General features: G+C 35.4%; 4 protein-coding genes across 4 annotated transcripts in view; 1 reads left to right on the forward strand and 3 right to left on the reverse strand.

Moving 5' to 3' along the window:
- Window positions 1-7,603: 7,603 nt before the first annotated feature.
- LOC128223482 (calpain-9-like) lies at window positions 7,604-36,468 on the reverse strand. The gene is made up of 20 exons (XM_052932765.1): window positions 35,825-36,468; window positions 32,624-32,693; window positions 30,512-30,616; window positions 27,419-27,572; window positions 26,720-26,897; window positions 25,691-25,777; window positions 22,189-22,274; window positions 21,437-21,514; window positions 21,058-21,151; window positions 20,352-20,439; window positions 19,117-19,268; window positions 17,263-17,480; window positions 16,084-16,111; window positions 15,591-15,708; window positions 14,226-14,287; window positions 13,513-13,581; window positions 12,903-12,981; window positions 12,136-12,252; window positions 11,735-11,802; window positions 7,604-9,129 (listed from the first exon to the last, which is right to left on the reverse strand). The coding sequence occupies exons 1-20, from the start codon at window positions 35,996-35,998 to the stop codon at window positions 9,103-9,105; spliced, it is 2,052 nt and encodes a 683-aa protein (XP_052788725.1). The 5' UTR covers window positions 35,999-36,468; the 3' UTR covers window positions 7,604-9,102.
- Window positions 36,469-38,917: 2,449 nt separating this feature from the next.
- On the reverse strand, window positions 38,918-45,789 carry LOC128219785 (basal body-orientation factor 1-like). The gene is made up of 7 exons (XM_052927804.1): window positions 45,564-45,789; window positions 44,684-44,737; window positions 44,187-44,241; window positions 43,853-43,997; window positions 43,096-43,175; window positions 40,389-40,565; window positions 38,918-39,513 (listed from the first exon to the last, which is right to left on the reverse strand). Exons 1-7 carry the CDS (start codon window positions 45,710-45,712, stop codon window positions 39,229-39,231), a joined length of 945 nt encoding a protein of 314 aa, XP_052783764.1. The 5' UTR covers window positions 45,713-45,789; the 3' UTR covers window positions 38,918-39,228.
- Window positions 45,790-48,234: 2,445 nt separating this feature from the next.
- Window positions 48,235-60,847, forward strand: LOC128220006 (U7 snRNA-associated Sm-like protein LSm11). The gene is made up of 4 exons (XM_052928237.1): window positions 48,235-48,655; window positions 55,071-55,210; window positions 56,708-56,755; window positions 58,081-60,847. Exons 1-4 carry the CDS (start codon window positions 48,277-48,279, stop codon window positions 58,597-58,599), a joined length of 1,086 nt encoding a protein of 361 aa, XP_052784197.1. The 5' UTR covers window positions 48,235-48,276; the 3' UTR covers window positions 58,600-60,847.
- Window positions 60,848-71,498: 10,651 nt separating this feature from the next.
- LOC128214244 (serine protease 33-like) overlaps window positions 71,499-72,089 on the reverse strand; it is a 17,562-nt gene continuing 16,971 nt past the window's right edge. The window contains exons 8-9 of the mRNA XM_052920621.1: window positions 72,047-72,089; window positions 71,499-71,736 (exon numbers count right to left, since the gene is read on the reverse strand). The exon at window positions 72,047-72,089 is cut by the window's right edge and continues 97 nt beyond it. Of these exons, the coding sequence (XP_052776581.1) occupies window positions 71,542-71,736; window positions 72,047-72,089 (238 nt within the window). The 3' untranslated portion in view covers window positions 71,499-71,541. The remainder of the gene's footprint in view (window positions 71,737-72,046) is intronic.

Consider the following 72,089-nt stretch of genomic DNA (forward strand, 5'->3'; position numbering starts at 1 on the left):
TTTTATTTATCAAAACGATTACCATTGTTGAATAAAATATCTTCAGAAGTCGGTATCTGTCCTTTTTTGGACAAAATTTGCATGTCCCATTGACACTATTCGATAAAATAGTTAATTTTTAACTATTCATTGCATGGAACTTTTTAAATACAACATAATTTTATTATTTTATTACATCTGAATATTCTCGGCATTTTTATTATTTTTAAAATATGTGCCCTCACTTTTTCGAATAGTTTGAGGTTTCAAAAATATGTTAACTGCATATCAGTCATATGTGCAAATGGTATAGGTTACTCTGATGTTTTTTGCATATTTTCATGGATTTTTAAATGATTTTTGGTATTAATTGTTTAAATATTATTAATGTTAACTAATAACCATACAGTATGCATTGAACATGGAGCGTACCTGTCGTTATATTTTTGAGGAAAGTAACTTAGGGTACCAGTCTAATGTATTGACCTCATTGACTCTGATCAGAGCGGCTGAATGATTCAGACATGTCAACACTACTTCCGGATGCGGATGATGTGAATTTTATACGTGTTTTATTGAAGTAAATTATAAATACGGCCGCCCATGGAATGATTAGCACCATCATACGGATTTTCATCTTACCGTGGGTAGCATGTATAATTTGACACGTAAAATTACATGCAATACAAGTTCGTTTGATCCCGACTAAATCATGTAATTTAAATTTTGCAAAATGGAGATATTAAAGATAAAGAAATATCAAATATGAGCATAATTATTTATGAAGTTTCTTTCTAAATGAAGCCAAATGAATGAATATGTGCATAGCACCTGGTTTATGAATATGTTGGTTGTTTACTGGTGCATAGAAAAGTCTTCGAAAACATTTTCAGTGTAAGTACATATTTACTTCTTACATTGTATTTGTTCAATGATATTGTGATAAACCATCGCCATTGATAAAACTGTTTTGCCTGCTAGATTTTGATTTTATCTCTTAAAAATTATAAGGTTTTTGTTCTGGCGACTCTGTGGGTCCATATCCCACTTTCCTAGCCAAGAATGAAAATCAATAATCAGAAATGGCGATGCTTTGTTGATAGTCCACATAAACAGCCGCATCAGAGTCTTTGACGATTTTTGATTTGGCGACTCTAGGTGTCCATATCCCATATATTGTGGCTACTTTGTTGATAGATCGATATAAATTTTTGGAATATTTAAGGGAAAGGTATTCGGTAAAATAATTTTCATGTGTAACTTTTGAGTTTTTATTTAACAAAGCAGTGTTGAATATTGTGGAGTTAGAATTGAAGAATATGTTTGACATTTTTATGAATCAGTCGACTTGTGGCGTTTAGAGAACAAAATGAAAATCAATTTTTTCAAAAAAGTTCCCTATCACGCATTGCTGTGGCATAGTAAAGTAATGAAGATTTAAACCTCGCAACAGTCTTTCTAAAATTCCGTCCAGGTTTTTTTTATGATTTTGGATAACTAACCTGGCGATGTCAAACCAGAAATCGTCTTGGCTTGAGATTGGATCATTGGCTTGTGTATTCAGATTCAGGGTTTTGGTGTGCAGTTGACAAATTAACTCCAACGATAGTGAAACCCGTTACTTAATCAGATTATCCCTTAGTAAGGGCAATCCAACAACTGCTTTAAGGCAGAAGTTAGGAATATATAAGTTATACTTGGCAAGCTAAATCAAAGATTTGAAAAAGGTAACCTGTATCAATAAATGCAAGTATACATTAATAGCTATGCAAATCTTAATGTATCATCCAAATATGAATACCTCTCAGGGTGAACGTTATTTGTAAAGATGATACTAAGTGAGCTTTCCAGATTAGCTCTCCAATCGCATGCACTTTTAAAATGCAGTTTGAAAGCTGGATAATTACAACAAATCTTGACCATTACTATGAAAATATTTAATAAGCCACAGACATTATAAAGTTATTCACTAAATAACAAGGGAAGCCAATGCTGGAATTTGAGACAAACAAAAACAGAACAGTACAAAGTTCACAAACTTTGAGCAATGTGAGAATACCTTACATAATTTATAAATTTTCATTGCGATTCAGACAATTTTAACGCTAGAAATCACAAAAATCACTCACTTGAATTATCCCTGTCATAGTTTAAACTCATAATCTAATTTCACTATGCACTGCATAATTTGATTGAAATAATTTTACCCAGATGAAAAAATGTTATTTTTAATAAGCACAATATATCCTTTATGTGACCTTACATTATAATAAATTAGATCATAATTAAATATAAACTGACTTTTCTTGCACTAAAATGTGAACAAGTAAGTATGCTTGGGATTGAACACTAAGGGGTACAAATTTCGAAGTACAAATGAATCGCAAAGTATCATCAAAATTATGCACACAAATGTTCTTAGATAAAAAAGATACTTCCTATTTTAAGACTATTGCACATTTAACATTTACTATATACGGTTACATGAAATGATGAATACATTTGGAGGATAAGATATTCTACTAAAGGTAACTCAGCTTCGCTCATTTGTCTAAACTTTCTCTCAGTGATAAGGAATAAATTTTATTTAATGCAGTTGTTTTCTAAGTTTAAGAAAATAAGTACAAAGGAAACAATGCATTAACTACTGTTGATCAGTGCAGATTGTGGGAGGTCATGGTGATTTTCAATGAACCACTGATAAGCCCTGACAAAGTTGGACACTGATTGGTCAGTCGGGTATCAATCAGCTGGCTTGGCTGGCAGGCCTTGTCTCAATGTCAATTTGCAATGTAGTTATGTTTATGGTAGGCATGATGAGCATGATTCTTCATTTCAACTATCATTTATGAATGTTTACAAAATCATTTAATAATGAAATAAAACAACAAGCGAAGGGTAAGTTTGAACATGAAAGCCATCTTTACTCAGAATATGTGAAGTATTCAAAAAGAGACCATTTTCCGGCTTGTGTAAATAATGAGAATATTGTTAAGATTGCTTATTAAATAGTATAATTCTTTATTGTTTGTCAGGAAAATGTTGAAATCTCATATATAGGCCTATAGTGATCATACTTGATTGCTATGTTATTGCAATATGTTGTATTCATTGCAATATTTATGTAAAACATTATAATGTTGACTAATGTTTGTAGATAAGAACTAATGGTATAGGTAATGTGAGAATGATTTTGTATGTTTTTAAACCCCTTTTGGTATGGCTTTAGGAGTTTTATGCTTCAGTCTTGTTCAGTTTAGCTTTTGAAGATTTTCAAAGTAACTGGAAGACAAGTCCAGCTGTCTAGAAAGACAATATCAATCCTTGAGCAGATCAATTTTCTTGTGTTTCCAAATTATTAACTTGGCAATGGTTTATATCATAACATATTTATGACATTGGATTTAAAGAACATGTTAGTGTTTAGATGTATTGTATGTGGAATCAAATATCATAAGTGAATTCGGGCACTTAATTGAACATAATTTATAGTTCTCATTGATATAACACATAGTCCCAAGTACATGTTGATCTAAGATTTAAGGCTTGGATGGAGTCAGGGCAGGAACATTGCATGTTCATACATTTTACGTTCCAATGCAAGAATTGTTTGTTTTTATTCAAGTAAATGAAGAAATCCCCACTCTCAGGAACTGCAGTATGGCTTATACAGCTCAATTGACATCATGACTTGAGTTCAAATTGCTGCAATTAAAGGCACATGTAGATATCAGAATTATTCAAACACTGTTTTAGCAACCTTATATGAATTACTGTTGCGAAACTAAAGCTGTTTTAAATCTACAAGGACGGGTGAAAAGAATTTGCCAAAAGTACTGCAACACCTGATACATGTTGCCTGGGAATTGAACAAATTCTAGGCACTCCAAATGTTACAGTAATATTTAATTCGGAGTGCTAGAAAAGAAAGCAACTTGATTCTACTTTTAACGTCTTCTTTCTGTATGACACATTGGACCAGGAGAATCATGAACCTACAACCTTTTGCAACTAATGAGGTACGGATCTATCAGGACAGTTACAGAGGACAATAAAAGAATGGCCAAACCTTTGTAATTATTGAGCCATCTGGTGCATACAAATTAAAACGGAGAAAATAATTTTTCATTTTTAAAAACTACTTCCTTAGCATTTTGTATGCAGTCTGACATACATGAAGTTTTTTATTTACAAAGATTGTTCAAAGTATGGCCCTGTGGTTTAAAGATGCTCTGTCCAAGGGGTGACAGGTTTTCTATATAATAGGATTATTAGTACTGCGTTTTGATCCAGGAGGTTGTATTCGACTCGAGTGGATTTTTGCAGATTCGGATTTCACAAGGCGCAAAACGAGTGAAATCAAAATTTGGATATATAATAAAGAATATTATGTTTGGTATTCCATTCTCACTAGCAGTGTCATTTACTTCTGACACCATGTTATGAAATTAGTTGGTCAGTGTATATTAAGACAACTCAATGTGACATACTTTAATAATGATATACATCTCATGCTAGTCAACACAATTTTGATATGTACAAAAGTCTCCAGCAGTAATAAGAATAACAATAGACAGTAGGCGGAGCCTAATATTCATCAGCAGCTCTTAGTTATCATAGTAACATTTTATATGAATGGAATACCAAGCACAAATTAAGAGGGAGAAAATAATTCTTTACTTTTCCAATTAAAACTTCTTCCTCAGCATTGTGTATGCAGTCTGACATACATGTACAATATAGTTGTCTTTTACAAAGATTGTTCAAAGTATGGCCCTGTGCGTTAAAGCTGCCCTGTCCAAGGGATGACAGGTTTTCTATATAGAATATAATTACATCATTGAAAATCATCTTCTCTGAAACTGAAAATAACAGGCCCTTTACCAAGCTTGTTTAAATTATAAAGATTTGGTCTTGTCCTTGCCCAATGCCCAGTTTTCTCTATATAACTAAATACTTAAAGCTTAAAGAAATGTTCTTCTCCCAATTATTTAGTTAAGAAACTTCATTGTTACTGTCAACTTTCGAGGATCTATGTTTCCTTATATGTTTTATTTAACGAACTTGACTGTCAGTTTAATTAAGGCATGGCCGCATTCAACACACTTGAATGAGTGCTTTAATGTATGCATGTGTTTTGAGATAGGTAAAACTAATGCAATAACATAATAAACTGTAATACATAGTGTTTGGAAATAAACCCAGAAATAAAGAATTATTTGTACTTTGGTTATCATACGTCAGCCACGTAAATTAATTGGTATAAGTCTGATTTTATGACATAGAGAAATTTAAAAGAACTAAAACTTTATCTGATTTAACCCTTTATCCCTCCCACTTAACGAGACTTTTCACATTTTCGATGCAGATTGCAAGCAGTTTTAGTCTTAAATTTAAACTAGCCCATTCAACAGTGACCCCTTGTTGTGTGAGCCGATTTTTTTCAATGCTTAGAACATAGTTGTCAACATTCCCCTAAATGAAGCCCTAGTCCATCAGTGCTTTCAGCACTTTGATTCCATAGTTATATTTAGTAGAGGTAAATCCCAGAACGGGGTTGCTACCGAAAGACCTACGGAAAGACCCTTCATTGACGCATAACACCATTTGACCAGGAATCCATAATATGATGGCAGTGGAATTGAAAACATTCGATTTTGTTTGTGCATAATGTTGTTTTCTTTTTGAAAATGGGGAATTTCAGAGTCCTTTGGGGTAATCAGGGTCCGCCGCGCGTACTGGCGAAGACAAAGTATGGTTTAAAAGCCCCCCCCCCCCGGCTATTACTTAAGCGAATAATAATAATAGTTTACAACAACATCTAAAGATGTATTTTGATAGTCGAATATTCGAATATCCGATGAAAGAATTACCGAATATTCGAATATCAATTTTGCCATTCGTTTGCATCCCAATTTTTTTTTAATTACAATCGGTGTAAATGTGTCCTTTGCTTGATCACTTCCCTTTGAGCACATAGTAAGGACCAGTTTGTACTATAGCGTTTGGTTCTGATAATAAAGAAATGTTTACTCTTACCTGTAAGCGATGACTCACTAAAGAAGCTAAGTAACTCCATGAACTCCATTAAATTGTCTTCTAGGGCCTACCGAAAGGGGGCGTCTAGGGGTTGTGAAGCTAGTCGCTCAGGAAGATATTTCTTTTAATAAACTCTTAGTGTCGTATAGGACGCTTTGTTTTCATCCATCGATAAACATATTTCTTATTACCGCTAAACCTAGCCAACGTTATTTTGTTTATACTTATTAATAAATGTTGGAGCAAGTGTGAGGTTATAATATGTATACAAGTAGAGCTAAACAATCATGGATTATGTTCTGTACAGGAGTCTAAGTATTTTTTGCCCAAAGTGACAGGAGTTGGCATTTAAAATATCAATACACTAATCTGACAGAACACTATTGTGGTTCCCTCATCATTTTGAAATTAATCCCGGCTTCGATAAGACTTATAGGATTAAGGTAAAGGTGCCTTCGTCTTTTCCAGATAAATTAACAAAACACTCATCTGACCATCTGAAAATTTATTTGGTTGACAAAGGATATTTATTACTATTTGTATTTAACGATAACGGCATCGTTGTTAGTTTAAACTTATTTATTTTACAACCATTGTGAAACAAGTTATTACAGCATTATATTAATCACTCTTGGTGGCACGATGTTGCACGAGAGTGTGGTCTTGTGTTGTGGGGGAAACCGGAGTACCCGGAGGAAACCCACTTGTCCGGCTTGGTGACCACAAACCAAACTCACATGCGCCCAGGCCGGGAATCGAACCCGGGTCGCCTAGGTGAAAAGCGAGTGCGCTAACCACTGCGCTAACCGGACAACTTAACTGCGCTTACCGGACTACTATCGTTGTTAACTATAAAAGGTGAAATATTCTATGTTGTGATCATATATTTGCATCAAACAAGTACAGCTGAAACAGTTGTCTCATGAAATATTGCGGATCACAAGTGTATCCATTAAAACGGTTTTATAGCTGAAAATAATGACGATGACAACGTTGTTAACTAAAGCAACGTGCTGAACAATCGCCCAAAAAATAACAACCTTCATGTAGTATACATACAACTCATTTCTTGTATTGGCTATTTATCAGGTCACTGGCGGAAATGACTATTTGTATCATAATTAGCATTATAATTGTATGATATAACATTTTTGTTCTGGACTTTTCTGTCCTTCTAATGATTTTAACACAGTTGGAAGCCTTACTAAAACTAAGATGTATTCGTCGTCAGCGCTCTTCAGTCAGATACTTTTGCGATGTCAGAAAGATCAGTGTTTGTTTATTTGAGTTTATCAAGGTCTACCCGCGCCCATTGGTTGCATCGTGACGCCATCACGACTTAAATTGTGTTTAAATGCCATAAGTGACATGAGATAGAAGTGACAGCAATTCGCAGTCAAATCCAGACATTGGAAGACTTGAAGAAACAGAGTGAGATACAAGAGATCCGAGTGCGATACCCTAGCTCTTGGTTCTTTAACGTGCTCGGTGTAAAGCATCGATACACGGGATACAACTCAGTGTATTTCTGCTAAGATTATCGAAGATTATTGAACACAAATAATCAATTAAAATCATAGAAAAATGTAAATAATTATTTAATATCTAGTTCTACAATCCTATGTACATATACGAAACAACAAAACAGATATTTTTAATGAAACAAAACATTGTAATGATTGCATAGTATGTTTCTTGCTCTGTTGCTATGTAATATGTTAAACGCTACAAAAACAATAATGTTACTTCTTCCTCGTCACAAAAAATATAAAATCACAAAGATAGCTATATACTATTTTGTTTCAAAAACAAAACATCGTACTGAAATGTGTTACACCATAAGGTATATAACTATTAAACAGCATATGTGTCGCTAAATCATTACATTCATTTAACTGCCGTTGTGTTTTATTTGCAATATAATGTAAACATTAACATCTAATAATCCACCAGTCAATTGTAACCACGGCCCCCCAAGTCCGGGGGTATACCGGGGATAGCCGGGGAAATGGACAGTGTTTTTACCTTTCAGGTGGCCCCGCAGTGCTGGGTGAATGCGGTGGTTTTGTCTTCGCTTTAAATATAGCGGGGAATGAGCCTTACCTAGGGTCCCTGGGGTGCGGGGGCATTTGGCGGGGATTTTACCATATGTTCGTCCCCGCAGGGCGGGGATTTTAGCCGGGGTTGGCTGGACCGAAAGTCAAAGTCCCTGCTATTCCCCGGACCTGGGGGCCGTGGTTACAATTGACTGGTGCATAATGTCATGATAATACACATTGTAAAACATATCTAAATAAACAGTCACACAATCACATGACGCTTGAACATGTCGTTACAATTTGTTCTTAATATATGTCTATGACCTAATTGTCTTGTAGCCTATTTTATTTTTTGCCTTCCGGTGGTTTATATAGATTCACTTATTAGTGAAATAAAAATGATATTTCACTGTTTCAAACGGTGAAATATTTTGCGATCTTACACTGAAGCAAACAGTTATCCTCTTTATGATTTCATGCAATCCACGTCTAAATGAATAATGACACTACAATCTAACATTTAAACAGTACAACTTTCACAATCAAATTCTAACAAATTACAATTTATGATACATATATGAATGTATATGACCTAACTGTCTTTGTACCAATATATTGTCATACGAATTGCACGCGCTAATGAGACAAAAGCGACTACAGAAGCAGTACGTGGAGTTACAGGAACGTACAAAGACGACTTCAAACTAACCACAGCGGTAACTTACCTTCGCCGCACGGAAATGACTGCCGTCGTGCAAATAATGCGATGAAGATTTCAATGACATGAGATTATTAATCAAGTGAAAAAAAAATATTCATTTGAAAAATTGATTAATTTTTAAACTTTGAAAACAACTTTATTTAATGGAACGTTAACACCATATTGCATGTATACATGTAAGAAACAGTCTTCAAAATACGCCTATATAGCTAAAATCCAACTGTTCTTCGGAAATGGTGACAGCGATCTTCTCTTGTTGTCAAGATCACTGCGTATGAGAGTGGAGCAGTACTTGGATTTACAGTAACGTGTATCCACAAGTCCTTAGCAAAACATGCTGTACTGCAGAAACTGAAATACGAAAACAGATATATTGACTTTATAAGATATATGACACGTTATGTTAAAACAGGGGTTGATAACATCTGGACTCATTTGCGGATCAAAGCTTCAGGCGCAGACATGTGGGATAGATGGACATATTTAATAAAAAGATATTGACTGTTTTCTTTAACGTTTTCATGTAACTATTAACTGTGTGTTATAATGCTAAAACACCGTAGACATGTAAATAATATAATGGGGTTTTGTAAGTTGCAAGTAATAGGTAATGGTATCATTTTATTTTTTATGGCGAAAATAAATGTCAGCATAACATTAGCACGGAAAGTTGGCATAAGCCTTGTTTTGTGAATAAGTTACCCTGCTCTTCCTGTTACAAATTAGTGTTTTTTGTAATTCTGCTGTCTTTTGTCAATCCTCGACTTTGGTCGTGTTTATTTTGAACAAATGGTAACATATGTCATGACAAGTGCAACATGTTGTTTATCTTTCTTTCCCAGGAAATATTCTGTTTGGTTTCGGTGAGTGTTTCTCAGCGGGCATTATTTTTAACTCTCAGCGGGCATTATTTTCAACTCTCAGCGGGCATTATTTTCAACTCTCAGCGGGCATTATTTTCAACTCTCAGCGGGCATTATTTTCAACTCTCAGCGGGCATTATTTTCAACTCTCAGCGGGCATTATTTTCAACTCTCAGCGGGCATTATTTTCAACTCTCAGCGGGCATTATTTTCAACTCTCAGCGGGCATTATTTTCAACTCTCAGCGGGCATTATTTTCAACTCTCAGCGGGCATTATTTTCAACTCTCAGCGGGCATTATTTTCAACTCTCAGCGGGCATTATTTTCAACTCTCAGCGGGCATTATTTTCAACTCTCAGCGGGCATTATTTTCAACTCTCAGCGGGCATTATTTTCAACTCTCAGCGGGCATTATTTTCAACTCTCAGCGGGCATTATTTTCAACTCTCAGCGGGCATTATTTTCAACTCTCAGCGGGCATTATTTTCAACTCTCAGCGGGCATTATTTTCAACTCTCAGCGGGCATTATTTTCAACTCTCAGCGGGCATTATTTTCAACTCTCAGCGGGCATTATTTTCAACTCTCAGCGGGCATTATTTTCAACTCTCAGCGGGCATTATTTTCAACTCTCAGCGGGCATTATTTTCAACTCTCAGCGGGCATTATTTTCAACTCTCAGCGGGCATTATTTTCAACTCTCAGCGGGCATTATTTTCAACTCTCAGCGGGCATTATTTTCAACTCTCAGCGGGCATTATTTTCAACTTGTATTCATCGGCATGTTTTTAAATTGATGAAAAGCGCATTTTTGTCTAGTGAATATATCTCATTTGTCTGTTTGGTGGCTTATTTTCGTGACATCTATGCCTGCATTATTCAATTAGCTTATGCATGAGTATCAAAAAGTGCTTGCCGTTAGCCTAAGTGTATAAAATGACACTTACTGTATCACCATTCTTGGTGCAGTAAGTGTCAACTTGCTTTTCAGAGGTAGATGGGTATTATGCAACAAGGTCTTGCTGCTTTAGATAAAAATAAACTAGATCTTAAGCGGCACCACGTCAATTAGTGAAAAGATTCATTACAAATTGTTCAACAAACAAATATTTCATTGGTTTCTAGAACCTGATATGTTTGATAGATGAATCAGTCATTTGTGTTAAGTTTCAGTTTGATAAAAGATCGTTAAGTGGCTTTTCCTACATTAAAAACCTAACTGATAGCAATCTGGCCCAATTTTCACGAAATACTTAAGTCATATTTCAATCTAAACTCATGTTACCAAAAAGAACAATATAACATAATTAAAAATCACGTTTTATTTTTAGAATTGCATTCTTTCATAGTGTATGTTCACACAAATATTTCGTTAATGCTCTAAAGACAATAAAGATAGTAAAAATGAAGAATAACTCAAACATAATGTGTTCTACTGATTTTTTTATGTTTAATTAACGACATTATTTTAACATCACTCACCAATCGCACAAAGAAAATCCACTTTTAAAAGGATGAATTCATGTAAGATTTTGTATCATGCTATGCTGTTACTCGTTAAAGTGACACTCTTATTCAAAATTAATACATACCCACGTATAATAAACATCAGTTTTGACTGATAAACCTTTAACTACATACTGGAAAATGCATTTATGGAAAATATTAATTACTGATAACAAGATTGTAACCCTGTATTTAATAGCAGAAAGCGCCAACATATTAAATGATTGGTGAATGCTTAAAGATTTACTGTGGTCCACTATAGTCTCATAAGGTAGAAATACCTTGTTTCATGCTTAATATTTTTCAAATTAAACTCGGAATCCTTTATACGTACCATTGTTTTCAACATTTGTTCATCTGTTTTGGTATATTAAAACAATATTGTTATTAATAATCTTTTTTGGGAGTAAGAGTTCATCTTTAAAACGAGTTCAGATTGAAATTGGCCTTAGTATTTTTGTGACATTGATGCCTGGTGTGAATGTCATTTTAAATCTCAAAATTGCGTGGTTTTATTTAGAACGGAACTTGTTCATGTATTGTTAGTTCTTTATTTGTGTTGGCACTTTAATATAATCTGCACTTACCTCGTTTCTGGTAAATTGGGCAACGTCAGTTTGTCCTCCTGTTTTGATCTGTTGTTCTTTGAAAATTCCTGCAAAATACCAGAAACATCACTTAAAAACTGACTGGGTAATTGTACAATACGAATGGCTGAAGGTTTGCCAGCAGACTGAAGTTTTGTTTATTTTTCTGAAAGATCACCAGGGAAGCGACTAGAGAATGACATTATAATTCATAGAGAGGAAATAGTTGCACTTATCTTAGCAGGCAGAGCATTGCTTATGGTTATTGTTGAATTATCTTCCATACGTTCCATCGCAATTACAAAATATAAGCCAGCAATGAAATCACGTTGAAGCGTTTAAACTCTTACGAAGTCAATGAATTGGGAAAGCAGAGCGACTATCTCTAGAGCAATGCTCACCAAACATGACGACCAGCTTGCACATGACAATGATGAAATCCTGCAGGCTGATCCTCCTGTCCCGCCCACCGTAACGTCTCACGATTGACGTCAACACCATCCGGCTCACCGGAAAACCTGGAGATTGAATTTTGTGGATTCCCTTTTCGTTACTTTATCAAAACATGAGTTTAAAAAATGTTATAATTGGACAATTTTAAAATCCTTTGCAAATCTAGTACATCAGACAAATGATGTCATGCATTGCTTTAGCATTGTTCAATTCTGGCCCCAATTTCTCGGAACGTCTTAAGTTTAAGAGGCTTAAGTAGCTTATTTCAATTAGCCAAAATACATACTTAAATTGGATGTTGATACATGAAAAATGGTTAATTGTGATTATCATAAAATTAATTCCTTTCTAAAGAATAAAAAAACTCAAATAAGTAAAACATTACGCAAATGATTGAAAAACAAAAATAGGGAACTTAGCTTTATCCTGTTATAAGGGACTTCAGAAGTTTCGAGAAATTGGGGCCAGCTGATGAATTAGAATGTTCTTTTAAATGTCCCGAGTTTAGCTATTTCAGCGTTACGAGCGTTTATTACGTGTTCAACTCAGAAAAGTTCTTGATTATACTAAATTTTGTTTCATTTTTAAAAGCAAATAAAACTTAAGTCACACTTTAGAAAGAAATGACGAGATATTGTTAATGTAAGTAAAAGAGTTTAATTGATCTCGTATATTATATTATGTTCCATGTGTGATGTTTTGTAAGCCCGCTCACCAAGTTGCTTAAATATGGATTCTAGCTCCATTGTGTCGACAGCGTCGGAATTGTTTATATCGGATTTCCGGAACACGGCCTGAAAAAAAAATCTTCTATTTGTCGTGACGTCATCGTTAAAAGTAGACTAATATCCTACGCGGACAGATTAAGTAAATGTTATAAGGTTTGTAATTATGATGTCCGACATTTTGTGTGTAAACAAAGGGAGGAATTGCATTCAAAAATAGGTTTAAAAGTTTTGTAAACAAAGGGCGATAACGCCAACAATAATTGGTTTCTACATTTTGTATGTAAACGAAGGGTGATTATGCCGACAAAAATTCGTTTCTACAGTTTGTATGTTAACAAAATAACGGCAAAGCCAACAGAAAGAGTTTTTTTCATATTTTGTAGGTAAACGAACGGAGATAATGCCTACATAATGGATTTCTTCATTTTGTTTGTAAGCAAAGAGACAATGCAGACATACACAATCATTGTTTTTATATATTGTTTGTAAACATAGAGAGGTAAGGTAGGCGAAACTTCTTGGTACATAACATGCATTAGTAGGAAATGTATTACTCAATGTTGTATATGTTTCTTACTATTTACATGAACTACCTACAGCGTATGCCTTCATTTGACTAACAACGTCTTTCGCCTGTTCCAGGGAGAGGAAGCCGGACCTATTTCTCTGAGTTAAAGTTAAAGGAAAAGTGATATCATGGTATCATGTGAGTTCAAGTGAAGTTCATGTTAAAACCTATTAAAACACAATAAGTGATACACTGCGTTAACACATAAGCTGTGCGTCAGTTGGAAGAAAAACTGCCAAATTTGTCGACCAAAAATGAACAGTTTTCGAAAATGTTTAACCCTATACGGATTTCCCTGTCCTAGTTGTAGTAATTTACACTTAAATAGTTCTGACACGAACAAAACGCATGATAGTCTGAAATAATATTGTTGACAAATATATGCTATTTTCAGGTTTTAATTCCATACCAAGGATTAAATATGTAGTAAATTGTATACATTCTATAATGGCTCAAATAACTTTTGAACCAATGAGTTGCCAGCATTTGGCCTGTCGTTTAATTTTCATAAAGGCCTCCAAATAAACAATAACCTATATTGATATTTTTGAAGTTATTGCACTTTATTGCCATTTAAGTACTGAACGGCATTCGGTTGTGTTCTTTTTTTTCAAAATGCTACTGCAATAGATTCTAGTATGGTTATGATTGTTATTTGAATGCGGTAGACAACAAGTAAATTCACTGTCAATTGGTTTGCATTTAAGAGGTATTAGTTGAGATTTTGGCGTCCAAAGGATACGTCCATCAGTGTGACAAGGCATCGACAGGATTCCCTGCTGAATCTTAATGAGTGGTCCAAGACTGCAATAGAAATGTGATATAGTTGAGGGATGATCGGAATAAATGACTTTGTCTTACATCGTTTGATGTATTATTAATTAAGGGTATGCGTTAAGTGAACTGTAGTGTTTTGCTAGGTAATAAGCAGGATTTCGTTTAATTGACGTTCTAACTTCCATCGACAGGTTTCTGGGTTATTTTCTGTTTGATTATTTTTTTATTATGATGCACGTCTTACAGCCAAGCAATACAAAACATCCATGCATCTGTGCATAATATAAACATTTAGTACATTAAACGGTTATGCAAATATTTAAAGAGAATAAAACGCATTATGCACGAAAAAGCAGATCTTTTCTGCATTTTTCGTTAACAATGTAATATCAGATAGCAAGGATGATGCAAAATTTAATCAAAATGACAGACGGTGCATAAACACAAAATAAATCAACAACTAGTTTATTGGCCGTCACAACTTACAGACGGTCGTAAATATATATGTTTTGGGCGCGAAACATACGGATGGGAAATATAAGTGTTAGTTCGTAAAGTTAAAACGTATTTCGAGTAAGTTGCTTTTACCCTCAGGGGAGTAGCTAGGCATACAACAGCACGCCCGGGGGTACAAATCAATTGTGGCTTCTATGAAATGGCAAGTGCTAAACTATCTGAATCAGGAATAACAGTCGACGGCTAAGGAGGTGTTTGGTATATAAGGCAATTGTCGTGATAAAGCATGTTGAAATTTGACCTTATGTTGGCATTCAGAATACAGTCGAAACCCGTTGGCTCGATATCGCTTGGCTCGATTTCCATGTTAACTTGGACTTAAAGTAAATGACTGGTTTTGTTTTACTCAAAGTAAGCTTTACTGCTTGGTTCGATATTCGCGAGGCTCGAAGAAGTTTGACCAGTTCCTTGGATGTCGAATGATTTTTCCATATATCTAAGCTGCGTTTAACCTATATGGCATACTGTAACAAAAACTAACGGATGACCTTCATTTGCCGACGACTCACTCAAGAACAAGGGCGAATAATTCAACAACTTCAACTACACCCCTAACTGAACCTTTGATTAAGGATAATATAACATGACAGTTCACGATTGTTCATACATGTGTGGAAACATCTTACAAACTAATGAAAAAAATCATTTCCATTTGCATTCATTTTTTTCTCATTCATTTAGGAATTCATCATGTTAGATTCTTTCTGGAGCTAAAAATAGATCTCAAGCAAAAGCAGATGTATAGTCATATTAATGCATACTTACTTTAAAAAGATTGAAACAGTTATAATATTACTGACATGTTCACGCTAACCTGTGAGCGAGGCCTCTGTCAAAAAGTCTCGTAGCTCCCGGAAGTCCATTTCATTGTCCTCTCCGGCGTACTTCCGGAAGAGGGCATCTAGGGGATCCGCCTGTCGCGAGGGTGGTTGCTAAGGAAAATATTTGCATTTGGTATATGTTGAGGGGTAAAAATGTTCTTGATTCTTAATTTAGCGTCGGATAGAATGTTTTATTTATATTCCTCGGTATATGCCTACAATTAATTATTATCAGCGGATCGCGGTATGTCCCTTTCCGATCTGCGGGTATGATATTTTTGCCTACGTCATCGCTTATGACGTCATATCCCGTTTCGTTTTCTGTCTATCGACAAGAGAACTGCAGTCTTTCCTCTTAATATATATAATATTCATTAGCATTTTTTTATTAGTTGATGTAACTAAAGTGGAACACGTATGATTACTTTTAACGAAATACTTAAAAATTAATTATTGTGTGGAACAAAATTCAAACAAAATTCTTACCGTTGGACTACCGTTTTCATCCATGACTCTGAAAAATAAAAACATTCTAATGTGTGAAAAAACAAAGGTATTGACGTTCGGCTTTGTAATCATGACTCTTGAAATTAGTTTTAGGCAAAGAATGTCTTAGTTATGAAACAAACGCATGAGAACTCTTGTCTTCCATCGTAGTTTCTAAAGAAACAAACGAAACTTAACCATAACAAAAGCCGTGCATAATTAAATGCATTAACAGTCGAACCCCGTTTGCTCGAACTCGCTTGGCTCGAGTTCCTCGTAGAACTGTATGTTACAGGCCGATTTTTCTTCTGAATAAAAGCATTCCCGCTTGGCTTGAATTTGTCGAGGCTCGAGGTGTTTTCGTCGGTCCCTGGGAGCTCGAACAAACGGGGTTTGACTGTAGTATAAATGTATTATCCACCATTAAGTATTATTATGTTACCATATATAAATAGTCGTGTTCAACATCAGTATAATTTTCACCACTTTGGTTATAGGGCCTGAGTCTTACTGGTTGAAAAGAAATGCGTCATGATATAGAAATTGGAATTTTCCAATGTTGACTCCAAATGAACAAGAAAGAAAGCTTAAACAAAAATAGGAGGAAGAGCGAAAAATAATTGTGATGAAGTTTGGATATTTAAGAATATACAAACTATTCCATTGGTTTGAAGGGAAATTGTGCTTCAGGCCCAAATTGTTCTGAAAAAAATAACCCTTAATATGTAGGCGCTATCGACCACGAATGATGTCCATCCTTGACCACACCGCCATCTTCAAAGGTTAACAAGATTCAACTCATAAAAAATGCGAATGAGACTCCACCTCTAAATAATGCACCAAAATAATGCACACTTACTCAGACTCCACCTCTAAATAATGCACACTTACTCAGACTCCACCTCTAAATAATGCACACTTACTCAGACTCCACTTCTAAATAATGCACACTTTCTCAGACTCCACCTCTAAATAATGCACACTTACTCAGACTCCACCTCTAAATAATGCACACTTACTCAGACTCCACCTCTAAATAATGCACACTTACTCAGACTCCACCTCTAAATAATGCACACTTACTCAGACTCCACTTCTAAATAATGCACACTTACTCAGACTCCACCTCTAAATAATGCACACTTACTCAGACTCCACCTCTAAATAATGCACACTTACTCAGACTCCACCTCTTTCTCGGTGTATATTCTCAACATGAAGTCCGCCTCCTGGTTGGGGTAGAACGAACTCGGAATGACGACGTAATATCCGGGTTTATACTCAAACCGTCGTGTCACCTCGCGGTAGTGTTCGTAGGTACCGGATCCCTCTCGATTTTTGAGAGCCGAGCGGGGAAGCGACACTCCGTCGAGGGGACGCGTTTGACGGCCTTTTACCTAGCATAAATAGCCAGTTCTAAGAATATGCTAGTTGTCACTTCATGACGTGCGAAACAGTGAATCAATATCAGATGGGCTTCTAAAAACCGACAATTTGCCAGTCTGGACCGATTTTGACTGTGACTGAAATTGTTCCCTTTTTTCAATTTCGGTCCAAAACGGTAAAGTAAGTAAAATAAAAGAAATTGGAATACACAAACAGTGTTTATCATACCACATCCTTAACTACCAGAGGATATCCAATTTTATCTAGGGGATAATCCTTGAGGGCGATAACCAATGTCGTCGGGTCCGGAATAATTGATGTTCCAAATGTTTAGAAACCCTGAATATCAGTGTGTGTGTGTGCGTGTGTGTGTGCGTGCGTGCGTGTGCGCGTGCGTGCGTGTGCTTGTGCGTGTGTGTGTGTGTGTGTATACCACGTGATAAATTGCGTCATAAATGCTATGTCGGAAGGCAATATTTTGCTTAACGAAGTCTTTAAACAATGATAACATGGCGCTATCTACGGCACTTACATAGCCCGCATTCAGTCTTTTAATGGAGTTTCAATGAGAGTTTAGTTTCTTTAAACACTTCGATAAACCTTTTTCACAAAACGGCCGTCTGATAGAACACGGTCAAACCATAATTTTGGAAACAGGTTTGTCGAAGTGTTAGAGGAAACAACTCACCTTATCAAAAACCGGCAATATAACGAAGGCGGAGCTCTTTAACCGACATAGACTGTTCTTTGTCTCATTTGAAATGATGGAGAACAAACAAAGTTATATGTGTGTTAAGTCATCATTCGAAGCAAAATGTTGCCTACCAACTTACCATTTATGACGTAATTTATCACGTGGTATACACAGTGAATATGATCAGTTTACGTTCCGAACTTTAAAAATATATTGCCAGACTTGAAATTGGTGATGATGAGTTACCCTCAAAGTCGTTCGTAATCAATGGCTTTTGCATATAATGTTTCAAACATCACCTCGCCTCATTTTTTTCTCAATAAGCGACTTTAACACGTTACCGAGGTTTTCCCCGATCAGAATAAGAACGATTTTTTACAGTGACGGCATTCTTGGCACACACAGCTCACTCATGTAAACGTCATTAAGGTATTCTACCCATAAAGCCGCCGTTTAACCTCGTGTTTCTCCGTGTATTTCCGTACAACGACGTTAAATCTCGTGTTTCTCCGTACAACGACGTTAAATCTCGTGTATTTCCGTACAACGTCGGTTTTGTTAGGGTTTGCTTCGGGAATTTCCTGATATTCAAATAATATGACATTAGTGTCCTTTAAAAATCAAAGGCGTATACAATTTTAACAGGGACGCATTATAGCTTGACACCGGAGACATTATCTTCACAATATAAGTGTTAAGCTAGTCAACTGAACGTGTGTTTGCCCCTTTGGCTTCAAAATTGTGTTTAAGTCACACTTGGGGATGTGACGGGGTCAAGCCATTGTGCAGCCATTATAGGGCGCGGGCAGACCTTTATAAACTCATTAACAACAACGGAACGTGTGTTTGGTTTTCAATGCAATACCATCGTAAACAAAGTCCCGCCAAATTATGTCGTTTTTCAAAAACATTGCAAAATGAATCATAATAGATTCCAATAATATCAAACCAACCTCATATACATCGAATCCAATGGCAATCCCGGCCTCTGAACCTCCCTTTTCTTTTTCCATCAACGACACGACCATAGTACAGAGGTCACGGCCGTCTGTCGTGTCGACGTCAACTAGGTGGACTTGGAACTGAGGGTTCCGCCAGTATAGGTCTGGGGATTTGGCAAAAAAATATGTTCACGAATCGTTGTAAGTACAAGTGTACACGTCATATAATTATGCTGAACGGATATCAAATTGTGTTGTGCCGAACAAATTACAGTCAAAACTCGCAATGTCGAAGTCGTTGGCACCTAGGAAATTACTTCGATGTAATGAAAAATCGATGTAATCGTAATGCAAAACATATCCTGCTTAACCCAGCACATTAGAAAAAAGCTCGACATAACCAGAACATCGAAAAAACAGTGCTTGACATAGCGAGTTTGGACTGTAATAACAAAAAGTGCCACCCATCGAACGCCAAGAATCGTGTGCCGTTTTCATTTTCCATTCAATCGAGCAACAACTGCATGTTTTAAAGAGCTGTTGGCTTTTCTACACGTGGGCCTATTGTCTGAGAAAATATGTGTTTCAACATTAATCTGAATGTCTCGAACGGTTTCTGAGTTATGGCCAATGTTAAAGTTGTTGCACGTCGTACGACGGGGACCCCGACGCCTACAAGAAGGCAATCATAATACACCGACTTGGTTTATATGAAAACCGGACGATCTCAAAACGAATGAGAGCGCCGTTGCATCTGTTATAAGTAATCAGTTAGCAACAAGGCCCATACAACACGAATACAGATTATTTTTGTTTAAAGATGCGGTTGATCCAGACGTCACCAATAAATAAAGCCCTACCTTACTATAATGCGGCACAATTGCCGTATTAATAAAGCTTAATAATAAAACCTTTGAAAAGATGTGAAATATTAAGTCAATTATAGCGTTATATAATTAAATTAAATACATCAATAATACAATTGGAACTGCATGGACAAGCCCATTAGCTAAAACATTGCCAAAGTTTTGGTAATCCAACCGTACCAGTGGGCTTCCTCCGGGTACTCCGGTGTCCCTCATAACACATGACCTCTCTCTTACATATCATCTAGCCAATGGGAAGGATTCATAAAATTTTATAATAACTCGTTTCCCAATCGTTACTAAACATAATAATAAACTAACGGCGACCTTGTGAAGAGACACAAGGTCAAACCAAAACAGGCAGCTTTACTGATAGATAACCTTGGTGCGGCGCGTTTCCACACCCTCCTGCGGTGACGCCCTTAATCCAGGCGTCGTGGTACAGCGTCACCGACCAGTTCAGCTTGTTCTGTTATGAAAAAAATAATGTTGGTATGATCAAGTCAATTTATGTCAGATTGTTAAGCAGATTAAATTTGGTAAACGTGGTTACTTCCCTTTAACTATTCATTTTCAATAAAATACTCCCGGTATACATAATAAACTTAATGTGTGTAATGTTTTGGAATGGTTTGATTTCAAAAGAGTAAATAAATCATTTCAATCTGGGTCATTAGAACACTAATAAATAAGTATTGTTGACGTATATCACTATATGACGTGATTTGCATGTCTTTTATTGTGAGTTCATGTTATCTTGAATGACTGTTTTTGTATATATTTGTATAACAAAAATAGTTCTTAATAATAATGTTTTATCATCATTTTGTTGTTCATTGTCTAAATGTTTTTAAGTGTCCTGATAAGCAATGAGGATGTGACATCAACCTCTCCCCCATTGCCCTTTTGGTACGTGGTTTTCTATGGGTTTTATAATGAGTATTTGTAACTGAAGAGGTTGGTACGCGGTATACAGTATTCAGAATGCAGACTCTCAAAATGGTAAAGAAGTATTTTTACAAGCTCTAGGTCGGTACCTATACCATATAGAGGTATTACACACGCACACAAGTGTATTAACCCGTACCGTATTGTTTGCCAAGTCCTGACCCACGGCATCAGGCTGCAGGTGACAGAGTTGGACCTCGTCAAAGTTAGCCACAAAATCCTCCATTGAAATCCTTGTAAAACAAATGTATTAAGGGTGAAGAATCATGTGACTTAAAATGGTGGAAAAATATTGAAAAATTATTTTTAAAATATGCACTTTGTACTGTATACATACATTAACATATATTCAATACAATATGCATATTTTACAAACAAATATTTTTCATTTTTTTCCATTTTTGGTATTGTAACTTTTAGTATGGAATTGTAAGAGTTTTTCAGAGTTTTTAAGAAAATCATTGAGTTTGCGAATCCGGTGCCAGTGTATAATACCTGAAAAAAATCGTTGTACTTACCAGAATTCCCCCTCGTCCTCTACAATAATTTTCAGCTTCCGTTTAACTTCCATTGGTAAGTTTCGGATTTCATAAGAACTGAAATAAGTTGATTAAATTCTTCATTAAAGGATGCATATATTAATTTTAGAACGTATACCTTTTTGTACAAAATGGACTACATATAGGTAGTTTCAAAAGTAAATGTGGTATATCAGTAAGTAAGATTTAATTAGTTGTACCCAACGATATCAACTTTATGCAAGTTTTTGACAATGTTCTTCTTTTTTTTGCAAAATTATTATCTCGCGCACAGCCCCTTAAATGACGCACAATACAGGTTGATTTGATCCAAAATAACAATAGTAATAATGCATTATCATGTTTAAGTCATTTGATTTAATTGATCAAAAAAAAAAGATTTGAATATGGTTCAGGTAAGCAAATTTGCTTCCTTTTTTGTAAAACAAACAACAAAATATCGCTGATATGTTTGTACATAAATCATATGATTTTTTTTTTCTATTTTTTTTAAGTCAAACGAGTTAAACATGATTTGAAAAATGGAATTAACCTTTATTTTGTCCTTCTTTCAAATTAAACTCGGTATCCTTCATAAGAAACATTGTTTTCGACATTTATTCATCCTTTTTAGTATATTAAAACAATTGTATTAATTGTGGTAAATCTTATTTGGGAGTAAGAGTGCAACTTTAATTAGAGTAAGCGCAAACTTCCATTTCTCTACCACTTTGTAAACCATAGAGACGTACTTGTCTGACCAGGGTCCGTTCCACTCCTTCCGGCCCCAGGGGTTGCGCAATCGCAAAAGCCGATACTTCCGGTTGTTCAGGGGAACCTGACATACATGTTCAACTCCATAATTTGTCAATATACAATAAAAGCAATATTACGTTACGTTATGTACACACATGTCAAGCACAAATAGCAGAGATGAGCCTTAAAGTTCGTTTATCAAATTGTCAGATTTTAGTATATCAAAAAATGCTTACAAAACAAATAACCTTAAATAATAGATATATGACCTTATGAACGTTACTTCAAATGAGCGCTATCAATCTGTTTCAGTCATAGAAAATTATGACGTCTAATGTCTGGATTACGGCATAGGTATACGACCAGGTGCGTAGCAATCTCATTAAAATCATATCGTGACGTTCACTTCATTTCATTACGTTATGTACATAGCGTAACGTCGTGAAGCGTGTATTGGGGATCTGATTTTAATGAGATTGGGTGCGTAGCTGCCTTTACGCGAGTAACCGGTGCATTTTGTTTGAATATGCCGTAAAGGTCGATCTTACTAGCATAAAAGTATATTTTTCTTGTAGATGGGAATCTTACCTTATCAGGACAGTAAAAAATATTAGATTATCTCAATTATTTTAGGAACTATGCTCTATTGATTAGGTCCGTTTGGAATTGATGATTTTTTGCACATGTGTACCTTATATTAATTTATATATTATACTTATTTTCTTTCATGAAAAATTGTGGAATATTTTTTTAAATGACATATATTCAATATTTTGACCAAAATAAATAATAAAAAAAAAAAATATTAAAAATAAAAAATTATAAAAAAAATGTATTACTGTATCCAGGCAATGTGACGAGCACCTTTGGATAAATCCACATGCTTCTAACCAATGGCCAAAGTTGCAGTATGCGTACTTGACTACATGATTCTCAAACTGTCCATTTACCAGTACTATTTGAAGCACCTCAGAATGCACCAGATTCGACCAACGTTTTCAAAATTTTCCATATTGGTTAAAGGTTATAAGAACAATTTAAATATTTGACATATTTAAGAGACTCGTTTAGCGAAGCGGTAAATTGGATTGGTAAACAAATACAAATTTGATACATATATGTAAATCACTAATTGAATATAAAATTTCCTAAAATTTGCGGTCAAAGGGAGGCGACTGCAGTTGTAATTTGAATATAGTAAATGTGAACGGCAGTTGCCCCTTTCAAATACAAATTAATTGTAACTGGGGGAAGTAAATGCACAAGTGATTAAGTATATTAAATCTTAGCGTATGCCATAAAGTGAATAATTCAATTCAAAAGTTAACGAGTTATCAGCAGATTTTGAAACCATTTAGCGTGATCAAATATTTCTGGCTGGCTATACTTGAGCGACTATTGGTGGGTGGCTATACTTGAGCGAGTATTGGTGGGTGGCTATACTTGAGCGAGTATTAGTGGGTGGCTATACTTGAGCGAGTATTGGTGGGTGGCTATTCTTGAGCGAGTATTGGTGGCTGGCTATACTTGAGCGAGTATTGGTGGGTGGCTATTCTTGAGCGAGTATTGGTGGCTGGCTATACTTGAGCGAGTATTGGTGGCTGGCTATACTTGAGCGACTATTGGTGGCTAGCAATACTTGAGCGATTATTGGTGGGTGGCTATTCTTGAGCGAGTATTGGTGGCTGGCTATACTTGAGCGAGTATTGGTGGCTGGCTATACTTGAGCGAGTATTGGTGGGTGGCTATTCTTGAGCGAGTATTGGTGGCTGGCTATACTTGAGCGAGTATTGGTGGCTGGCTATACTTGAGCGAGTATTGGTGGGTGGCTATACTTGAGCGAGTATTGGTGGGTGGCTATTCTTGAGCGAGTATTGGTGGCTTGCTATACTTGAGCGAGTATTTCTGGCTGGCTATACTTGAGCGAGTATTGGTGGGTGGCTATACTTGAGCGAGTATTGGTGGGTGGCTATTCTAGTATTTATCTGTGTGTGGCTACACTTGAACATGTATTTGTGGGTTTATTTACATGAATTAGCAGTAGGCAATACATAAACAATAATTTGTGAGTGGCTATTCTTGAGCATGCATTTGTGAGTGGATATTCTTGACCATATATTTGTGAGTGGCCATTCATGACCATGCATTTGTGAGTGGCTATTCTTGACCATGCATTTGTGAGTGGCTATTCTTGACCATGTATTTGTGAGTGGATATTATTGAACATGTATTTGTGAGTTGCTATTATTGACCATGTATTTGTGAGTGGCTATTCTAGACCATGTATTTGTGAGTGGCCATTCATGACCATGCATTTGTGAGTGGCCATTCATGACCATGCATTTGTGAGTGGCTATTCATGACCATGCATTTGTGAGTGGCCATTCATGACCATGCATTTGTGAGTGGCCATTCATGACCATGCATTTGTGAGTGGCCATTCATGACCATGCATTTGTGAGTGGCTATTATTGACCATGCATTTGTGAGTGGATGTTATTGACCATGTATTTGTGAGTGGATATTCTTGACCATGTATTTGTGAGTGGCTATTCTTGACCATGTATTTGTGAGTGGATATTCTTGACCATGTATTTGTGAGTGGTTATTCTTGACCATGTATTTGTGAGTGGATATTCTTGACCATGTATTTGTGAGTGGATATTCTTGACCATGTATTTGTGAGTGGCTGTTCTTGACCATGTATTTGTGAGTGGCTATTCTTGACCATGTATTTGTGAGTGGCTATTCTTGTCCCTGTGTTGTGAGTGGCTATTCTTGACCATGTGTTGTGAGTGGCTATTCTTGACCATGTGTTTGCGAGTGGCTATTCTTGACCTTATTTTTGTGAGTGGCCATTCTTGACCATGTATTTGTGATTGGCTGTTCTTGACCATGTTTTTGTGAGTGGCTGTTCTTGACCATGTATTTGTGAGTGGCTATTCTTGACCATGTTTTTGTGAGTGGCCATTATTGACCATGTATTTGTGAGTGGCCATTCTTGACCATGTGTTTGTGATTGGCTGTTCTTGACCATGTTTTTGTGGGTGGCTATTCTTGTCAATGTATTTGTGAGTGGTTAATCTTGACCATGTATTTGTGAGTGGCTATTCTTGACCATGTGTTTGTGAGTGGCTGTTCTTGACCATGTATTTGTGAGTGGCTGTTCTTGACCATGTATTTGTGAGTGGCTGTACTGAAACATACATTTGTGGAGGATCTTCTTGAAAATGTATTTATGGGTGGTTATATATGAACATGTATTTGTGGCTGCCTTTTCTTGAACATGTATTTTTGAATTGCTTTATTTGAATATGTTTTATGTTTATAACTATGATTGAACATGTATTTGATTATGTCGTAGCTGTACTTAAGCACATATACTGACTATCACCGTATTTGTATATACTAATACCTTAACCTGTACGTTGCACATAGCTAGCCTTGAGCATATATTTGCACATGTAAAACTTGCCTTTATATTGGGCATAGCTATACCTGAGATATCGCGGTGATACTGTAGGCGTGACCCATGTACAGTCCGTTATCTCGCCTCACTTCCGGCCTTGTCGAGCCTTCCGGTAACTGACAAAAGAGGAGAATTTACAAAGAATAGAGTAGGCTGATTATATATTATATTTGTTTCAAAGATGGTTGTCAATTTAAAAAAATGAATACAAATGTAGGAGCTTAGTAACAATCAGAAATTATTTTATTTAAGTCGTATATTATTAGCTACCGGGTTATTAAGTGACCAGATTTGAGATTTACGGTCAAAGGAAACCATATCGGGTGAGAGTGAAGCTCTGTGAAACTCGATTATGGTTCCCAGCGCCTAGTATAACCCCATATCGGGTTGCTTTCTAACTCCGTAACGTTTTTATCACATTGACAGGATGTTTTAAATTGATCAGTCATTCAGGTTGAAGGCATGATAAAAAGACATATTATTTATAGATGTCGTGTTCTCAATCCTTAGATAAACTCTTGTCAAAATACGGGTTAAGGTGAGTTTAACACAACCGAAATTTGTGTATTTTATCTGCGTTATTATAAGAACTTGTCGACCTTGATAAAGTTTTTTATATTATTCAAACTTTAAAAAAAATATTCAAAGATATAAATCAACAAGCTTTATAATAATCTATAATTATTTTTCATTCGACTCCTAATTCAACTCAGTTAATTGAATATTCGATAAATAAATGCGTATGAATTGCATACTGCAAGTTTGATACATAAATAATTAGGTTTCAGCATTATTCAATCAACTTTCCTTGCGCCTTATTTCAAAAGGTTACCATACATGTAGTTCTATTCACTTTACTAAGTACTGCATTAAACACGATATATAATTGTGTCCGTCGGGGTCACTAACGCCATTTGAGCGTTACACTTATATCTTGTTAGTCTGGCCTGTTGATATTACGTCAGAAATTTGAGTTGCCAAAACACGGTTGACCCCCACCCCCACTACTACCCCCACCCCGCCCCCACCATCGAATTAAAAAGAGAATTCATACTCACATAGATGCTGCCGCCAATAAGGGAATTCATCTGTGAGGTTTTCCATAGTAGATCGTACAGGTCGGGAGACACTTCCCCTTTCTTGGTCAAGTTTATCCGTTCCGATAATCCTCCTGACATGTCCACCATGGCATCCGTCAGTTTTCCGCCGTCCAAAGCGTCGTAACTTCCACGCAGTCTGAAAATAGAGTCGCTCGTTAAATCAAAACGTTAATTTACCTTCTAATGGGTACGCCAGGGTTGTTACCAGCTAGTATTGACATTTAAACTCAGTCGAACCCCGTTGGCTCGAACTCACAGGGACCAGCAAAAATACCTCCACCCTAGGGAATTTCGAGGCAAGCGGGAATGCTTACCTTTAGTAGTAGGAAAAGGGCCTTAACATCCAGTTCCTGCCAACGAGGAACTCGAGCCAAGCGAGTTCGAGCGAAACGGGATTTGACTGTGAACATTTTTCTTAAAGACCAACCCTCATAGCGCTCAACCTCTTGCAGACACATAGAGCTATGCCGTGATGTTCCGAAATCCTTTCACTTATTATTCTACAGATAACTCAAGCGACGTATATAGGTCAACCGCCCATCAAATGTCGCCGTCTATGGTCACAAAGCTAAGGCAAACCCCGGAAGGTAATATGTTTAAGGGCAGCCGAGTGGGTTTCTTGAAGGGAGCGGGGGGGACCTTTGTGTCGCCACTTACTTGGCATAGGCCTTCTCCAGTAAGGCACCCCAGAATTCATCTATCTCTTCCCAGTTGTAACAGAACAGGAGGCGGTGGCCGTCCGTGGGCAGATAATCGTCAATAATGATGTCCTTCCACGAGCCATACCACCAGAACCGGAAGTGAAATATACCTGTCGGAAGAATAAAGAAATTAAGTGAATCGGGAAGAATGTTACAATATAAAATCTGGGATAATCTGTAATAATGTTCTTTCACGCGCCATTCCACCAGACCCGGATGTGAAATAGCCTACCTTAAGTAAAAATAGAAAGAATGATTTAGATCATTGTTATAATGACAAAACATGAAGATGCATATTGAATTAAACCCCAGGTTATGAAGATATATGGTCATATTGCATGGCTGAAGAAATGCAAAATGCACTTAAAGCTGCACTCTCACAGATTGAACGTTTAGACAACTTTATATTTGTTGTCTTGAAACCAGCCAATTTTTGCGAAAATCCATGGAAACCATTGATATAAGATTGCTGACCAGAAATAGATCCCCTAAACATTATAACAAACAAGCTTTTGGGGCCTGGAAGGATTGCAAAATACAGACGAACCCCGTTGGCTCGAACTCCCACGGACCGGCGAAAACACATCGAGCCTAGAAAAATTCGAGCCAAGTGGCAATGCTTTCATGGTGTATAAAGAAATCATCCCTTTATATCCAGTTCGAGCCAACGAGGATTTCGAGTCAACGGGGTTTTCATGTCCTAGTTCAGTTATTAAAAAAAGCAAATACATCAATTGTTAAACATTCGTGTATGATGTACTTATGTTATTATTTTACTTAAATAATTAATCAGCATTTAATAACATTTAATTGATATCAAAATTAAATTGTCATCAATATGTAACATTTTTGTTAAATGAGACTATCAGAGACAAAAGCTTGTCAGAGGGTCGAAACTTAGCCCTCCGTCAAATCTCTGTACGAGGAAGTAATTTAAATGACTCAGTTTGTATTTAGACAACCTCATGTTTACATAGCATATTTGTTTTTATTCAAACGTGTTCATACCAGTAAAATAAGGCTCTCTGTTCATCTGACACAACGTTTATTTCAATTGAATAATGGGATAACACGAAAAAGTTGACATATAAATTAGTGGGAGAGCAACATGTTATATTGTTTTTACTTAAGACATTTGTTGTGTGTATAAATCATATGTTAAGTTATTTATCACCGACTATAGCCTTAAGATAGTGTTTGTACGTATTAATTTATCATATGAAACACTCATATTAGCCAAATTGGTTAAAGTGATACTCTTATTCAATATCAATGAATACACAAAGTCATGTATAACAAACATATAATTTGACTGACAAACCTATAACTAGTTACTTAATAATGCATTTATGGAAAATATTAGCTACTGATCACAATATTGTAAACGTGTATTTTATAGCTGAAAACGCAAAAAAATATTAAATGATTGGTGAATGCTAAAAGATTTACTGTGATCTACTATAGTCTCATAAGGTGGAAATATTGTGTTTTGTGCACATTTATTTCAAATTATAATAGGTATCCTTTATTAGAACCATTGTCTTCGACATTATTCATCCTCTTGGGAATAATAAAACAATAGTATTACTTGTTGTAAATCTTATGTGGGAGTAAGAGTGCATCTTTAAGACATTCACTATTGCATATCATTCATTCCTTACAACGCTTGCTGGATATCTTCTTTACATAACAATTAAGTATTATAAAAAATAACGCTGCAGCATGCTCTTGGGGTGTTGGTTGTCAAATGACAATCTTTATTAATATAAATGTATTTTTATAAGCTATTAAGGGTGAACAAAATGCTGACTGTTCGTGCCCTAATGTGACTGAATACACCTGGAATTAATTACAAAGGAATGGGAAGTAGTGGGTTGTGCTGTATAAACCAAAGCCAGCTTTTGATTACTCAAATTCTCTTCTTTTGGGTCTTGAGATTATGGGGCTTTTATGACTTGTGTGTTAATGTTATGCGCTAACAGCACGCGTTCAGCACTTGCATGGACCTAATCTCGAGGGAAGACCCTCTCAGAAAGGACTGCTGCATGGGTGTTAAAATTGTTTACACGATAAACATAACGATACACGATAAACATAACGATACAAGCTATATGACATACGGGATACGATACACGATATACGATAAACAAAACGATACACATATATATGATACATGATATACGATAAACATAACGATACATGATATATGATACACGGGATACGATACATGATATACGATAAACATAACGATACACATATATATGATACATGATATACGATAAACATAACGATACATGATATATGATACACGGGATACGATACATGATATACGATAAACATAACGATACACATATATATATGATACATGATATACGATAAACATAACGATACACACATATATGATACATGATATACGATAAACATAACGATACACATATATATGATACATGATATACGATAAACATAGCGATACACGATAAATATAACGATATACTATAAACATAACGATACACGATATATGATACATGATATACGATAAACATAATGATACACGATAAATATAACGATATACTATAAACATAACGATACACGATAAATATAACGATATACTATAAACATAATGATACACGATATATGATACATGATATACGATAAACATAATGATACACGATAAATATAACGATATACTATAAACATAACGATACACGATAAATATAACGATATACTATAAACATAACGATTCACGATATATGATACATGATATACGATAAACATAACGATACACGATAAATATAACGATATACTATAAACATCACGATACAGGATATATGACATACGGGATACGATAAACATACCGATACACGATAGATATAACGATATATGGCCCCTCTCAAAAAGTATATTAGGCACACGTATCTTTTCTTGTGGATTGACAAAATCAAATTACTGTTGTGGAACGCTATAAAGGAATAACATGTTATATGTTTTAAAAGGTATACTACAATCATAAAAATATGGATGAATTAACTCTAAAGTTATACTTCCATACCTGCATAGTCCTTGTCGAATCCCTGATCTTGTGGAACAACCCTCTCAAACTGTTGACGGGGGCCGTTAACAAGGAGGGAGGCGGCTGCCACAAACCAACAGTCCCCTGGAAAAAATCACGGACAATAGTTATTCCATAACCTTATCAAGACAAATAGTGCACGCATTATGGTTTGAAGTTGGGGATTTTTTTTTCTTCTTTTTTAATGTGCGTATGAATTTTATGCTGTCTTTGCTATTGAGCAAATTATTTTAAGCTGTTCTATCACTTATTATGAGTTAGAATACAACCTACATCTTCAGGCAATGTAATTGCAGATAGGCAATTATTAACCCTTTGCATGCTGGGTAAATTGTCGTCTGCTCAAAAATGTCGTCTGGTTTATTCTAAATTTCTTTCAATTTACTTAAAACTTTGGGGATATATTGACTGAGTGGCAAACAGCTTGGAACCTGAACAGGCGCCGAGTTCGGCGTCTGGTCTGGTTCCAAGCTGTTTGCAAAGCCTTTAAAATCGCCATCAGCAGCTTAAGGGTTAAGTAGTAGATTTAATCAATTAGAATGTCAACTTTCGCGGGTGTTAAAAGGTCCGCCTACTGCCACTCATCCGAAACACAATCCATGCGTCAGATTTTGCGTTGAAAATATGTCAGCCAACGAGGTTGTATTCTAAGTCAGTTAGAGGACCTGAAGTAAAATCTTAATGATTAAGAAGGGCAAGTACCCTACGCTCACTCGCATATTCTTAATTATAATGATTTTACTTCATGTCATCTAACTATTTCTTAGTGTTCAGACTCACGCTTCCTTCAATGGACAGACCGCCGGTTACTAACTCAATAAGAAATTGGAATGTTTGGCCGTTTTTCATTCAATTGAGATCTGTTCAATTGAGAGGTATCTTGTATAATGAAATAAAGGCGTTGATGCGAAAATAAGCTGATCCTGAGACAGTAAAAATAATTAAGGTTCCATTATTTGGTTTTATTTAATAATTTATTCAAAAGCTCGAGCATGCGCACTGGCTAAGGTAAGGGCATCTGCGGGGCATTTCCCGCTAAACACTTCAAAATTCAGCATTTATTTTTGGACCTCTGTTTCAAAAATAAACACTAACTATTACTTCCCGCTCTTCAGAAGCTAAATAAACACAAGCAGTAATTACAACTTGAAAATCGTGTACAGAAACGCTCGTTCAAACATGTGCCCAGATGTGAAGATAGAAATAAACAGAAACGGATGGAAATTCTGAATTGAATACGAGAATTAATTAGTATACCGAATAACCTTTATTATGTCTAATACAAATAACTTCACATATCAATTACTGCAAAAAATGATATGAATGCACTTATTGCAATAAAATAAAGCAAATATACAGTCGAACCCCATGGACTCAAACTGGCTTAGCTCGATTTCCTCGTTGGCTCGAACTGGATGTAAAGGACCGTTTTTTTTTTTAAAAATGAATGTTAACATTCCTGCTTGGCTCGAATTTCACGAGGCTCGAGATATTTTCACCAGTCCCTGGGAGTTCGAGCCAACGAGTTTCGACTGTAGCAAGAAAGAGGCCTGCGTCTTATGCACAATCAACACGTAGAGAAAACACGAGGCGATTTCAGTGAGATAATTGTCAGCACGTTTTTATCAATATAATAAAACAATCCGATGCATAGATACATTAAATCATGTTCATTGTATACGAAGAAATAGTTGATGGCATCCATCGTCCGTTTTTTCGTTCGTTTTAGATGCGAATATCAAACAGCACACCTAATCTACGACAATCCTAATGTTTTTCTTCAAAATACAAACGAGCAAAAAAGTTATGCAATAAACATTTTGATCGAATATAAGGTGTTCATCATAAAATTTTGCTGAGGAATAGAGAAGGGTAACCCCTCCTCCTATCCAAATGTATTTGGTTTTAAGTGTTGTCCTTTTATTACTTTTGTCTACTGTATTAAAATAAAAAGTAAACTTGGACTATTTTAGGGGGCGCGCGCCAGGTCCCCCCCCCCCCCACTACACACACACACCTAGATCCGCTAGTGTAGAGTATTCAAATTTTATAAATATGAAACCATATAAATCTTTGCAATAACTGTATTACCTAGTTGACCTTGGTCAAGGTCAGACCGTGTGGCGGTGCTGGATATGAACTTCGGATGCTCCGAGATTTGCTGAAACAAAAAAAACTTGCCTATTTGTACAATAAATTATGCATCGAAACATAACAAGATAAATGAATTGCGTTAAATACTTAACTATTAAGTTACATATTCAGGTAAAAACACAACGACATAAAAACTAAAAATAAATATCATTTCCATATTTAAGTCATTGTAATATATATATATATATATATATATATATATATATATATATATATATATATATATATATATGGATACATGGACTTTTTTTTTGATTTTGATGATAATGAATAATGAACATATGAAGGAAAAAGTGTTTCTTATACTGTATGTGGTAAACAGAAGAAGCAGACTACGTGTCAACTCGTATTTATGAAATTCAGTAAAATGATTAAGAAAGAAAACATTTTTGTGACACATTCGGTAGTAAAGATCAAGGCAAGATAGCGTAGAAGGTTATAGCTATACATTGTCATAATGTGCACAAAGAATGGTTAGGTTTCATTGCCGGATATCAAAGACAAAAAACCTGCATGATATGATGCGATGAACATTTTTTGAATAGAGGTTTCAATGCACAATATTTATGTATTGTCCAAGGTCAAGGTACTGCAGGTACAGCCAGGAGGATTTGAAGCAGTTTCTGAATAGAGGTTTCAATGTACAATGTACCAGTACATATTAATGACTTGTACTTGTAAGGTAGTAAAGACACAGGCCGGGTTGAATTGAAAAGACAAACAAGCTGTTTTTGGATAGAGGTTTCAATGTACAATATTTATGAATTGTCCAAAGTCAAGGTTGTAAAGACACAGCCGGGATTTAAAGCCATTTCTGAATAGAGGTTACTGTACAGTGTGCAATAATTATGCTTTGTCCAGGGTCAAGGTTGTAATTTACAGAGACGGGATTTGAAGCAGTTTCTGAATATAGGTTTTTAATGTACAACAATAATGAATTGTCCAAGGTCAAGGTAGTGCAGGTACAGCCGGGATTTGAAGCAGTTCCTGGATAGAGGTTACAATGTACTATATTTATGTAATTTCCAAGGTCAAGGTTGTACAATCATAGGCCGGGTAGAACGGCAATCACAGTCAACACATGGCTTTGAATGATGGGCATTTATTTAAAATGCCATAATATTATGTAACGAGTATCTACATAGCTAGTATACATACGTCATTGCAAAGCTACTTAAAACTGTTTTTACCTTATATGATTACCATTTAGCTTTGTTTGTATTACAGTTTTAGTAAAATTATCCATGTACATACATATACATGAACCATAATTCTAAAAACAATATGCTGACGCTGCCGCTGGTAAGTGGAATTGTTGGTTTTTCTACTATATGTTACAATGGAACGGATATGTCCACTGTAAAACATACAATGCATGGAAATAAATCAGATGGCCCTGAGTGCCTGCTTTCTATGTGTTGAAATCAGTCACTTGTTAACATTTCACAAACTGCGGCTATAATACGAGTGAGCCGGACCGTCAAGGTTGCATAATAAAGGGAAGTCAAATATAGCGTTTACTTAAAAATCCATTGCGCCATCTTATTTATGAAAATGCTAAGTATTTATCACTTTTATTAAACATGCATCTATAGCACAATTATCTTTGACCGTATCTGCACCGTGATATATCTGCATCACACAGTTAAAGAATTTGTCAGAAAATGGAGCATTGCTCTTAGCTATGGAAGCGTATATCGTATATACTGATGATGTGATCGTGCAATATGAAAGCGTGAATAAAATATACTGAGGATTTAATCATGTAATATGGAAGCGTATATCGTATACAAGTATACTGAAGTGGTTTTGCTGCCTAGAAACGTTTATCGTATATACTGATGATGTGATCATATAGCGTGGAAGCGTATATCTTATATACTGATGATGTGATCGTGCAGTATGGAAGCGTATATCTTATATACTGACGATGTGATCGTGCAGTACGGAAGCGTATATCTTATATACTGATGATGTGATCGTGCAGTATAGAAGTGTTTATCTTATATACTGATGATGTGATTGTGCAGTACAGAAGCGTTTATCTTATATTATACTGATGATGTGATAATGCAGTATGGAAGCGTTTATCTTATATAATGACGATGTGATCGTGCAGTACGGAAGCGTATATCTTATATACTGATGATGTGATCGTGCAGTACGGAAGCGTTTATCTTATATACTGATGATGTGATCGTGCAGTACGGAAGCGTATATCTTATATACTGATGATGTGATCGTGCAATACGGAAGCGTATGTCTTATATACTGATGATGTGATCGTGCAGTATGGAAGCGTATATCGTATATACTGATGATGTGATCGTGCAGTATGGAAGCGTATATCTTAAATACTGATGATGTGATCGTGCAGTACGGAAGCGTATATCTTATATACTGATGATGTGATCGTGCAGTACGGAAGCGTATATCTTATATACTGATGATGTGATCGTGCAGTACGGAAGCGTATATCTTATACATTGTGTATACTGATGATGTGATCCTGCAGTATGGAAGCGTATATCTTATATACTGATGATGTGATCCTGCAGTATGGAAGCGTTTATCTTCTATACTGACGATGTGATCGTGCAGTATGGAAGCGTGTGTCGTATATACTGACGATGTGATCCTGTAGTATGGAAGCGTATATATCATATACTGACGATGTGATCATGTAGTATGGAAGCGTATATCTTATATACTGATGATGTGATAATTTAGTATGGAAGCGTGTGTCGTATATACTGACGATGTGATGATGTAGTATGGAAGCGTATATATCATATACTGATGATGTGATAACGTAGTATGGAAGCGTATATCTCATATACTGATGATGTGATAATGTAGTATGGAAGCGTATATCTTATATACCGATGATGTGATATTTGTCTACTTGTTTTATATCTACTTGACGCCTTGTAACACGATGTGTTGCCACCGTTATGAGGACGATTCCACTTATTAATTATTTAACCCGTGAAATCGACACAAAACAAGTAAAGAATACTACATGATTATATCATCAGTGTATATGATATACGCTTCCATACTTAGCACTCATTAGTTCTTAACAGTACATATTTATAATCACTGATCATAACGTTTGTACACAATTCTTCCACTTACTGTAGGGCGTTTCCATACAATTCTATGGATGTTCGAATTCCTGGAACCCCGTCCCGTCGGGTATATCGATTTTATATCGGGTGGAAATTCCGGATCAATAAATAACGATCCTGAACCTACGAGCTTCTTTCGTATTTCATAGAAATCCAAGTCGCTATCTGGCATACCATTCATTTCTGTAGTTTATTCCTTGTATTTTTTTGTAAAAAAGTGCACTTTCTGACACTTACAGGTATACTATTTAAACTCTTAACTTCGCTATATTGTAAAACGTATCTTATGCAAAATACTTGAAAGTCCAGCTAGATCTAGTAAACAAATAACAGATGTTCACAGAAAATAAATTTATTTTAATCTGCACTAAATGAGGTAATAGTATACCCAGGAGAAGTTCACTTTCAGTAGTTTAGCATAATTGCACATTTGTAAAAAGTATTACACCTGAATATTAATCCATGCGTGGGACTATGTTATAAATTCGTAAATGTACCGCATTGAAAAGTCCTGTCGTATTTATAACAAACTTAAGTTAACGCGGTAGTTAACAGCTAGATCGATATAGGAATGGTTAAAGCAACCTAGTTGTGGTTAAAGTAAAAGGTAAAACGAAAGCAATTTAAGAACAGTTTTGTACTGTGCGGTCACTGATCAGCTGATCTGGTGTAACAATGACTTGTAGCTCTTATGAAGTTGTATTGTGTTGTTTTATCGCGATCTATTGGTTTGTTTAATGTATGCGGTCTATTTCAAGCGGTTTAAAATGGTTGGATAATCGTATAAGAAGAAAGTGTTGACAGTTGATTCAAATAGCCTTACTGAGCAAGGAATCTTAACGTAAAACTTAATGGTAGTTGATGAAGGAGGTGATATACATTAACATAACAGTCAATGGTCGCTGATGATGGGGGAAATACATTAACACAACATTTAATGGTAGCTGATGATGGGGGAAATACATTGACACAACAGTCAATTGTAGCTGATGGTGGAGGGAAATGCATTAACAAAACAGCCAATTGTAGCTGATGCTGTAGCGAAATACATTAACATAACAGCCAATGGTAGCTGATGGTGGAGGGAAATACATTAACAAAACAGTCAATGATAGCTGATGGTGGAGGGAAATACATTAACATAGCAGCCAATGGTAGCTGATGATGGAGGGAAATACATTAACAAAACAGTCAATGATAGCTGATGGTGGAGGGAAATACATTAACATAGCAGCCAATGGTAGCTGATGGTGGAGGGAAATACATTAACAAAACAGTCAATGATAGCTGATGGTGGAGGGAAATGCATTAACATAACAGCCAATGGTAGCTGATGATGGAGGGAAATACATTAACATAGCAGTCAATGGTAGCTGATGGTGTAGGAAAATACATTAACATAACAGTCAATGGTAGCTGATGGTGTAGGAAAATACATTAACATAACAGTCAATGGTAGCTGATGGTGTAGGAAAATACATTAACATAATGTTCAGCCAGTGGTAGCTGATGTTGTAGGGAAATACATTAACATAACAGGCAATGGTAGCTGATGACGGAGGGAAAAGCATAAACATAACAGGCAATGGTAGCTGATGGTGTAGGAAAAGCATAAACATAACAGGCAATGGTAGCTGATGTTGTAGGGAAATACATTAACATAACAGGCAATGGTAGCTGATGACGGAGGGAAAAGCATAAACATAACAGGCAATGGTAGCTGATGACGGAGGGAAATACATTAACATAGCAGTAAATGGTAGCTGATGGTGTAGGAAAATACATTAACATAACAGTCAATGGTAGCTGATGGTGTAGGAAAATACATTAACATAACAGTCAATGGTAGCTGATGGTGTAGGAAAATACATTAACATAATGTTCAGCCAGTGGTAGCTGATGTTGTAGGGAAATACATTAACATAACAGGCAATGGTAGCTGATGATGGAGGGGGAATACATTAACATTATAGTTAATGGTAGCTTATGGTGGAGTCGGAAATACATTAATAAACCAGCCAATAAAAGCTGATGATGAAGGGCATACATTGACATAACAGTCAATGGTAGCTGATGGTGGGGGAATGACATTAACACAACAGACAATGGTAGCTGATGTTTGGGGAATGACATTGACATAACAACCAATGGTAGCTGATAATGGGGGGAAACTACATTAACATAACAGCCATTGGTAGCTGATGATGGAGGAAACTAAATTAACATAACGGTCAATGGTAACTGTTGATGGAGGGAAATACATAAACATAACGGTCAATGGTAGCTGATGAGGAGGGAAATACATAAACATAGCAGTCAATGGTAGCTGATGGTGCAGGGAAAATATATTAACATTACAGCCAATGGTAGCTTATGATTGAGGGAAACACATTAAAATTACTAGTATAGCGATGTTGTTATATACTTTATTCCCCTGTGGTCACGGATTTTGCTGTATTACTAGCATAAAGGAAATATTTTATCATGCAGAGCGTAGAATTATTAAAACAGATGGCACAACTCAGGTAGGTCTTAACATTCGGGTTCTGTGAAGTGTATTTCGTCAAATTGTCTTCATTACTCTATACCAGGGGCGTATCAAGGCGAACTCCAATACGCCCGGGCGTATACATCAATTTTGGTTCCCCCGAAATGAGTCGCCTTCCAGCTCGACATTCAAAATGACAAGGTTCGGCCGTCGTTCTCGCTTATAATTAAGGTAGACGATCAGCTCGACATTCAAAATCCCTATATTTGCGCATGTATCTGATGACGTCATTTCTCCTTGTTACGTATATTTGTAGCTTTTACAACATGTTAAAAATGTCCATGGCGTTGAAAAACAATCCTTCAGGTGTGTTGTATGACCGTATACCGAGACATACACTCTCTATGTTGGCATGGTTGACATATACTGATTTAAGTCTGCCGAAAGGTATCTGGGATTTAAATACCGTCTGAATTTAGGTACTCGACCTCAGTAAAAAGTTCATACAGTAACACAAACGATGAACGCAGTTATTTTTTTTCGAGGCGTATTTTATATTCAAAGAATGGAAATTATTGGCATTGTGTGTAGACTCTTTCTCAACAAGTCAACTACAAGTAAACATTTTTAATACACAATCTATTTGTTTTAAGGTTTGAAAATACATAACATATTTAACACATAGACGTATACACAATATATAATAAACCAATTATTTTTAACCTCGTTTGATTAAATGCAATTCAATGGTAATTATTATATTTTGCACTTTGTAAGTTCATTTTTATTTTCAAATTTAGGCTTAGCAGATTACGATCCGTAGATAAACAGCAGATGAAAACAAACGAACAAACATTACTTTAATTATCTCAAATTTGTAGTTCAGGCAATTGCATTACCCACAATAGGTTCAAAGATATAGCTTAAGATTGCGCGGACCCTGTCACAGACTGATCATCCTCGGGATTATCCCCCTCCCCCAACATTCCGAAGGATTTAAACACTTTGTGCTGTCGGGTGGTACGCAATTTTTTCAAGTCCTCACTGTACTGTTGTTCCCGGATGAGCTGACGTCTTTGGTCCTCGAGTTCTAGTTTGTGGTCCTGTAGCGCACGAGTTTTATGGATAAGTTCTAGTAATTCCTTCCTTAATTGTCTGTTCTCGAGTTTGATGTTGTTTGTATGGTCGGTGAGGCACATGATGGCTTCCTGCAATATACGGTAAATAAAAACTTACATCATCAGAAGTTGTGATTAATTTTATGCTTACGTCATCTCAATTTGAGGTATCTTGCATTTGCGTATTACTTTAAGCTCAAATTTAATAATGTGATAATAACATGTACAAGGGTGTGGTGTCCAAGTTAATCGTTGAATTTGCTTACAATTATATACGATTATAATTTCATTGTCTACATATTCTAATTCAACATTTCATTTTCGAGGCAAAAATGCATGTTTAAAGTAAACCAATGAATGTGATTTCCGGAAAATGTCATGTCAGATGTTTTAATTGGTAATAAAAGTCCATTCACCAAAAATGCATTGATTGTGTTAAGGTGCATCAAGGGAATGCACCAAAACAAGCATATATTATTTGTTCAACATGGTTTCTTCCCTTTACCTATTACTCTTCAATCAAATATGGTATACATTTAAAAGTTCATCAGTGTTATGTTACGGAATGGTTAAATTTCAAGATAGTATAGAAAGCATTTAAATCTGTGCAATTAGATTACCAATTAAATAAGTGTTCTTGACGTATATCAACTTATATTTTTGCAAATGGAGAAAGCATATACATGTATATGATATCCACAATAAAAACAGTAATATTCTAATTCATTGTGTCCACAGTAAAAACAGCAATAGTCTAAATGTCTTGGTTACACACACACAGAGACGATTGTCTCTTGGGGTATTATTATGTCTGCCAATCTTAACTGTAATATATGATTTGAACATTGAAATTTACAAAATGCAAACCAGACGACCGTTTTTTGTTCAAGTATATAGTGATGCAAAACAAAATCAAACATAATTAGACATCAGATAAAATGTTTTCCACCTAGCTTATACCATACCTTATTTGCTTTGCGCTGGAGGGTGCTAATCTTGTTCTCGGAGTCTTGCTGGTATTCCCGCTTATCCCTCAAAAACTGTGACTTCAGTTGCTGGATGGTCTCTGAGTGTTTCGAGCGCAGTTTCATCACTTCTTTCTCCAAGTTCTTGATAGAGTTCAGCTGCTCTGTTTGCAGTTTCTGTTGTAGGAAAATGTTGGGCATGGTTATGCATGAATGACTTTTATTCAAGCGTGACAGAGCGAACGCTAACGTTCCTCTTTTATTTAAGGACGTTTTTGTTGGTAATAAATTAGTTGGTTTTATATTCGTTTCACGAAATGTATATTTGTTGTGACATTTCAAATAAAATGACAACCAGTTTTATCGTTTAATTTACGAAAAGCGAAACTGGTTTTTGAAAATGTCGAAACCCTCTCTGGAGACGGTTTCGTCGGGTCGTTCTATCCGAAAACTAGCTCACTTAAAAAAAAACATGGCGGACAGTGGTCCAATACGTGTGTTGAAACACCATTTATTTAAAACAGCCATGTGACCATCTGCTGTTTCATTGTTTTGAAGAAATTTGGGAATAATAGCTTCATGCAGAAGAGCTTCATGCAGAAGCTCCATCATGTCACTGAAGCTGTAAACAAAACCATGCATTTGTTACTTCAAGCAACACTTTATAAACAGGTTTCCAAACCTCGCTTTACATGTGCTTTCTAACTCTGACAACACGCGTACCATGTTACACTTGAATATCTGAAAACGTTTTAGAGTAATTTCAAATGTTAAAGTTTTTCAAGATGATGCCAGTGACACCGACATCAAACACCAAGGCTTTTCACAATACCTTGACACTACATATGTATTTCGGAAAAAAAGGTTAGCTATACAAAGCTTAGAGCAATATGTTAGAATAACGGTATTATAGAGTCTGCATCTAATAATTAAAAACTGAGCGCTCTCATTTGCTGTTGTCCTACAATGAATTGGACTTCATCTATTGATAAGTTTAAGCCTTAATTTAATTAATCAAAGATAAGATACCTCAAAATAGTAAAGGCATATATAGTACTTAAAGAGAATGGTAACGTGTATAGGCTGATAATAGCAGAAAAGGGACAATAAAACTTAATGGCATTAGAAGATATAGTAGTTGAAAGAATGGTAAGACAAATTCGGAGTGGATACCCATTCAAGGATTGATTTAGACCTTTAATTGATTTCAGTTGGATAATTGATGACATAATGTCATGCAATAGACAAGAGGGCCGCGGAGCAAACACCATCGCTCGTCTGTAGGCGTGTTTTCCCCAGTTAAACAAGGGCACTACTTATTAAAATCAGGCTTATGGCCTTGCTTAACATGTGTGTATTGTGTCTGGTAACATGTGTACCAAATTTTAGCTGATTATCTTAAACTTGTTTTAGCTATGGCCACGTTAAGATTTTTACACACCAGCGACAATGTCAAAAATAACACTGACACCTGTTGAAAGGCTATGACAATATATTTATATATTTCTTCTAAACTCAAACAAGCTAATAAAATAAGTAAAAGTAACTAAGAGTAGGTCATCTGTTAAAAGTTCACTAAGGCATGGACAAAAGAACATCGAAAATGAAAATCACATTGGTGAATCGACAACAGCAGTGAAACAGCTTTGTGGAAATATCGTTTTAAAGATGCAGTATTACTCCCAAATAAGATTTACTATATTTAATAAACTTGTTTTAACTAACCGCAAAGGATTAATAAATGTCGAAAACAAAGTTCTTATGAAGGATACAGCGTATAATTTGAAAGAAAGGTGCAGAAAACACGGTAATTCTACCTAATATGAGACGATAGTAGATCACTGAAAATCTTTTAGACCAATCATTTAATACTTTTGCGTTTTCAGCTATAAGATACACGGTTATAAACTTGTTATCAGTAATAAATATTTTCCATAATTGCATTATTTAGTCAGTAGTTGAAGGTTGATCACTTTATATTTATGATTTTGAATAAGAGTGTCTCTTTAAAGCTACAGTCTCACAGATTGATACTTCTGGCATTTTTTTTATTTTTTTTGTCTCAGAATTTTGGCATCAATGCTTTCAATCCAGTCATAAAATAACTCAAAAAGAACAGATCTCAATTGACTGGATAATTGCTGAATTTTTTTTTCTTAAAGTGTTAGTAACGCTTTTAGCAGTAAAAGACAATTTTTGGAACAGAAATATGAAGAACTGCGATTTGTTTTCTTTAAAAGCAGTCTAATATCACCTTTTTTCAAGAAAATTTACACTAGCCCTTGTGCAGTGAATGACACTTAGTGAATAATAATGACCGATTATGAATCACAATTCACAAATATATTGTATACCAGAACTTCAGATCTAATAAGCAAAAAATGTATTTTTATCAGAGACAGAAAATGGACGAAAAAAATGGACAAAAACTGAACAAATATCTAATATTTAAAGTCAACTAAAATAATAACCATAAGGCTTTTAATATAAAATGCCTTATTAATTAAAAAAACAAAACAAAACAATATATCATTTTCAGAAAAATTAAGAACAGTTTCAAATTGGAATATTATTGCCATTCAACATGAAAAGAACCTTTAAAAAATCATTATATTAATACAAATGTCAGAAATTTCAAAAGCATTTACACCAAATTTTAAAAAGTTTGAATATGAGCTGGATACCATTTGAACAAAGATTATCTTACCTTATATGAGCCCAGTTCACCGAGTTCCTGTGTGGTTTTAGTGAGAAGGTTCTGTTTTTCAAGTAGCATTTTCTTCAATTCTGAAACATTAATAAAATAATTCATTGCTTAAAAAATTACAATTTTTACAATTATAATAAATTCCTTGAATTATCTCATTCAGAACTTTTTTCCAATTATAATAATTTTCTTTGGTTTTCTCATATCTAACATCATTCACATAATTATAATTACTTTCTTGGATGTTCTCATTCACTACATTTTTTACAATTATAATAACTTACTTGGATTTTGTACTTTTTTATTATTAAATAGGGGATATTCATTTAATTTTGATTTAAGATCAAAATGTGATCACAAAAAAGCAATATTTCCACAAATAAAATTTTCTGTGAACATGTCTCAATGAAATTGTATGAATCTTTTTAATATGCTTAAATTTAAGAAAAAGTCAATTTCATTGGCATGATTTGGGAATTTGATTCATCATCATGATATCATTTTTGTGAAGTCGCCTCATAAAAGTTAACCAAAATCTGTAACAGCAGTGAAAATATTAATATTTATATTTTCATTGCTTTTCACTGCAGTGAAAATAACACAATTTTTTCATGGAAAAGCATTTAAGAAAATAGATGTATCAACTCTTCTTTTAATATTTGCATCATTTCTTGACATTTATTTCAGACTTCAGAAGTGTTTCGACTCTGCTTATATAATATTAGTAATATTAGGAGCATGCAGGTAAAAGTTTTACCATTTTCTTTATCATTAAACTCCTCCTCCATAATCTCTTGCTGTAGCTGGATGTTTCTTATCTCATGCTTGTTGTGATCACTCAGAGTGATGATCGTTGTTTGACGTTTTGTTGTCTTCTTCTCCATGTAGCTCATGTACTCATGCTGTTGAAAATGAAGAACATTTTGAATCTTCAGTCAAAGTACTCATGATGTTGAAAGTCATGGACAAATACATGTATATCTTGAATCAAACTTTTATTAGAGTTCATACTAAACAGTGAAGTATCTACATATCATGAGTGTGAATAAAACGAATTTAAGTGTTGTAGTACCCTAACTATATTTACTTACACTTTCAACTCTGACATTCTGGGCTTCTTGCTGCAGCCACTCATTCTCCTTACGTCTGATTACAGTTGGTCAAGAAAATATAAAAAAAATATCTCATTTTACTGGCAATATTATTGGCCAAGATTATGCCAACACAGGGAATGCTTAAAATGTATTTCATTAAAGTTCTCAAATTATACAGCTGTGTGACTTATACAAACGATGATCATTGTGTACATATTTGTGAACACTGGTGTCATGCTTGTTTCGCATCCACATTCACTTAAATGTATACAAACACAAGTTTCCATCAGAAATGAATAAAAAAAATCATTGATATTCAGTCTCTGCCTGATTTCGAGTATGAATTGAATGTCGTAAATTTTAAGGTTTAAATTTTTTGTAAATGCTGAAAAATTAAGTATGTGTTGGCACTGACAAAATGATAACATTTAAAACAGAAAAAAAATAATTCAATAAGCATGAATGCTTCTTGTTATCAATTAAATGAAGGATACAATTCTTCTACATTCTTCTTTGCAGTATCTAACTCCAATGTAACTTTCTCCAGCCTGAAGGAAATGAAAAGAAACATTTTTATGTTAAGGTCATCATCAAAGTTACCTTGATATACATTGTTAGAATATAATCAAAACAAATGCACTTTTTATGTTCCATGGAATGTTCATGATATGTAAAACTATGAATAATACAATATTGAGTACCGACACTACCTCCATGTAGTACCGAAACTACCTCCATGTACATGCACTTTGATAGCCCCGACAATTCTTATATTATTGCTTGTAATCATTTTTTTTAAAAAGCGCTGCTATGTAAAATCCAGAAATTGAGCAAGCCCAAAAAGGGTTTTACCAGTGCAGGGTTTGCGGGCTTGAGTTATATTCGGCCACTGAAAGTGAGCACCAAAACCTATGTTTCACTTGTGGCCTTTACTTTTGGTGTGCATGAGGTCAATTATATTGTAATCTTATATGAAGTAAACCATTGTTTTTGTTTATATTACTGTATGCTTCAAATTTATGGTAAATTTGAGCTTAAGCCGACTACATGATATTAATAAATAAACAGAACGAGATTTTTTTCCGATTTTAGTATTCACGGTATCGGCAGAATATGTACTTCCTGTGATCATATATAAGCCATCACATTCCATGGCCATTCAAGTTTCAACAAGAGGCAATCACATATTAAACTTGTCGCATGAATGATAAGCAAAAGTCGTGACAGTGTGACACAAGTATAAATTTAATCTTTATGATTATACTTATAAATAACATTCAGACATGTATATCAGAGGTGCAGTTTGTTGTGCCTCATCAAACTCTTCAATTTTATGAAGTAGCACTCAATCGTTTCTGATTTATTATCACATACTCATTTCTCAACAAGGATTCCTTTTCCGAAGGTTCACCGGCTCCGCCCTCTCCTCCTTCTCCACCACCATCTTCTGCTCCCTTACCGCCCTTCTTTCCCTTCTTGCCCTTTTTACCTTTCTTGCCCTTTTTACCCTTTTTTGGAGGCATGTTTACACTTACGCGCACCTGTCCAAAAGCGTCGACTGTTACCAACGCGACAGTTCGTTCCGTGTGTTCGAATTACATAAAACAAGCAAGTTCATAAAATAGTCCACACAGAATATGATGCATGAAACCAAAGTTTAAAATACAAAGAGAAGACCTTTGGTAATGACCAAAATAGACATTGTATTTTGGTTAAATATTATTTCGAAACTAATTTCTTTCTTAAGTCAAATCGGCTTTCAAAAACCGGTTAATTGAATTAATACCACAAATACGTTGAGTAACTTCCCTTTTTATTATTCCAGCCAGTGCTCCTGAATTATCAGTGCTGATCGCTGCCTACTTGGGACTAGAATATCACAATGTTATCTGCAAATAGTTTATGTCAATGTACGAAGAAAAACTTACCAATACCTTCCAGCAAAATCAAGCATTATTCCATATAATCTGCATGACCATTTTGGGTTGTTTACTCTATTTGTGCAGAAACAAACATTCAATGATACAATCTGGAACCAATAACAATCTAATCCAACTCCCAGATAAACAAGATAAGCTCAATTGGAATATTGATTTACATGTTTCTCATCTCATTTGTATGCTTTATTTATGTGTATGTTTAAAATTATATGTTTTTAACTGTTCTGATCTAGATTTATCAACGAAACTAACAGATATAATAAAATAAATGACTATACATGTATATAGATATCCAATCTTCGTGTTAATTCCTTATACAAGTAGTATTCAATGTTGTTAATTGACTAACAATGCTACTATAAACTATTTGTCGATGTTTATAAATGCAAAAGTGTTTTCTACGTTGCTGTAATGAGTCCCAGTTTATACAGTGTGACCGGTTGGACATACATTTAGCTGTGAAAATGCTTAGTGCTGTTTTTTTGTAATTTCCTGTGACATTATCATGAACAGAACAGAACAGAACAGAAAATTTCTTTTGACTTAAGCATATAAACAGCTCATCGTCACATTACACAACATACACAATACGCATACACATACAAATAAATAATACATAGATGAATACATGCATGAATCATTATTCGATTTCTATATATATATAGTGATAGAGAAAAAAAACAAAAACAAAACAACAACAACAGCTTTCATCGCGCCTATAGATACCTGTGAGAGTGTTCACTCCCTACTCTCCATAGAGGAACGTTTAGGCAAATGTTAGGCAAGGGTACTTTAAAAGAATACAGTGGTTTGATCACTAAATAGTTATCAGCGCAAAGATAACAGTACAAATACAACTAATCTTAAGACATCTACAAAACACATGGGATAACATCCAGTACAAGGATATAAATATTTCTAGAAAAAGCATATATGTATTCAAACATAATCATTTCTTTCTTTGAAAGCTTTTAAACAATAAATTGCTAGTTTAACCAGAAGAGGTTTATCATATGTTTGCAGTAAAGTAATAATTTTTTCCATACTAGGATGTCTTGAATAGTAATTTGGCAAATACCTTCTACGAATATCAGCATATAGTGGACATCTTAAAACGAAATGGTACTCGTCTTCTATATCGTTAAGGTTGCAATAGGTACATTTTCTATCATGTCTTGCAATACCATTATGTCGGCCAACTTCAATATTTAACCTATGGGAAGATAGCCGTAATTGTGCAAGCACTTGTCTGTATTTGATATTGTCTAATAGAGAAATATAACTAGAAACTTGGTAATTACATTTAAATTCGTTATATATATATTTAATGAACTACAGCTATCCATACCCACTCTCCATTCTGAGATATAAATATCTCGTAATATATTTCTAAGCAGAGGTACAAATGCAGACATATTCACTGATTCGGGGAATAACCAAACATCATTAAAACCTGAGCGTTGTAATACATCTCGAACATTCGAGGCCCAATTTATGACAGCAGGATTTAGTTCTACTTCACTCACTTCCTTTAAAATGATAGTTCTTAAAATACAATTTTTAGATTTGCATGTAAACAATTTAACAAAGTATTTAATGCATCGCATGTATCTTTCAATATACAATGGGAACCGGCCCAGCTCGCTATATAGCGAAAGAGTATTTGTCGACCTTTTCACTTTGAGGATCCATGTTGATGTGTTTTTTTTTCTTAGGGTAGTTTGTTGATTTCAAAACGTAAGTGACTAAATATGTTGAGAGTTGGTACAAACATGAGAATCACAGTAAATAGTAATCATCAATATCAATTTGTTGGTGTTTGTATAATACAATATTGCTTTGAGGATATTGGCTTGTCAAATTAAACAATGAATACCTTTTTCTTTTCGAGCTCAGCCTCATGCTTGCGATTATTTTTTTCTTGAAGATTTATCTCCATCTTTAAAGTTGACTTAAAAATACCTTTGACATCATATTTTAGAAAACAAACGTTAGACAGGGGACAAAACTCCAGCCCAAATCCGTCCTACTAAGTATTTGTTTAGCCCGTTTTTACAGATTGGACGTTATGAATAAATGAGTACCGGCTCAAGCGTTTACTCGACTACAGATTTATACCCGCGGCATTTTTATTTTTTTATCACAACATGTCGAAAAAAGAAACTTCAGACTCCGAGTCTCTCCCTGAATATTTAGACCCAACTTCACCAAGATTTGACCCTAGGAGAGCATTGTATAGTAGAGTTGAACCTTTTCCTGGAACTAGTTCAAGACAGTTTAACAATTTGACTGAGTTTGAGAATTTTTTACAAGGGAAAGATGCAAAATCTATGAAACAAAAAAAGACTGAAAAAGAAAAGTCTGAAGACAATAAAGACGTTGGCATTGTTGCTATTAGAGCCGCCGCTCAGGCTAGAGAAAATGTTAGAAAAAAAGCTATATTAGAAAAAAATGCTGGACCATTAGAAAGGTCAAAAACCCAGGAGCGGCGTAGAATGGTTAGGACTCTGTTTACGGTAATAGAAGGTACTTACATATACATTGACATTTAGCATGCTGGGTTAGAATTAAGCTATATTATGATATCTTTATTTTTTGCAATTTGTCTTAGTTCTTTGCATGTCAAAACACTTGTGTAACGGTCCGCTGTATGCGGCGGATGTGCGTTCATAGTCTCCACTTCTATGCATTTGCTAGAAATCTCAGCTGTCCTGTGAGGCATAGTAAGTTGGAACTTCAACAATCTTTAAACCTCTGCTTTCCTGATGGTTGAAGTGTAACGGTCCCCTGTAGGCGGCGGAGGTGCGTTCACAATAATAATCCGTATAAAACGGAAGTACGTTCATACCGGATGTAAACTTGGTTGGTTATATGCAAATTAGCAAATCTCGGGCTATGTGAGAATAGAGAAGTTAGTGAATATAAAGATCAGTGGACCCCTTCAGGGTCGAGCACGCTATTCTCTGAAGGGATCTGTTGGTGTTTGTTTCATTACGCCAGAAAGCTCAGCTATCTGATGTTTTATTGGCTCGCATGTTACACTTGCAAATGTATTCATGAGATTAAATACCAGTACTGTACTGGCTGCAACTTGATTTTAATGCATCCATTAATGACAAAAGAAAAGTCAAAGAGCTTTTGTGCTTGTCTCAAGATCAAGATTATCAAGAATTCTAGATTTTAACCAAATGATTCTACATCCAATTATGATGTTGTCTGCAAGTTATATCAGTGCTCCAGCTAGCCCATTTTTCAATGGCGCAGCGCCCGTGCCCCTTTTCTTACCGCCCTGCCCCCTTTTAGAGTAGTGCCCTTTTCACAAATGCTCTATTAGCACCAATTATCCCGTTAGTGCCCTTTTTACTATTGAAGTCATTATGAAAGATCAGCAGCCCTTAATCCGCTGTCATAATTGAGACTAATTACGTAATACTTATGATAATAGTGTTCCCGCTAGGTGTCACCATGCCCCCATTGACTGCTTAAAATATGCCGTACTGCCCTTTCATCTTCCAGTGTGCCTTGTCCTAGTCATATGACAGCTAATTGTGTATTTGTGTAGTAAGCAGACGACCTGTGTATTCATAATCGGTCATCTTCTAATCCAATAATTAAGAAGAGACAAATAGGGAAACATCGGCAGGAGGCGGAGCTATTGAATGTCAGCCAATCAGAATATACATTGAGAATTCGTTCATTTAATGATGAAAGTTCATAAAATGCGATAGAAAATGCGAAGGGATGGTGAAAAATGTTGTCAAGCACAAGTAAATCTTTTAGAATAATTGTTAATTGTATTGTACTGACGAAAATCGCCATTTAAACATTGTTGATTTGAAGCAGACGGCCACTGCCGATTTGTAAACATAACAAAGGTGACGCTAACACAATCAAATACATCACTATTTCAGTAAATGTTTTTTGAAGTTTATTTGTAAAATATTCATGATGAAAATTTCATTGTAACCCACAAATACATGTTGATGCTTTATGTAGTGTTTACCTATCGTGGTTACGATCATGTCAAAATTCGCCGAAAACGCCATTTTGTCAGAACGAATTTTTATCAATGTTCTATGTTTTATAAGTGATTTTTAAAGCAAGGGCAGTGATTTTTATTGTCACTTTATTCTAAAACATTAGCATATTAAACATTATTTTACCAAAGACAATTAAAAAACAGCCAGGCTGAATGTAACATTCGTACCCAATCCCGATCGTACCAAACTAAGATTCGTCCCCTACATATTTGTTTTTATGCCCCCGAAGGTGGGCATATTAAAATCGCACCGTCCTTACGTCCGTCCGTGTGTTCGGCTCAATAACTCGTGTCCGGGCTGTAACTTTCCCTTGTATGGACAGATTTTAAAAATAACTTGCCACATGTATTCGGCATATCAAGACGACGTGTCGCATGCAAAAACCATGTCCCTACCTCTTAGGTCAAGGTCACACTTAGGTGTTTATTCACAATGGAATGATGCATATAAGGACATAGAGTATAGGTTGTCGTGTCCGGGCTGTAACTTTCCCTTGTATGGATAGATTTTTAAATAACTTGCCACATGTGTTCGGCATACCAAGACGACGTGTCGGGTGCAAGAACCGTGTCCCTACCTCTAAGGTCAAGGTCACACTTAGTGTTTATTCACAATGGAATGCTGCATATACGGACAGAGAGTATAGCTTGTCATGTCCAGGCTGTAACTTTCCCTCGTATGGACAGATTTTAAAATAACTTGCCACATGTGTTTGCCATACCAAGACGACGTGTCGCGTGCAAGACCCGTGTCCCCTTCCTCTAAGGTCAAGGTCACACTTAGGTGTTTATTCACAATGGAATGCTGCATATAAGGACATAGAGTATAGGTTGTCGTGTCCAGGCTGTAACTTTCCCTTGTATAGAAAGATTTTAAAAGAACTTGCCACATGTGTTCGGCATACCAAGACGACTTGTAGTGTGCAAAACCTGTGTCCTTACCTCTTAGGTCAAGGTCACACTTAGTGTTTATTCACAATGGAGTGCTGCATATAAGGACATAGAGTATAGGTTGTCGTGTCCGGGCTGTTACTTTCCCTTGTATGGACAGATTTTAAAATAATTTGCCACATGTGTTCGACATACAAAGACGACGTGTCGCGTGCAAGACCCGTGTCCCTACCTCAAATGTCAAGGTCACACTTAGGTGTTTATTCACAATGGAATGCTGCATATAATGGATAATCGTGTCCGGGCTTTAACTTTCCCTTGTATGGACAGAATTTTTTAAATAACTTGCCACATGTGTTCGGCATACCAAGACGACCTGTCGCGTGCAAGACCCGTGTCCCTATTTCTTAGGTCAAGGTCACACTTAATGTTTATTCACAATGGAATGCTGCATATAACCACATAGAGTATAGGTTGTCGTGTCTGGGCTGTAACTTTCCCTTGTATGGACAGATAATAAAATAACTTGCCACATGTGTTTGACATACCAAGACGACGTGTCGGAAGCAAGACCCGTGTCCCTACCTCTTAGGTCAAGGTCACACTTAGTGTTTATTCACAATGGAATGCTGCATATAACCACATAGAGTATAGGTTGTCGTGTCTGGGCTGTAACTTTCCCTTGTATGGACAGAATTTAAAATAACTTGCCACATGTGTTCAACATACCAAGACGACTTGTCATGTGCAAGAACCGTGTCCCTACCTCTAAGATCAAGGTCACGCTTAGGTGTTTATACACAATGGAGTGCTGCATATAAGGATACAGAGTATTGGTTGTTATGTCCGGGCTGTAACTTTTTCTTGTATGGACAGATTTGAAAATAACTTGCCACATGTGTTGGACATACCAAGACGACGTGTCACGTGCAAGACCCATGTCCCTACCTCTAAGGTGAAAGATACACTTAATGTTTATTCACAATGGAATGCTGCATATAAGGACATAAGAATGTAGGTTGTCAAGTATGGGTGGTATTTTTTATGTTCAGAGGCAATTTAAAATAAATTGCCATATGTATTTGTTTGATCTTTAACTTTTCATGTACTGACCTTGTTCATAGGTCAATGTCACATTCCGGGGCATTCGTCACATACTGTGACAGCTTGTTTGTGTATTTATTTATTTGATTGCTTCAAATGTTTAACTGTCTTTGTTTTTTTCTTCATTTTACATGATTTTTTTGAGAAAAATGTGACATTGCACTAAAGAAGACTCCAAATAAGTACAATCACACTACCACAGACAAAAAGACAAATTTTAATTTCGATATTCAAACACACCCTACCAAATTTGGAGAAAAAAAACAACTTTTTTTGTTCAAGTCTGGAAATCATGGAAAATGATTTAAATTGAGTATGAAAACAAAACAAATTCTAGGTGGAGACCCCCCCCCCAAAAAAAAAAACCAAAAAACCTTGTGACGGGGTGGACCCCTCCCACAACCACCCCCAATCGCCCCTACACGACTCATGTAGTTTGCCCTTTTCAAAACTCCACCCTGCCCTTTTCAAATCCTGGCTGGAGCACTGTATATCATTTATAAACCTTTAAATTTATATAGTCCCTTGGTAAAAAAATAAATATTGTTTTTTATGTGTGTGTTTTTAAATGTTGTTTACAAACCAGTATAGCTTTATACAAAATATTATTTTATCACCATTCCCCAATGGATATAATATTCAAGCATAAAGCCTAATTAATTCTGAAAGCCTTCGTTAACCCTACAGTACCTGTTTTTTGAAAAACCAAAATTATTTTTGTTGGTGCACATGATGCACTCATATCCATTACCAGTGTGCGTGCAACTAAAATACAATGTATCTGGTAATTGAATAACCTACTTTAACAATCAAGTGCTCTACTTTCTATCTGATTAGATACATATATATCCACTCCCAGAAATTTGTGAGCTTGTTAAAATTCACAAGCTTTTTAAAATTTACCCGCAATACGTATATTTCAAATTTTCACACTTGCAAGTTGGGAGTCCAAATTCGAACCCTGGCATGACATGTTACTTAGATGCTATAAGTTTTATAACCAGAGGCACAAAAAGAATCAAGACTCTGGGTAACGACACATGTATACATTTTCAGTGTGGTGATTGTTTTTGTGTAGGACTACCTACTAACAAAGGGTCACGGACATTACGGACCATGGACATTACGGACCAGACATTACGGACCAGATTTAGGGACACTACGGACCAGATTTAGGGATATTACGGACCATCTTCAGAAACTTACGGACCATGATTTATAATGTTTTTAAACATTTTTTTTTTAATTTATTCACTCATTGGTCTTAAATTTGTTAATAAATACTTCAATATCAGTGCTCAGTATGACAATTATCTTTAATGTAACTGAAAAATCCCATGAAATTCCAATGTTAAACATCAATGTATTTTTAATATGGAAGATATAACGTCATACTGAGCACTCATATTCAAGTATTTATTAACAAATTAAAAACTAATGAGTGAATAATGAGTGAATAATTTAAAAAAAATATGTTTAAATCATGGTCCGTAAGTTTCCGAAGATGGTCCGTAATGTCCCTAAATCTGGTCCGTAGTGTCCCTAAATCTGGTCCGTAATGTCTGGTCCGTAATGTCCATGGTCCGTAGTGTCCGTAATTCCTAACAAATGATTGGTGTCTGGGTCAAATACAAGGCGTTCCGTGTGTTAAGATAAATGTAAATGTCAAAGAGGAAAGAGAAATTAAAACGTTTTTGGATTAAAAAACGAACTAATTATGATATCAAGTTTTGAGTTGAAAGCATCTGAAAGTGACAACAGGGTTAGGCACTAACATTATTAATAAGGTACGGTAGTTCGTTGGACTTCTGGATCAGAAATTCAGGTAGTGCTTGCAGCAAAAATTCTGTTAGTCCAAAAATATGCATACATGTAGCTTTTTTTGCTTTTTTTATGAAGGTTCAGAAAGCCCTAAACACCGGCACCAACAAAATCTGGTTTAAATTTATTTTTTTATGCCAGTCTATTCTATCATTTAAAATGCCGTACTGTACTATGATGTTTTTTCCCTTCCTAATGTATACTAAGGCCTACATTTTCAACAGTCAGAAGTTTTGAACAAAATCTGGTTACACTGATTACATTTAAGTTGGTTTGCAGCCACTCAAATTAGCTTTCAACAACAAACATTTTCTCTGCTTGATTATTGTAACAGTGTTCTTTTATCTAGTCATGGCCACTAACTGCTGCTACAGTGACATTTTGTTATTAAAATTTGTCACATATAGAATTTCTTGTTTAAATCAGTTCAGACATTGCAATTTAAGGCTTCTAGCTTTTACTGGACTGAAGACTCATTTTCCATGTTTTCATTTTTGTCCTAGATTTTGCAAAAAAGATACCATTCTGATGTTCTCAATCAAATTTTTCTTATCTTTGCTTATGGGTCAGACAGGTTTAATTAACACTGTCAGTTTATAACTATATTTTACCAGGGATGTGAGTTGTCCGCGGATTCGCGGAATTCCGCGGATCTAATAACCCCAGGGACCCCCCCCCCCCCCACACAAAAAAAAATAAAATATATGTATATATTTTTGTTTTTAGCTGATTTAAGAATTTATTACTAAGTGTGCTTTTGTTAGAGTTAATATCCCAGTTTGCTTCAAATTTAAAGTCAGAAAAACCCTTAAAAGAGCTTCTAAAAAGCCAGTTTTTCTTCTACGGCAGTGTGCTTTTGACCCCAAAAGTGCCCCAAGAACCCATGGCCGGAATGGTTTCATCCCTCCAGCTGCCAGGTCAATCACATCCCTGAATTTACAGATTTCTAAGATGAGCCATATTATTTAGCTTTAAATATAAGTTTTCATTAGATATTCATATTTATGTATAAAAAAATCAACTAGTTAAACACAGACCTTATACATTCCTGAAAAAAATTGATTCCAACCTTATTATTTGTTTCAGGCTATGATAAAGGTCCACTCAGTTTGCTTCGTCGTTGTATGAGCGAGAGATTGAAAGTTGAGGTGATGATCCGGGCAGCTGTCTCTGTGCGCAGCAAGTGTCGAGGATTTGTGGCTGCATTTGACAAACATTTTAATATGGTAATTTGGGGTGTAAAAGTTGTTCAAGCTATCAATATTGCTTAACACAATGACCTTTAATTGTAAGTTATAACTAAATAACTAGCTTTTATATATATATTTATATATATTTAAATTGAGTTTCACTGATCTAAATGTTCCTTTTCATGTTCAGTTTTCAATATTTCCTTCTAATGAGCTCATGACATGTGAGGACACTTTCGAAGAACAGTATAAAATAACAGAAGTTTGGAAATTCTATGCATGAAATTTATATGCAAGATTTTAAATACTTTAAAGGGACTAGATACCATATGGTCCCAAATTGGCGAAAAACCATATTTCACCAAACCAAGCCTTTAGAATATCAGCTAGCATGATGCGGATAGTACACTATTTAACATGATTTAAAGCTGTCTGCTGATTTTGCTCGTTTAAAAATAGTTTTTGGTGGTTTCTCAGCTTATAATAGTGCTTATATTTAGCAGTGAAAGTCACAAGATAAGTACCGATAAACTAACCGATGCTTTTTTTACATTTACTGGAATTTACATTGTAGACAGATCCATTAAATTTTGAATTCGCAAAATATTCAAAATCTGCGAAAGATACGTTGTGTTGTAAGTGATATGATACAATGCAATGTAAGAATCGATGCGTTGTACACAATCATGGTCAACCATATGATATCAATTTAATGGAAGTTTTACTCTATTTTCTTTTTATGCCCCCTTTTGAAAAAAGTGGGGTATATTGTTTTGCACATGTCGGTCGGTCGGTCGGTCGGTCGGTCTGTCTGTCTGTCGGTCGGTCGGTCGGAATACCAAATGGTTTCCGATCAATAACTTGAGAACGCTTTGACCGAGGGACCTCATACTTGGTATGTGTATTGGTCATCACCAGCAGATGAACCCTATTGATTTTGAGGTCAGTGGGTCAAAGGTCAAGGTCAGTGTGACCTTTACATGAAAAACGGTTTCCGATCAATAACTTGAGAACGCTTTGACCCAGGAACCTCATACTTGGTAGGTGTATTGGTCATGACCAGCAGATGAACCCTATTGATTTTGAGGTCAGTGGGTCAAAGGTCAAGGTCAGTGTGACCTTAACATGAAAAACGGTTTCCGATCAATAACTTGAGAACGCTTTGACCCAGGGACCTCATACTAGGTAGGCTTATTGGTCATGACCAGCAGATGAACCCTATTGATTTTGAGGTCAGTGGGTCAAAGGTCAAGGTCAGTGTGACTGTAAGCTGAAAAAAGGTTTTCTGATTGTCCATATTTTATTTAAGTGTCCAAATCCTACTAACAATTTGGCTCCCAAGGGGGCATAAATGTTTCACTAACATCTCTTGTTTTTCATGCAATGGTATCATCTGGTGTTAAATCCCTTTAAAGTTGGTTCTCAGATAATGCATGACTGGGTTTACCGTTGCCTGAACTTATATAAAATATAAAATATATGGTTTTTTGAATATTGCCTTCAATGAAATGAATATTCTGCTCTTTATTTCAGGCGTTGGTTGATGTTGATGAAACATTTATTAAACCAGAAGTGAGCAAGGTATTTCACTGCCATAAAAGTACATCCTCGGCACCCGAGCCTATCATAACCTATATGATACCTTGGGCAAATCAGCTGCAAAAATCTCATACTCATGAATAATTAATAAGGTGAAATGCAGTCACTTGATTGGTCGCATGTGGCACACCTCATGAGGTACATAAATGGCCGAGAAGTTAGGGATGTTAATTTGGTTTGAAATAATCCAATCAGATCACGGCTTACAAATCATTTTAGGCAGGATTTTTTTAAATATGCCAATAGCTCTTCATAAAGGAGATTCATTGGTCGGAAAATGCTTATGAATATTCAAGATTTACAAACTTTCCTTAGACAATTTGCCCAGGGTATCATATGTATGGTTGGGTGCCGAGGATGCAAAAGTATCTTTCCAGTCAAAACAGGCTGGGCTTTTTTTTCAGCTTTAAATATAGCTTAACTACCTTTTGAATTTGTTTTTTTAATTTTCGGAAAATACTGTTTTCAACATAAGCATATAACGGAGTGCAATATTATGATATTGAATATTGCCGATATGAATTGTGAACTGTCAAATTTTGACCATATTTTGTCATAATAATACTTATCAAATGTGAAATATCCTCACATTGTAGTTCATTGCTTGAAAAAACCCAAGCATTTTGTGCACTGAATTTCGGTCAGTGGCATATGTGACTGAGTTGATTCTTTCATTGAGCTGTGACACTAAATGACCTCTTTACCTGATTTACAAGGGTAAAATATAAGCCAGATGTAGTTCATAAATTCCAAATTCAGCAAACTAATTTCAGCAGTCACTGTTGTTCCCTTGGAATAAATGTATAACATTGACTAGAATTTATCATTAATATTCATACTAGTGTTTTACAAGTTTATGTAGTACTCATGTTTTGTTCAGTGTAAGGAAAATCTCATTTTATAATATAAAAAAATGTCATCATTAACATCTGCGCCATTATAGGCCTTTTCAGATATTAATGATCCCCACCTTGAAGGAAAAGGTCTTATTCTTATTGTCAGAAAAATTGGTGACAATGTGTTTAATTTAAAAGAAAGGTGCAGCAAATATTGTATTTATACCTCATAAGACGATAGTTGATCACTGTAAACCTTTAAGGACCTACAAGCTATTTACTATTTGTGCGTTTTCAGCTATTAAATACACGGTTACAATCTTGTTATCAGTAATCAAAATTCGCCAGTAATGCATGTAAATAGTTAAATGTTTATCACTCAAAATTTATGTTTGTTGTTCATGTGTATGTATTGATTTTAAATACGAGTGTCACCCTTTAAACTCATTTATGTACAATTGTGTTTTTCAGAGTGTTAAAACAAAATCTAAAGAGGACAGTGATAGAAAACCTCCTGACAAAGACAGTTCGTCTGGCAAAACAGTTTCTACTCACTCTGCAGATAGTGTTTCCAAAGGCAAACCTCAAACGTCCTCTGGTTTAGATCTCAGACAAAAACTTCTTTCAAAACAGACAAAATATAAACCAGAGGTTACGATGACTGGCTCAAAGCAGAGCAGTCGGCTGGATGTTGATGTTGGTACAAGTCGACCTGCATCTTCTCGCACAAGTGAAACGTGTAGAACAAAAACCCCAGCCAGTGATTCCAAATTTTCTGACCATTCAAAAAAAGGGCTAAAAAGTTCTTCTACTTCACAGAAGTGTAAAGGTGAATCATCAGACCGAACTACATGTACACAGTTCTGGCCATTGTACAAGCAATGGACAGAATCAAGGTGCTATTCACAATACGAGATTATCAACAGGCATGTAAATCAGTTATTTATCAGGGGAGATAATGTTGTGAGTGTCTCCCTGGCAGATGGTTGAGACAATACAATAAGGCATGGTTCTTTGAAGTACATGTAAGTCTGCAGGTTGGAATACTTTATTTAAACTGATTGATGAATCAACACCAGCTTAGAGATACATGCACTTTTTGTTCGGGGAGGGAGGGAGGGGTGCAAATTAAGGATCTGTCCATAGCAAAAAAGTGGAATATTTTATTTTGACTGATTGATGAATCAACTCCAAACAAAAGAGGAGCTTGAAACTTTCTCCGGGGTAGGGATGGGGAGGGGGGATCATTTAATTAAGGATGGATTCATGGCTAAAAGTGCTTTTTACACAACCCATATGGTCAGATATATGGAATGCCTAATTTAAACTTCCATCTGTTATTGTTTTTGTTAATGATACCTTTCATTGTTGAATTGCATTAGAATATACATGAATCATTAAATGTTAAATCATGCAAAATCTTCTTTATGTGTATTTCTTTTAATTTTAGTTATATTTAAGGAGATAGTCATCAAATTAAATCAATTAAAGAATATTTACTACATAAAATTGTATTATGTAATCAAAAACTATTCAGGTTTTTTTTTCTAAAAGTGGTTGTCTCCCTTGACCTAGTAAATTCGATATAAGCTGATATTGGCTGTGGGTTCATATTAATATATAATTATCTAAGAGTCTTGCTTAAGAGCTACATGTATAGTTTTGGTGCTGCACCCTGCCCTATTTTGATAGCACCCCTCAGCCTTTGTGAAGATCAGCATACCCTTCTGCCTACTTGGAATTGAATTCTGTTGATAATTAGATAGTTCATAAATATTTTGTTTAAAAGCTTCTGATATGAATCGAATACTTCATATATCTTGTAGATAAAAGCTAAAATTATTTAAAATTTAAACTTTTCTAGCATAGATATCTAAGTTTGTTAAATTTATATAAATTTAAGTTTTTCACAACCCGAAACAATGTGCCCTTTTAAGCCTTAGCACACTGTCCCTCATTTGCAGCTCCCTGCCCCTTTTAAACCCTAACTGAAACCCTGTATCTATTTTAACATGTATTTAATAAAAGAACACAGAGATTTATTTTTTACAGTAAAATTGATTGGCATCGCAACAGTCCATTAATCGTCTTCCCAGACTGAAAGACCGAGATCGGGGAAGACGTATTGCTGATATCGATTAATCGAATAATGTTCGCTTTGGATTGTTTTGTAGACAATTTGACATAAATGACATTGATGTTTGTTGGAAAAAGAAACAAATTTACAAACAACATAAATATTTCATTTCTTTATCTTATTTGATCCTTAAGCCATGCAGTAAGTGTGATTTTATTTATCAGTACCTACTTACTGGACACAAAATGTATTCTTTTAAATCAACTTATATTTATTAATTAATCTTATTCATTAGTTGGTTTGTCAGACCCATTATGAAATCTGGCCGATAGCCCATCACTACTGTTTGTGCCAGACCCATTCTGATTTAATCAGTCTTCGACGAAAAACAACAGCCTGATTTTCATTATTTAATAAGTGTCTGCTCTCTTTATTTGGATTAACTTCCAAGATCCAACTGCTTATCACCATTCATGGTGTCCTTAAATACGAAGGGTCGTATTTTGTGACAGTTGGCGCTCTTGTTAGTTATTAAATGCAGCTAGAACGGTTTGATATTTCTACTCACTGGTGAGCTGTTGTGATTATTTGTTTGGCTGTAGTAGTGATTTTGGTAACAAATCACTCTTTTAGCTGAATTTTGTCCCTAATGGTCATTAAACTTGGTCAAAAGATGAGTTTTTATTAATCCTAGGTTAAGTTTGAATAAGGCTCACATTTGGTTTAAATCCATGCCAGTTAACTCTCCAGCTATAAGAAATTTATGGAACTTGATCATGTTTTTCGACCAAAAATGAGTTTTCCTTGTTATGCATCTGGTAACCCTTATATTATTAATAATTAACTCGTTTATACCCACGTTGATACTGAAATTGCTTAAAAAAATACCATTAAAGTATTAAAAAAATCCTAGCTGTAGGAGGGAGCGAGGTCACACCTTTAGTGTGATTTTTTTTTAAGAAAACTGATACCATATCCACTCGGCCTTGAGGACTCGTAGTAAGCTGATGGATATTTTAACCTTTATAAAATACATTTGTAGCATCATGTGATATTATATTAATCAACCAATCACGATACAGCCTTTTGTTATTGCATTACAATAATATATGCTCTTAAAAATTGTGGATTTTCCAAGACAATATTAGAGTATACATCAACATTTGTTAAAGGGTTCCAAACAAGTGCATTTTACAAACTACATGTATGTAATAGTCCCTGTAAGGTTGTTTAAAGTTAACGTAGTGGTTATCGCACTCACTTCTTATGAAAGCGTACTGGTTTTGATTCCTGGCCTGGGTGTATGTGAGTTTGGCTGGTGGTTACCAAACCGAACAAGTTGGTTTTCTCCGGGCACTCTGGTGTGCGCCATGACACAAGACCACACGAAAGTGCCAAGCATAAATTAATAAAACGTCCCACACAATATAATTTTTATAAAGAAATGGTTAGTTTGAAACTATGTTTCTGTTGAATTCATACATCATGTAGAATGTTATTAAAATACATGCATGCATTGATCTGTACTGATAAATAATGCTGAAACTTACTGATGTTTATTTGCTAAATGTTTGCTGATGTAAACAATTGCCTGGTACACCTTAATGTTGAATTCTTTATGAGTGGAAGCACAGTGGTTTGATTGGAATGAACTCCTTCTTTGGTGTCATATGACCTGTACAAAATTTAGTGACATTTAACCCATTGCTAGATAGATGGTAGGAGTGACACGAAAATAAATCGAAATAATTTTTTTAGGTTAAATGTCACTAAATTTTGTACAGGTCATATGACACCAAAGGAGTTCATTCACACCAAACCACTGTGAGTAGTAGGTCATCAGATCACTTAAGAATAAAATAAAATGATATTAACCCATTAACTTGTACAAATTTAATTTTAAGTCGATACACTTATTTTAGCCGTAGGGAAACTTCTCTATTCATTCATGTACATGAGCTGATAATTATATATGTATTTTTATATGAACTAATTACGTGTTGAGATATTTGCTTTGAAATCAACCAAAAAATTTGTCAATGCAGAGTGGTTTTTAGGAATCATTTTTTAGGATACTAACCAATAAAGAGCAGAGTTTGTATTCATAAAACATCTTCAATCATTTCCTAAAAAAGGGAAATCAAAGTCATTCTTTTCTTAAAATTTTCATAGTCATATTAATCAAACTGAACTGGTATAAGTGTTTTCAACATTAAATAATATTTTGAGCTCTACTGGTCAAAGGCCAGAAGAGCTTATGTGCTGGCGCTTTGTACGTATTCTGCTTTGTTCCATGCATCCATGTGTGTGTAAACAATTGCATGTGAACACAATGCAGTCTTCTGTTTTTAGCTCACCTGAGCACAAATCGCTCAGCATGAGCTATTGCGATAGAGTAACTGTCTGTCTATCCTGAATCTGCCCGTTGTCAACATTTCCCTTTAAACAACTTCTCCTCCTAAACCACTGGGACAACGTCAACCAAACTTTCCAGGAATGGTTCTTGGGTGGTCCTCATCCAGATTCCTTCAATAAAAGTTGTTCCAGAACCCTGGTTGCCATGGCAACCGCAAGATAAAAAACTTTGAAAATCTTTTTCTAAGAAACCACTGGCATGATTTCAACATTATTTCACAGATATGCCCCTTAGATGACCCTGTATCAAATTCCTTCATGCCATTGATTTTATTTAAAAAACACAGGCGCCAGAGGGCTGGCCACTTTTCACTTATAATATGTCTTTATGGAAATATTTAAGTTTCTCCTCATGATCTGCTGGCCTGATTTTAAAATAATTTTACAGAAATGTTCCTTAGGCGAGCCTACATGTATATCAAATTCCTTCAGCCCATGTTGATTCATATAAAACATGGCCCTGTCAGCCATATTTCTCTTTAATTTTATGTCTATATGAAAAACTTTTAAATCTTTTTTTCAGAAACTTTTGGCCTGATTTCAAATAATTCCTCAGTAGTGTTCCTAAGTTCATCCTCTACCAAATTCCTTCATGCCATGTTAATTCATAAAAACATGGTTGCCAGGTGCCGGGCTAATTACCGCTATGTCTATATGGCACATTTTGAATCTCTTCTCTTCAGAAACCATTGACCGAATTTGAAATGATATCACAGAAATGTTCTGGTGACCATATATCAAATTCCTTCACCCCATTGTGATTCATTAAAAACAAGGCAGCCAGGGTGGGGCTAGTTTGTACTATATGTCTTTATGGAAAACTAGAAAATATTTTCTACATTGGCCCGATTTGAAAATATTTTCCAAGAAATGTTCCTTAGGTGGCCCTTTTAACAATTTGTTTATGGTTATTTTTTTTATTTTTTTCTTATTTTTTTAGCTCTTGTGATCGGTCTTTGTCCGTCAGTCTGTCCGTCCGTTCGTCAACTATTGCTTAAAAAACATATCCTCTGAAACTACCTGGCCAAATTCAATGACACTTTACAGGAAGCTTCCTTGGGTGACCCTCTACAAAATTACAACAAAGGGTCACGAATGATGAACAACAACAACAAAATGGCTGACTTTCTGTTTTGCTTTAAAAAAACAACATATCCTCTGAAACTACCAGTCCAAATTCAATGAAACTTTACAGGAAGCTTCCTTGGGTGACCCTCTACAAAAATACAGCAACGGGTCACGATTTATCAACAACAACAACAACAAGAAAATGGCCAACTTCCTGTTTTGCTTTAAAAAAAAACATCTCTAAAACTCACAGTCCAAATTTAATGAAACTTTACAGGAAGCTTCCTTGGGTAACCTACAAAAATACAACAGGGGGTCGCGATTTATCAACAACAACAACAACAACAATCTGGCCAACTTCCTGTTTTGCTTTAAAAACATCTCCTCTGAAACTACCAGGCCAAATTCGCTGAAACTTTACAGGAAGCTTCATTGCATGACCCACTACAATAATACAACAAGGCATTGCGATTGATCAACAACAACAACAACAACAACAACAAAATGGCCGACTTAATGTTTTGCTTTAAAAAAATCTCTGAAACTACCAGGCCAAATTCAATAAAACTTTACAGGTAGCTTCATTGATCGACCCTTCACAAATATAAAACAAGGCATCGTCATCAGTAAAGATATGTTTAAATTGCAACATTTTCATTAATGCTTTATCACAGAGTTGTGGCCCTTTGCTTAGGTGAGTGATTAGGGCCATCATGGCCCTCTTGTTAGATTGTGCAGATGGTTTTATGTTAAACACTCCCTTGACCTTGTTATCAAATGAGGTCAAAATGTTGTTTAATGTTTACCTGTTCTGGCAAATGACGTAGTGTCCGTCGATCGTGTTTTCGGTTGAATACAATTTTGGCTTGTGAACGTTTGTTCAAATTATGCCCCTGGGTTCATTAACGGCCACGCTCCGGAATTCACAAAATGTGTGTACTTATATGGGGAAATGTTTGAAAATCCTTCTTGTCTGAAACCGCTAGGCCCATACCCTTAATATTTTGAATTTGGCATCAAATAGTGCTCTTTTACCAAGATTGTTTATATTATGCCCCTGTGGTCAAAATTGGCCCTCTAACAGGGGTAACAAGTTTCCAAGAGACTTATATAAAATATATTCTTGCTTCAAACCGCAAGGCTCATACCTTTGATATATATTATTCATATGATAGCCCTCAACCAAGATTGTTGAAATTATGCACCTTGGGTAAAAGCTGGCTCCACCCCTTTTGACCTACTTTCTCATTTTTGAAGCTACAGTAAGGAGTTGGGACCATTTGTACAGTTCTGAAAACAAATAATTATGTTGTGCTTAAATGACCTTGACTGTGACTTTTTGACGGACGTTCTTATTTTTGAAGCTACTGCAATGCAATTTTGGCCATGTGTACAGTTTTTAAAACAAATATCGATGTTATACTTTGATGACCTTGATTGTGACCTTTTGATCTATGTTATAATTATTATCATTGAAGCTACAGCAATAGAATTTGGATCATGCGAAAACATTTGAAAACAAATATGTATGTTTTGCTTGGATGACTTCGACTGTGACATTTTCACCGACTTTCTTATTGTTGATGCTACAACATTGACATTTTGACCATGTGTACAGTTTTCGATACAAATATCAATGTTGTCCTTAGATGACCTTGAATTTGACCTTTTGACCGTTTCGTATATTTGAAGCTACATCAACACAATTTTGATCATGTGTTCAGTTATGCTAACGAGTATCAATGTTGTCCTTGGATGGCATTGACTTTGACAGTGACCTTTTGACCTTCGTTCTTATTTTTCAAAACTACAGCAATGAAATTTTGACCATGTGTATGATTTTGCAAACAAATATGACATTGACATGTGACCTTTTGACCTACTTTATTATTTTTGAAGCTGCAGTAATACAATATCGACCTTGTGTTCAGTTTTAAAAACACATCAATATTGGGCTTGGATGACCTTGACTGTGACCTTTTGACCGACTTTCTTATTTTCGAAGGTACAGTTATAAAATTTGGACCGTGCAAACAGTTATGAAAACAAATAGTTATGTTGTGCTTGGATGACCTTGACATTGACCTTTTGACCGACTTTCTTATTTTGGACGCTCTAGCAATGCAATTTTGTCTATGTAAACAGTTTTGAAAACAAATATCTTATTATTTGAAACTACAGCAATGAAATTCGGACCATGTCTACGGGTAGACAATAAAGACATTGGCAGGTGATCTTTTTACCTACCTTCCGATATTTGAAGTTGAAGCAAGACAAGGTCTACCATATGTACTGTTTTAAAAACAAATATCAATATTGTGCTTGAATTACCATGACCGAGACCATTTGACCTCTGTTAATTTGATTGAGACATATTGACCTTCTTTCTTAGTTGTGAAGCTACTTCATTGAAATTTTGACCATGTGTACAGTTTTGCAAACAAATATCAATATAGACACTGACAGGTGACCTTTTGACCAACTTTCTTACCTTTAAAGCTAAAGAAATAAAATCTGAGCCATGAGTACTGTTTTGAGAACAAATATCAAGCTTAATATTAGATGTGTCGCATTATCTAATGGTCCTCTACCAAGATTGTTCAACTTATGCCCCTTGGTTTAAAAGTGGCCTTACCCTGAGGGTCATCTGTGTTACATAACGATATAAAAGAACAATATTGTCTGCAACAAAAACGCTTAGTGCTAAAATATTTCAAGTGTAACATTGTCTTGTGGTAACAAAGGTTTAAAACTTGCACTCAGGTGAGTGATTTAGGACCATCATGGCCCTCTTGTTATTGTATATGGATCAAACGTACTGCAGTTTGATATCCATAAGAGCTCTGTTCCTTTTGAAAACCAGCCAGATCCGCTCATTTGTGAGTCGAAAATGGCCCTTGAAATTGTGTAGCCATTGGGTAATATTCTTAAAGGGAGACAACTGTTACAGGTAAAACCATCCATCGACTGTTGGAAATGTCCTTGTGGTTTAGTGGTTTCAGGCGTCCGTTTTCAAAACAAATCTTGACTTAACCGGTGTGGGTTTCGCATCCCACCAAAACAATTTTCTTATTGTTTAATTGTATGACCAATGAGATACTGAATTTAGGAAAGTGACTTAAGTTAGGACATGATTTAAGATGCTTTATAAATACCTGCCGCACCACTAGCAAATACTTAACCGACTTCCGGGAGGGACGTTATATCGAGGTCCCATGTGACAGGGTGCTTCGCCCCCTTTGACCTCGATAGAAGCATCAATTGCCTCCAAAACCATTTGCTGGTGCGGTTCAGCCCTTCAGTGCAAATCCCTGGTGTAGCCAGGCCCATTACTCTGGTTTTTGTAGTTGTCAAAAAATGGACCTTAATAATTTCTAAAAACGAGTCGTGCAAAAACAAACTTGGCCATAAATTACAGGGGCGTAGCTTGACGAAAGTATATGTGTAGGCCACTTTCTGAGGGGGGGGGGGGGGGTCACGAGGGCATGCATCCCCGGGATTTCGTTTTAGTTAGGTGGTCTTGGGTGCGTTTTAGCGTATATTTCTTTGTTGTAAAAACATGAATGAGAGTAACGATATCAATATGTTTTACCTTAAATAAATGTTGTATGTAATGAACAGCGTCAAAGCGCAGACTACTGGTATGCAAATTTCGACAAATTATATACGTAACATTAATGTCGTATGAATGTGTATTTTAGTGAAAAGGAAAACGATAGATTTGAAATACCTGGTTTCCGTTATATTAATTAAGTTTTTATTGCACATTGCCAACTTTGGAGAAATCCGCTGAATCGAAAGTGCCTATAGAGTTATATAGGGAAAATATGGTTAAACAGTTCTCACGACTTAGTCTTTTAACAGATCAACTTACTTCCTACATATATGTAAGGATAATTCTTGCCCTTGAAGATGGTGGTTTTGTTTTAATTGTATGATTTTTACATTTTGGTCCTTTTTAAGGGTTTTGTTGGTCATTAAAAGTTACATTGAAATAAGAAATAAGGAGCTAAAAATTGTTTTGCTATATAAATTTATTATAGTCATCCGATCGCTTAGCTTCCAACGGATTACAATGCAGATTTTTTTTTCTCTTTCAAATGCACTTTTCGAAATAATGATTTTTTGAATATCTTTTGGTCCTTTTTGAACATTTATGTAAAATTTGTAGAAAATCGATGCCCAGAAAATGTGTATTCAACTGTACGATAATGGTTTTATGGCACACCCCGCGGCGTATTCACAGCAGGATAGAAATAATCCATCGGCAAGGTTATGACACTGGGTATGACATGTGCACTGAAGTTTGTCATTTATAGCAATAAAATTATTCCATAACTATTTCGGTTTCTTCCCCCTTTCTTGTTATTATAAAATTGAAATTATATATGATACTCGATTATTCATTTACATTAGTAGTTAAGAAATGTCATATTTTTTGTGTAAAAAAGGAAAGTAATATATTTAGCAAAAATTATTCCCATTTTTAATAGCAATCACTATTACAGACAGTTAAAAGGTAACACTTCTCTTATAAAATATTAATGTTCAAGTTTCAGTGACAATTTTGGAAAAACATATTGACTATGAAACATAATAAATAAGGGTATTCAAAGATAATAATTTACATATCTACATCGAGTCAACATGTTCATTAGTATTGCTTAAGTTCTAATTCTTGTGGTTAACATTTTGGTCTACCATTTTGCACTCAACCAAACATGTTTATAAATTTAGCGTAAATATAATTATTTTGAATAGGTAAGAAATGTCTTTCATGGAATTTTGTCAGCATATTTTTAGTAACGAGTGCACTAGGTTTTCATAACGTGTCAAATTGCCATTAAATCAACGTGTTGTTATGGAATAAAAGGGTATACCTGTCTTATTGTCAATACAATATTAATGACATTTTACTTGACTTGAATCGTTAAAGACCGGTACTAAATGATAACAACTGCAGTTAATATTTCATTTTAGCTGTTCCTATTCGAAATTTCACACCCAATTTTGTGTAACACTGCTACTAGAAAAATTACCAAACTGTTAAAATAAAGGTGTGGAACTGGCCTCAATTTAATGTCTTAATTGATAAATGATCAATTAAAGACTTAAACAAAAAGACGAAGCATATAAGATGTAAAAGAAGTAAGTTTATCAGATACAATGTGATATTTACAGTACTTTATCAACTAACGTTCCCCCTATAGAACAGCTCTACCTAATCATGGCAAAATCTTAAAACGTCTAAAACAGAAATTTTCTATCGCAACTTAAAATAAAAGGACGGGTCAACTTTATGACCCTCATAAATTCTGTATTTCTTATCTGCCTTGGGTGCAGTAGATAAATAAGTGCTAAACTAGCGTATCTTAACGCTACTATTGCACTAAGAGGAGAAATCGATAGAGACCGTCGTTACGCTGATAAGCTCCAAAGTTGGCAATGATTTGGTATTTTTATCTTTTGTTTTTCTGAAAATTGTGTAGGCCGCGGCCTACACTGCCTATAGGAAGCTACGCCCATCACCAGATTTGGTCAGAATGTTTATGGGCATAATATCTCGCACAAGTTTAATAACCAGCCGTAATGCTCAAGTTACCTTAGTTAACGCTTTTTAGCTCACCTTAGCCGTAGGCTGACGGTGAGCTATTAGAATCGATGAATGTCTGTCGTCCATCGGACGTCCACATAACATTTTTAACACTCTTGTGGTCACATCTTTGCCTTAATTGTCACGTAACTTGGTCAGGATGTTTGTCCCAGTAATTACTCGGACGAGTTCGAATATGGGTCATCTGGGGTCAAAAACTAGGTCACAGTGCCCAAATATGGAAAAACCTTGTTAACACTCTAGATGTAACATTTTTAGCCCAAATATCCTGGAAATTTGTCAGAAAGATTGTTTCGATGATTTCTAGCTCTAGTTCGAATTTGGGTCATCTGGGGTCAAAAACTAGGTCACTGAGGCCAAATATGGGAAAAAACCTTGTTAACACTCTAGAAGTAACATTTTCAGCCCAAATATCCTGGAAATTTGTCAGAAATGTTGTTTCGATTATTTCTAGCTCAAGTTCGAATATGGGCCATCTGGGGTCAAAAGATAGGTCACGGAGCCCAAATATGGAAAATCCTTGTTAACACTTTAGAGGTAACATTTAGCCCAAATATCCTGGAAATTTGTCAGAAATGTGTTTATGTTGATTTCTAGCTCAAGTTCGAGTATGGGTCATCTGGTATGTGACAAATTATGAACCTCCAACTTAAATATTGTAAGAGGTATGGCCCTTTGTAACTATTAAACAAATATATTTTTCATGTTTTTATACGCCTGTTTTAAATATGAGATATAGTTTACATGTGGCATACGGGCTTCCAGGTTAGACAAAGCTTTGTAGTCCACTGAGAGTTATTGCCCTTTTATTAAAGAAAAGTCCAGTTTTAAGTTTATTCAGGTGAGCGATATAGGGTCATCTTGATCCTCTTGTTTAATTATAGAATTAACCAGCTACATCGCTCGAGTCATGCGATAAATAATCGCTCGAGTCATTCGAGAGTTGTGGCCTCAAATTATAGAAATTACCTAAAATAGGTATTGCCCGATCAATACCATTAGAAGCCTTAAAATGTCCATTCATCATCATAAATAATCAAAATCGGCACATTCATGCCTGAATTCAGTTTAATAAAGTGGAATGTTGAAAAAAAGGCACATTAATGCCTGAATTCAGATAACTTGGAAGATTACAAAATAGGCAAATATATGTCTGATTTCGCATGAAACCGTGGAAGATAACACAAATAGGCAAGTTTATGTCTGATTTTAGATAAAATAACGTGGACGATGATTACAAATATGCAAAGTAATGTCTGATTCCAGATGAAATATAGAGGAAGATTACAAAATAATTCAAATTATTTGGCAGAATGATCGGCATAACATGAGATTGTTTTGCGCACAAGACCTGTGTTCATACCTTCAATGTCAAGGTCACAATAACCTCCTGAACTTAGTATGATTTTCTAGATAAGCCCAACTTATAATTTGTGATGTCCGGTCCATATCTTTCTCATTCATGGTTTGATTTTAAAAACTATTTGGCAGAAGTGACCAACATAGTATGACGTTGTGTTATGCACAAAACTCGTGTCACAACCTTCAAGATCAAGGTCACACCATCCTCAACTTAATATGTTTTGTTTTATAAGCCTAAATGATGAAAGTTTGTGTCCAGTCCATATCTTTCGCATATACAATATGATCTTGATTTTTTTGTGGTATAAAGTACCACCACGAGGATGTGTCGCGCACAAGATCTGTTTCCTTACCTTCAAGTGCAATGCCATAGAAACCTTCTAAACTAAGTATACTAAGGTCTGTTCCATTTTTGTCCAGTTCATATTTTTTCCTCAATCATGGTTGGATTTTAAAATTATTTGTCGGTCGTGACGACCATATCATGATGTGCCACGCATAAGATCAGTGTCCCTATACCTTAAAGGTTAAAACCACAGCAGCCTTCTTAACTTACGTTTTGCTATGTAAGCCTCACTAATTACAGTTTGTATCCGCATATCATTCTCATTCATGCTTGAAGTTAATTATTTGGCAGACGTGACCGTCATTATAGCATGAGGATGTGTCATGCACAATACCTTTGTCCCTATATCTTCATTGTCAAGGTCACAGCAAACTCCTTAGTTAATATGTTTAGATGTATACGCCTAACTGATAATAGTTTGTATCCGGTCTTAATCTTTGCCATACAATTTTGGATTTTAAAGTTATTTGTAGAAGTGACCACCATAGTAAAAAGGACGTTTTGCACAAAAGAACCAAGTCCGTAACGATATAAGCCCTTTTGCGATAGTTTCAATCATTTTGATAACAGTACCAATATTTTCCAATCTTTTTTATGTACGTTATAGACAATTCTTCGGCACCTTTGACTTCAGTTAAATAATCTTCACTTGATTTCTTGATTGTACTATCCCGGCAGTTTTATTCTTACACTTGGACGTACGGGTGTATTAATCATATTCCGTGATAGCTCTAGTTACATTTGGTACTCAGATGAGCAATATAAGGCCTCCATAATGCTCTTGTGATTTTCCTAAAATAAACACTTCCCCAAAATGGCTCTACTACGCACATTTTTGTAGGATATTAGGATTATATAAATTATAAACATGATGTTAAAATATACAAAGAAACACGGTGTTATATAGCTTTTAAAAAAAAGAGGTCCACTTCTTTAATTCTTTTAAACAGTTTTACAGTTTAATTGATGTAAACTATTAATGAGCTAGTATGTTTTGGTAGTCTTTGTTGTAAAATGAGATGGCATCCTCCCACTTATTAAACACTTTTGTTATCCAAACAAGTCCGCCGGTGTGATCGTTGCAGTATTTCTGTGTATGACGTCAGCAATCCATGGGCTGTAATATGTGACGTCAGTATAAACGCCCGGATGATGAGCCTTTGCACAGCCTTCACCCCAAGATACAATGCCCGCTATGAACCACCTGTCGCCTCGTTTGCATGACAAAGGTCCGCCACTATCCCCCTGTTATGAATGATATATTTATAAACAAACCGATGTTGTTGTTTTTTTTTAAAAAAACTGTTTATACTCAATGCGAATTCATTTATAACGGGTGTATATGAAATTGCTCTTGGTTGGTAAACGTTCGAATAAACATCGTATGTTGGAATCATGTATGCGGATTTGAAATGATAAGGCCCAAGGCTTTTAGATAACCAATTGAAATTCTTTCACATACTTTTTACATGCAAATCTAAAATATATTTATTTTGAAAAACGTCTGTTCAATTAAAGATGACAAAGGGCACAAACAAATAATTTTGTGCCATACCCTGCAAGCGTCTATTCCCCCGAACTGGTACCCTGCACATATC

This window comes from Mya arenaria, chromosome 2, assembly GCF_026914265.1.
Source record: "Mya arenaria isolate MELC-2E11 chromosome 2, ASM2691426v1".
NCBI classification, from domain to species: domain Eukaryota; kingdom Metazoa; phylum Mollusca; class Bivalvia; order Myida; family Myidae; genus Mya; species Mya arenaria.

Bases quoted from the DNA above. Each gene is read 5' to 3' on its own strand.
- LOC128223482 (XM_052932765.1), bottom strand. From the start codon at position 35,998: ATGAATGGTATGCCAGATAGCGACTTGGATTTCTATGAAATACGAAAG. The intron at 16,112-17,262 runs GTAAGTGTGCAT...TTTATTTTTCAG, and splicing joins GAGAAAGAGGTGGAGTCTGA to AGTCATGGATGAAAACGGTA. The intron at 11,803-12,135 runs GTGAGCATTGCT...GGTATTTTGCAG, and splicing joins CAAGCTGGTCGTCATGTTTG to GAATTTTCAAAGAACAACAG.
- LOC128220006 (XM_052928237.1), top strand. From the start codon at position 48,277: ATGTCGAAAAAAGAAACTTCAGACTCCGAGTCTCTCCCTGAATATTTA. The intron at 48,656-55,070 runs GTACTTACATAT...TATTTGTTTCAG, and splicing joins TCTGTTTACGGTAATAGAAG to GCTATGATAAAGGTCCACTC. The intron at 56,756-58,080 runs GTATTTCACTGC...TGTGTTTTTCAG, and splicing joins TTAAACCAGAAGTGAGCAAG to AGTGTTAAAACAAAATCTAA.
- LOC128219785 (XM_052927804.1), bottom strand. From the start codon at position 45,712: ATGCCTCCAAAAAAGGGTAAAAAGGGCAAGAAAGGTAAAAAGGGCAAG. The intron at 44,242-44,683 runs GTATCCTTCATT...AACTGTAATCAG, and splicing joins AAGAAGAATGTAGAAGAATT to ACGTAAGGAGAATGAGTGGC. The intron at 40,566-43,095 runs GTAAGATAATCT...TTCCTACAACAG, and splicing joins GTGAACTGGGCTCATATAAG to AAACTGCAAACAGAGCAGCT.